This window comes from Emys orbicularis, chromosome 25 (assembly GCF_028017835.1).
Source record: "Emys orbicularis isolate rEmyOrb1 chromosome 25, rEmyOrb1.hap1, whole genome shotgun sequence".
NCBI classification, from domain to species: Eukaryota; Metazoa; Chordata; order Testudines; family Emydidae; genus Emys; species Emys orbicularis.
The window spans coordinates 4,085,998-4,146,945 of record NC_088707.1 but is presented as its reverse complement, the minus strand read 5'-3'; the positions used below and the strand labels follow the sequence as shown (position 1 = coordinate 4,146,945).

At 58.3% G+C, this 60,948-nt stretch overlaps 2 protein-coding genes across 2 annotated transcripts; both read right to left on the bottom strand.

The window, feature by feature from the left end:
- Nucleotides 1-249: 249 nt before the first annotated feature.
- On the bottom strand, nt 250-10,116 carry ARL5C (ADP ribosylation factor like GTPase 5C). Its single transcript, XM_065422682.1, has 6 exons — nt 10,071-10,116; nt 6,798-6,858; nt 5,711-5,858; nt 3,428-3,511; nt 2,568-2,719; nt 250-298 (listed from the first exon to the last, which is right to left on the bottom strand). The coding sequence occupies exons 1-6, from the start codon at nt 10,114-10,116 to the stop codon at nt 250-252; spliced, it is 540 nt and encodes a 179-aa protein (XP_065278754.1).
- A 17,949-nt stretch (nt 10,117-28,065) lies between these two features.
- Nucleotides 28,066-54,593, bottom strand: CACNB1 (calcium voltage-gated channel auxiliary subunit beta 1). The gene is made up of 13 exons (XM_065422780.1): nt 54,507-54,593; nt 49,438-49,524; nt 40,010-40,129; nt 37,904-38,026; nt 37,537-37,673; nt 36,663-36,739; nt 35,637-35,794; nt 33,534-33,614; nt 32,962-33,020; nt 32,308-32,417; nt 29,854-30,005; nt 28,755-28,850; nt 28,066-28,359 (listed from the first exon to the last, which is right to left on the bottom strand). The coding sequence occupies exons 1-13, from the start codon at nt 54,591-54,593 to the stop codon at nt 28,066-28,068; spliced, it is 1,581 nt and encodes a 526-aa protein (XP_065278852.1).
- Nucleotides 54,594-60,948: the final 6,355 nt, after the last annotated feature.

Sequence of the window (60,948 nt, the reverse complement as noted above, 5' to 3'; positions counted from 1 at the left end):
GATTCCCCTCAGAGACACGATCCAGAACGGACCCACCACCCAGCAGATACGATCCAGATTCCTTCCGGACATGCAATCCAGGAGGGACCAGCTCCCACGCTGACCCGGGCTCGGAAACACACTGTCCGTACAAAATCCCAGCTTCAGCTGCTTTAGAAGGAAAGTACAGGCTGAAACTCACATGTATAAAAAAATAAATAAGATGCTGGAGAGCTTTGCACTGTTCCGTCATATGTCTGGCCAGATGTGTCAGTTGGCTGCTACTCGAGACTTCATCCACTCCAAGCCAGCTGGCAGGCTGCACGAATGGGGAGAGAACGCGCATTAATAACCACGCTCTGCACTGATACCACCTGCCAGAGGGTTACACAATGGGGAAACTGAGGCAAGGATGGGATTGGCCTGCATTGCTCAGCAAGTCAGGGGCAGAGCTGGGAAGAGAACCCAGGAAACCTGGCTGCCAGCCCCCCTGCTCTAACCACTGGATCCCACTCCCCTCGCAAAGTCAGACACAGAACCCCACTCCCAGCTCTAACTGTTACATTGCACTGCCTCCCCCAAAGCTGAAAGCAGAACCCATAGATCCTAACTCAGCCCCCTCTTGCTCTAACCACTAGATTGCACTGCCTGTTTCAATACAATGTAAGTAGCTCCAGTCCCTGGCTCTCCACACAACAGCCCCCTAAGGACTGTCCAGGGTGTCCTTATCATTGGCAAAGCTCAGCAGCCTGTGCTTAGGAGCAGGCTCCTCTTTGGGGGAGACACCGATTCCCAGAGGCTGAGAAGTCCCTGATTATCCCACAATCACAGCTGAGTCAGCCTCCTGCTATCGAAAGGCCTTGAGGAGAACAGAGAAAGGCAGGGCCCCTTTACAGGCTGGGAGGTGAGACAAGGGGCTAGAGACAAGGTGGATTAAGTTTCATCTGGGCAGTGAGTCATTGGTTAACCCAGCCCCAGCTACTCAGCCTGACGGGACCCAGACAGGCGCACCTGCCCCCAGAGCGTGCGTCCGCAAACTGAGCAAACACCCGTCATGCCTCCTGGCATCTATTCCCAGGCTGCTCACATGAAGCCAGCGCAGCTGGTGCTGGAAGGATTCTGGCTGCGTGAGTCACGGCACTACCTGAGCGCCCTGGGGCAGAGACGAGGCTTTTGCCTTTTGTTTGAGGTGTTCAGAGAGTTTGGAAAAAATGAAGTGATGAACTCCTAGGAGCGGCTCCCACTTTACTGATGGAGAAACTGAGTCAGGGGTAAAGTGCCTTGCACACAGTCACACTAACTCAGGGACAGAGCTGAGGGAGCACCCAGTATGGAAATGGAACCCAGGAGTCCTGTCTCCCAGTCCTCTACATTAACCACCAGACCCCACTCCCCTCACAACAGATGATCGCTGGAATCCCAGTTCAGTCCCCTGCTCTAACCACTACACCCAGCGCCTCACAGGTAAAGGGTGCCAGTTGCACCCAACAGACACTTAGAGGTGGCTGGAACATTTAAATGTCAGTCAGGGCTGGGCTGTGCATCTGCCCGGGCTGTATGTGTGGGGACCCTGCTTACGTCTGTGCTGCCAGAACCTCCCCTCCAGCACCAGCTGTGCCGGGCCCTGGCAGTTCTAGTCAGTTACAGGAATCACCTGACCTATTGGATTCTTTCCCAGACTCTGTGCTACTGATCCCTGGAGAGGACAGCGCGACCCCCAATAGAGCCAGCGTAGATCGTTGCATGAGTATCCACAAGCCAAGCACTTCCCCAGCTAAGGTGCCCCCAAACGCCCGTGCCAAGCAAGGGAAGAAGGGAGCCCACAGGAACTGCCATGCTGTCCGGCTAGCTCAGTCTCCCGTCTCGTAACAGTGGTCAGAACTGGAAGCTACAAGGAACCGCACAGCAAACAATTATGGAAGAAAGTGGCTCATGGCTTGGCACAGCAGGGTTCTAGCCCTTAGATAGTCCTACCCAGCCTAACAAGACAGCAGATGTGCTGATTATCTGTATGTCTCCACCTAGAGCTGGTTCTGGGGTTTCTCCCCACGGAAAGTACATTTTCAGCAGCAATTCAAATAGCAAAATACTTCAATTTGGAAATGCCGCCCAGGTGCCTCATGGGAGTTGTAGTTCAGAAGCCTCATGCTCTCATTCACTTCTATAGACAAGGTTCCAGCTCAGACTACATCTCCCATGATGCACCACAGGCTCCCCTCTTGCATCATAAGATTCCATGGCCATGGTGCATCATGGAAGATGTAGTCCGCCTGGGAACCTGACCCATAGAGGAGACTGGGGACAGGAAGCAACTGAATGACAGCATTTCCAACCGGGACAGCATTTCCAAGTTCAAGTATTTTGGCTTTCAGGCATAAAGCAAACACTTTTCACAACAAGTATCCTTTAAGCAAAAATCCAGTTCTCCACCAAAAAACAGTTTAGACAGAAAATTTTCAGCCAGCCGTACCCCTAACCTTTTGCTGAATGCCATTAAGCTCTGCCTCACTTCTGTCTTGTGGGAGAGAGTTCCACAGGACACTTAGGCACCAAAAGGGACCACTTAGTTTACTCTGTGGTGCACTCACCCCTCTCCCGTGAGGGCGCAGCAGCCCTGGATGTGCCATGGGTGGTCCTTGATGGAGCTGAGGGTTAGGAACTTGGAGATCTCAGAGGTAGTCATGGAGTTCTTTACATCCTGCTTGTTGGCAAATATCAAGACAGCCGCGTTCTGCAGGTCCTGGGGAGAGAGATCCCACCATTAACCTTCTCCCCCCTCCATTCAGCTCCCCCCTCATGCGAACATCCCCCAGCCTGATGGTGCTGTTCCCGCCTCTGCCACTGAGCAGCTACGTGACACTGTGCGAGTCACTTCCTCGGTTTCCCCTTCCACCCTGTGGCTATTTAGATTGTGACCTCGTCAGCACAGGGGCTGTAAGCGCCTGGCACGATGGGGCCCTGATCTCAGCTGGGGCCTCTCGGTGCTACTGTAATAAGCCAGAACACTCCTTAAACCCCATTCTGAATGGGACACCAGTCAGAACTGGACTGAGACTCGACAAACTTGTTTCGCGTGACGCTCAGCAGCTGAAGGAAGGCGAGGAGCTGCTTTATGATCCATCAGCTGTTTCGTGGCGGCAAGCGCTGGGAGCCAGGGGGAAAAAGCGGGCACACGGCGTGCTTGGGGAGGAGGCGGAGCGCTGCTGGTGGGTGTTCCAGCCCCGGAGTACCCACGGAGTCGGCGCCTACGCTACAGATGGCTGGGGCCTTGTGCCTGAAACAGCTGGGTACCTTGCCGCTAATGCATCAGGCCCTCTTCAAGGGGATGGAGCGTCGCAAAGTTCCCAGCAACATCGCTCAGGGATCTGCCCCCAACTCACTAGACTAAAGCGGCTTTACTCTGGACACGAGGCCGTGGCCACGAAGGGCGACCCCGGTGCTAACATACCTCGTGGGCCAGCATCTTGTACAGCTCCTCTCTCGTCACCGTCAGCCGCTCGCGGTCGGTGCTGTCGATCACCAGGATGACAAACTGGGGGGGATGGAAAGAGCAGATGTCGATCAAACACCCCGGTCCTGGGCTAACATCTGAGGCCTGGCTCAAGAGCTGCAGGTGGAGCAGGAGCCAGCTCGGGTGGGCATAGAACATTATTTATCAGGTGTATTACCAGAGCTCTTAGGAGCCCTAGTCATGGATCCAGACCCTGCTGCGCTAGGTGCTGCACAAACACGTTCTCCTGCTGCTATTTGACATCTGAAATTCAGCTTGCGTCTAGCCTGGGAAGCTCTGCGGAGGACTGGAGAACTGGCACAACACCAGCGACCCCAAGGAAGGGAAACAATCATTTGACAGAAAGGGTGGCCTTGGGCTGGGACTCGGGAGACCTGGGGTCAATTCCTGCCTCTGCCGCAGATGCCCTGGGTGACCCTGGCCAAGTCGCAGCCATTCCGTGCCTCAGTTTCCGCATCTGTGGAGAATAATTCTTTCTCCCAAGATTGGCCTGTCTGTACATTACAGCTCATTGGGGCAAGGACTGTCCCACTATGTACATGTATAGCACCTAGCACAATGATGCCCCAATCTTAATTGGCCCCTCTAGCCCCTACTGGAATACAAATAATTAAGAGCTCCCCTCGGACTAACTTTCCATGGTAACCAGGAGAGACACTGACTCCCCCCCGGAGCTATTCATTAAAGGCCAAGCCAACGTTTGTTCTGTGGCTGTACAGCGCCTAGCGCATGGGGTCCTAGGTGCTACCCCAGTACAAATAATTCATTGTAATGTCACAGCCAAACTCGACTGGCTCGGGGCTTTGGAGCGGGTGGAAAGTTAACAGCAATCTTGCGCTCTTGCTGCTCGGACAAGACCTGTTCTGAATCGCGAAACAAAATACGGACGGCAGCAGGAGAGAAATTCCAGCTCGAGTTATGTCAGGAATGCTGGCCAGGCAGGAAGGACAAAGGACGTGTTTGAACTCGGATCCCTGCCTCTCTCTGCGCTGCCAAAACAGCTGGGGATCTTTGCCAGGGCGCTCTTCCCTCCGGGACAGTATTTTAATCCCATTCAGAACAAGCTGGGACAAAAGGGGAAAACCCACCCTGTTTAGAGAAGCGGCACCTCCTATGGATCCTTCCCCCCAAATTCCCACCTGCTTCCTGCCCTGCCCTAGTAAAAATCTGTTCACTCTCCGAAGCCACCCGCTCCATTCTCCTTAAAGGAGCGGCGCGATATTCAACGTCAAGTTACAAAGGAAGGGTCTGACCCTGCCACCTTTACTCCCAAGGAGCCCCATTAACGTCAATGGAAGTGATCGCTCGAGTAAGCATTGCTATGCAGGATCAGGCGCTCAAGCTGGGGTTGCCAGAGGAGCCGTGGGGAATTAGGAACTCAAACCCAAGGGGATTCGGGCGCCTATGAAAATCCCATCTGACGCTGCTATACAAGTGTAAGAGTCTGAAATAGCAACAGAACCTGATCACATCAGCTTTCCCAGTGGGAATCTAACAGCCCCGGTCTGCGTGAGGCCACCCATCCCTGCTCCAGCAGCTAGCTCCGGGGCACCTCTTGGAGCAGACACAGCTGCTGCCGGGTGCCCACACCCCAAAGCAGGGGAATCCCGGACACTGGGCTGTGACATGGCAGAGAAAGCGAGGGAGGCTGTCAGCTAGCCTCTTGCTCCGAGGGTAGCACATGGAACCGCTTGGTTATGGCAGAGCGACACGGAGCCCAAGGGTTGGAATAACAGGAGAGGGGGCACTAGTACGCAGGTGCATCAGCAGAATCATGTTTGGATCAAGGACTAGAGTCGCCGGGGGGCTGCCTGTCAGGACCGAGGCACACTGGCAGGGCTGGGGGGTCCCAAAGAATACAACGGGAAGGGGTGGGGTGGGTCGGGATTGCTCTGCATAGGTTGAGGTGCGGGAGGCTATCCTAACACTGACATAGCAGGGAGCTACGGGTCAGGATGAAGGGGCATCGGCAGAGCTGCATGCCGGGGACCCAGCGCTGGAGTAGCAGGGCGGGCTGTGGGTCGGGGCTGAGGAGCATCTGCGCACACAACTGGCAGCCATCGTGGCCAATCAGCTTCTCCCTTCCACTGTAACTACAAGAAAATCCGCCAGCTTCTCCAATCTGCCAAGCAAATCAAGCCTAGGTGAGCATCACAGGGCGAGCGCAGCTAGCCCGGGAGGGGAACGAGATGGTGCTGCTCCTCCCACCCGGCCCCTTACCTCCGTGTTGGAGTAGTAGGTGTTCCACGTGGACCGCAGCGTCTCCTGCCCCCCAATGTCCCACATCAGGAAGTGGGTCTTCCTCAAGATGATCTCCTCCACGTTGCTGCCGATGGTGGGTGACGTGTGCACCACCTCGTTCATGAGGCTGTGGGAGGCACAGGCCAGGCATCAGAGCCATCCCGGCATAACCCAGCACCAGACCCTCCCTTGCCCCCTAGAATGGGGCACACCAGGTGCTTACCAAGAAGCAAATGAGCATGGAGCCAGGGTGGCCTTGTGGTTAAGGCACTGGATGAGGATCCTAGAGACCTGGGTTTAATTCCTTGCCCCTGACACAGACTCTTGGGCAACTGACTTAGCATCTCTCTGACTCAGTTTCCCACCTGTAATATTCCCCCTCCTCCCACCCTTTGTCTTGTCTACAGTAGAACCTCCGAGGAAGTTCGGAACGCTGAACAGAACGTTCGGTTCTTTCAAAAGTTTACAACTGAACATTGACTGAATACAGCTTTGAAACTTTGCACTGCAGAAGAACAATGCTGCTTTTAGCCACCTTCATTTAAATGAAACAGTTTCCTTACCGCATCAAATCATTTTTTCTTAACTTTCCTTTTAAGGTAGTTTACATTTAACTCAGCACTGTACTGTATTTGGGGGTTTTTTCGTCTATGCTGCTGCCTGATTGCACACTTCCGGTTCCAAACGAGGTGTGTGGTTCACCGGTCAGTTCATAACTCTGAGGTTCTACTGTACTTGGATCAATCTCCTACCATGGGTTTGTACAGCGCCCGGCACAATGGGCTCCTGATCTCAGCTGGGGCCTCTAGGCTTAATAGAAACAACTTCAGACTAGGTCTCTGGCCCCCGTGGAACCCTGCCCCCCCTTGCTGATTTCAGTCTAACCCCCGTTGCCTTCTGGAATGTGAAGATAGGATGCAGGCATCTTTGTTTGCTAGGACCACTTGCTGCCTGCTGGGGGAGGCTCTGCAGCAGGGGGGTTGGGCAGGGATACATCATCTCCCCCCTCAGCCATCTGGCTGGCGGTTTGACTCTGAATGGGAGATGAAGGGATGGGAATACTCACAACTGGTAGAGGATGGTGGTCTTCCCTGCATTGTCCAGGCCAACAATGATCACCTTGTGTTCTGCAGAACCAAAGAGGCAGGGTCAGGAGGAAGCTAGCAGAGTCAGGCAGAGGCACCCAGCAAATCCAGTGAACCCGGGGTGTAACCCAGCTTCCTGGCCCCCCCGTCCAACACTTGAAAAATCAGAGGGCTTTCAATGAGCAGGCTGGTTCTGATCGGGGACAAGCGGAGAGGGGGAGCTAAGCAGCATTTTAAACACGAGGGGCATAAAAATCCATGAGCCGAGTGATGCAAGATTCCAAGGCCCCCCGTCTACGCTGGACTGGGATCACCCCAGGGAGCAGACCTGGAATAGCATTGTGGCTAGAGAGGGATTGACAGTTTCCAAGTATCTAGTAGATAGTGGCAGTGCTGGTTCCCAGTCCAGTGCTCTGATCTGCTGCATAGCCTTGGGCCAGTCATGTCTCAGCTCCGTGCCTCAGTTTCCCTCCCCTGTTGTCTTGTCTGTTTATACCGTAAGCTCTTTGGTGCAAGGACTCTCCCTTATGCTGTGTCTGCGCCGCACCTAGGACAGTGGGGCATCTAAATGTCCCGTGGTTAGAGGCTAGCCTAGGACTTGGAGACCTGGATTCAATTCCCTGCTCTGCCAACACACCCCTCCCCCATGCAAAAAGCCATTTAGCTTCTATGCCCCAGTTCCCTGTAGAATGGGGACCACAGCGCTGCCTTCCCTCCAGGGGAGTTGGGGGATGAAGACATTAATGATTGCTACTGTGGTGATGGGGGCCAGAGAAGGATCATAGACTGCCACATGTGAGACAGACGGACATTTACAAATACACTAGGAATTTTGATCTTAAAAGTAGGCAGAAGAGAAACCCAACCAAGAGGCCCATAAGCCCGGCTCGATGGAAACAGAGGGGACCGTTTGCAACTCAGCGAAGGGAATTCTGCGCTTTGGTGCAAATGGAACATCTCCTCCATTCCAGAGTTCACTTTACCCACGGACCTTGGTGCTCTCAAGAGTCCGCCCCCAGCCAATGCAAACCCCCTTTGAAGCAGAGTTCACCGATAAACTCCAGCGGAGGACCCGGCGAGTGTGTCACCAAGCCTGTGAATTGAGAGTGGCAGTTGTGGAGCTGGCGGTGGAGAGGGGGGAGAGAGAAAGGCAGGACACCTCTCCTTGGACCCGAATTGCTCAGTGTGTGAAATGTGAGGGTCACCATGCAAAGTCTGGGAACAGCTGTGATTTAAGGGGCACCCATCCCCTGCATGCAAGAGAGGTGAAGGATTTAGAGCAGGGGTTCTCAGCCTTTTTCTTTCCGAGCTCCCCGTCAAAACATGCTAGAAAAACTCCACGGCCCACCTGTGCCACAACTGTTTTTCTGCATATAAAAGTCAGCGTTAGGGGGTAGCAAGCAGCGCAAGTGCCTGGGCCCCATGCCACAGCAGCCCATAAAGCTAAGTTGCTCAGGCTTCAGCTTCAGTCCCAGGTGGTGGGGCTTTGGCTTTCTGCCCTGGGCAGCCCCCCCCCCCCCCCGAAACCTGCTCACAGCCCCTCCCAGGGGGGCCCAGGTTGAGAACCACTGATCTAGAGGAGCCACAGCTTCTGCAAAGATCAGTGGCTCTGAACTGAAACTGCTTCAGTCAGGAAAAATCCTGGCAAGCACATCAATGCCTGAGTAAAAATATTTCTGTGGGGGGAGGGCGTGCATGCAGCGCAGGACTCCTGGGGAAGGGAAGGAAACTGACGGAGCAGCCGTCTCCCCCTCTGGGCTCCGCTCACAATCAAAAGAAGCTGTTTTCTCTCCAGACCAGACGCCCACACAATGGGCTGCACGGCTGCATTGTCTGGGAGCCCAGGCCAGAAGTATGGCTGGCCAGAGTTTGGAGCGCTCGGGGAAGGGAGGCTGTTCTCAGTCCCACCCTGGCTGCTGGACGGGGCAGCCCGAAGGGCAAGAAAGTGAGAGCAGCCGGAGCAACATAAAGCCAGGGTGGGGAAAGAGGGTCAAATGCCAGCTCCTCCAGCAGGGAGGGAAGTGGGGGGAGAGACCTTCACAGGTACTGTTCTGTTCCTGGCAAAGCCCCAAATCCACGGCCTGGGGCCCAGGCCCAGCCCTGCCCCCCAGAGAAGTGTTCTCCCCTGCAGATTTCAGGGGCTGGGGGGTGATTTCAGATACAACCCCCAGGGTGAAGAGACTCATGTCTAAAATCCCCTCAGAAGGCAGCTTTCGGCCCCAGCTCCTCCTTTCTGCCCCAGTGTCAAAATCAGGCCCCAGAGGGCCAGGGGACACCCAGAGGGAGGGGAGCCTTTCCCATGAAGACCAACTGCTGAGCCCCCCAGTAGACTGGCTTCCCCCTCCCCCCCAGCTCCTTTGTTTTCCCTGGTCTCCTTATTGCAAGAAACTTTCTTCTTCCATCTGTTGTTCAGCTCAGCCCCCTGCCTCACCCACAAGCCCCCTCCCAACCCTCTGCCCACCCCCTGCAGCTTCCTACCCCCCCGGCCCTTCTCCCAGCAGCCCCCCAATCTACACCCCCCCAACCACTCCAGCAGCCCCCCCACCTTCCCCAGGCCACTTTCACGAGCAGCCCCCCACTATGCCCCCCAACCTACATCCCCCCCACCTACGCCCCCTCCACAGCCCTCTGCCCTCCCCCAGCAATACCCATCTACACCCCCCAGCCACCCCAACCTCAGTCCCCCAGCAGCCCCCCACCTACCCCCCCCAGCCTCCGTCCCCAGGCAGCCCCCCACCTACCCCCCCAACCTCCGTCCCCCGGCAGCCCCCCACCTAACCCCCCAGCCTCCGTCCCCCGGCAGCCCCCCACCTACCCCCCCCAGCCTCCGTGCCCAGGCAGCCCCCCACCTACCCCCCCAACCTCCGTCCCCCGGCAGCCCCCCACCTAACCCCCCAGCCTACGTCCCCCGGCAGCCCCCCACCTACCCCCCCCAGCCTCCGTCCCCCGGCAGCCCCCCACCAAACCCCCCAGCCTCCGTCCCCCGGCAGCCCCCCACCTACCCCCCCCCAGCCTCCGTCCCCCGGCAGCCCCCCACCTACCCCCCCCCAGCCTCCGTCCCCCGGCAGCCCCCCACCTACCCCCCCCAGCCTCCGTCCCCCGGCAGCCCCCCAGCCTCCGTCCCCCGGCAGCCCCCCCGCCTGCCCAGCCCCCCAGGTGCCCAGGGGGTGGAGGGTCCCAGGCAGGCTGCCTGCGCTCCCCCCTTTGCCGTGCGAGTCGGGACCGGGGGGTCCCCCCGGGAGGCCCCCCCTTACCTTGGCTGCCGAAGATGCTCATCAGCTTAGCGAACAGCTGCCCCATGGCGGCGCCGCGCCGCGAACCCGCCGCCTGCAGCTACTGGCCGGGCCGCGCGCCTGCCCCCGCTTTATAGCCTCCGCCCGTGACGTCAGCGAGCGGGCCTGGCCCCGCCCCCTGGAGGGGTTTCCCACCGGGCCGCTGCGCACCGAGTGCCGGGGGGGGGGCTGATTGATGTCGGTGGCAAAGAGGAAATTCCAGCTAGCCCCATTCCCTCCCCAGCCGGGGGGTCCCTTCCCACCCCCAGCCCGGGGGTCCCAGGCCCACGCCAGCCCCACTCCCTCCCTTACCACCCCCGGCCTGGGGTCCCAGGCCCCAGGCACGACCAGCCCCTGTGGCAAAGGGGAGACCTTTCGATTGGACCCAGCCCCAAAATTCAAGATCCCACCCACGGATTTTGACTACCCCTGAGCCAGGAGGGGCGTCTCGCTCCAGTTGGAGTTTGCGGCCAATCTCTGGTTACACTGGAAAAGAGAGACTCCCAACTGACTCGCATTGTCCCCCTGTATTCCCCCTGTTGGTATCCGCCTCTTGTCGCTTGTATACCTCGATCTTTGGAGTCGGGACGGGCTTTCTTTCGGTTCTGTGATTGATTGTACAGCGCCTAGCGCTGTGGGGACCGGGTCGATGACGGGGGCTCATGGGCGCTGCCACAAAACAAATAATACAGCAAAAAACTACACCCACACACAGCAGCCTAGTTCAAACCACAATGGGGGGATCAAAGGTTCTGCCCCAAGAAAGACCCCCTCCCCCTCCCATTTCTGATGCTCAGCCACATCCGATCCAGACTATCCAAACTTCTGATGTCCAGAGATCTGGGCTGCAGATCTCTCCGGATTAGCCTCTCCCTGGAGGATACTGCTATATGCTGCTTCTGGGTGGGTTGGCAAAGTTTTGCTCACAGTGTTTCAGGATTTTCTCCCCTTGACCTGAAACCTCAGCAGCAGCGTGGAAATAGAATGAAATCCCTTTCGGTGCCTGTCGGGAAGGAGGGATGTTTGATTTGGGGGTGAAGGTCCAGGCTGGTTCTTACTTTACTGGAACTGATCCACTTAAAACAAGCTCCTGAAACAGAAACCTTGGCGGCAAACAAAGCTCGGAGGGGGATTTACCCAGAGCTGCTCCCCCTTGGCAAATATTTAACAGCACTGAAAAGATCTGAAAGCTGAGCCAAGCCTCCCTGAAATGCTCTTTCTCAGACTCCACCAACTGTGCTGACGGACAGAACTGTAAAACTTTCATCCATCCCCTTCTCACACTGGCAGAGCAGTAGGCCTGGGTGAGAGGACTTTAAATGTACAGCACCTGGGCTAGCAGGGAACTATGTCCTCCTTCTGAATGGGGAGAACCAACACCAGCCAACCTTAGAATATCAGGATTGGAAAGGACCTCAGGAGGTCATCTAGTCCAACCCCCCTGCTCAAAGCAGGACCAATCCCCAGACAGATTTTTGCCCCAGATCCCTAAGTGGTCCCCTCAGGATTGAATTTACAACCCTGGGTTTAGCAGGCCCATGCTCAAACCACTGAGCTATCCCTCCCCCCTTGCAAGGGGAAAACCTTGCAAAGAGCTGGCACTTCCTCCATAGCCTTGTTCTTCTTCACCATTCATGGGCATAGGCCATGTGGTGATTAGACAAAGAGGGGCTGTTTGTTACCTGTCCGAACTGAGATCAACACCCCATTGCGCAGGGCGCTACACAGACAGAAGAGAGACAGTCCCTGCCCCAAACTGCTTCCAGACTAAGGAGGCAGAAATAAAGAATGATCGTCAGCCCCATTTTACAAACCGGGATCTGAACCACAGAGAGATTAAGCATCTGGTGCAAGGTAGAGTGTTTCCTACTTATCTACGGATGGTGTTTTACCATCACCATCCTAAATGTAGGTTTAGGAAGAACAAGGTTTTAAAAAATCATTTCTTTGCTGAACAGAAATATTTCTATTATTGTTGTTAAACTCCAATGCAAACAGCTTTTGGTTTGGATTTAAATATTCCCCTGATGTTTTTATAACCCAAAGGCTACTGCAAAAGAATAGCCAACCTGAAAATGAATCTGACTACAACCGGAAGTAAAACTGACCATGAGTTAAGTACCATCGGCTTACGCACAACAAGTGGAAGAAGCAGCTTTAGGTATGGAAAGTAAATTAGATTTTAACCAGCTTTGTTTTTTAAGACCCCAGAGTGTTCATAATTACGCAGATAAGAATTTGTTTTACTAATATGATTAAACAGTATTCAGGACTCTATAATGCTTTTAATCTGTAGCGCTCAAAGCATTGTAAAATAGGTTTATAAATGGCATTATCTCCATTGTATGGATGGGGAAACGGGGACACAGAGTGGGGAGGTGACTTGTTTAAGGTGACACAGTGAGTCAGAAAAAGAGGAATAGCATTTAAATCTCCGAAATCGTAATCTGGGCTCTTCTTCTCCAGACCACATTACCGCTCTCCGATTATTACTGTCTGTGTCCCTTTAACCAAATTTATTTATTACTCAGAAAGAGATTTGCTTCAGTTTGGAGAGAGAAGTTTAGCTGAAGAGCTGGGGGGAAATGTTTTCCCACAAAAAGTTCTTAATTGAAATAGGGCCTTTAAAAAAGAAAAAAAGAAACCTTTTGCAAACAAAAAATTGGCCTTTATCCAAAGTTTCCATTTATCGTGGTATTTGAATTGACAGTTCTAGCAACACTATTGTCACAACAACTTTTGTGATCATTACTGACATTTCCTTGTTTAGCAAAAACAGTCTGTGGCAAACAAACAAAAACAAGTCAATATTGATTAAAATATTGCAACATAAATAACTTTGGCACTTTTTGTTATTCCATTTTTTGACCGGCCTTGTACAACAGAGGGAGGTGGAGATCAGGACTGTGATGCTAGTGGAACCAGGTCTCTCACTCCTAATGAAGAACTTCCTAATGTTTCTTTAAAAAATTACTTTGAGGGCTGGGTTCCCATTGTCTCCCCCCCTTTCCCTCCCCGACTTCAGAAATCCCGCCAAAGACCCTTAATATCCCACAAAGAACATGCTGAATCAAAGCGTTGTGTCCTGTGAAAAATTAACACACCATCAAACTGCTCATAGTCTGCTTGTATAAGGGTTTTGTATTTGCGTCCATTACTGCAGCATCAGGGTGCCTGATCGGATTGGCAACTCCAGTGACACAGTCCTGGGTTAGAGAGAAACAACTGACTAAAGATTAGTCAGTTTCCAATCATCATCTTGTTCCCTACACACACACTCAGTTGCTTGAGAAAAATAAAGTGATGCAACAATTCTAATCAGTTTGTAAAAGGAAAACGATCAGTTTCTGCTTATGTGTGGGAGACAGAGAGAGAGAGAGAGAGAGAGGGAGAAGCTGCCAATCCACTGTGTTTTTGGAATTGCAGGGAACTAATTACATTCTCCTCCCTGAAAATCCCCGTTTCACTTTATTTAAAACATCATGAAAACACCTGTCTTTGTATTAAAAAAGAAAAAGTGAACACAGCAATGTAGCCAGTCAACAGTGTCCTTGAAACCAGGCTTTCCTTTCTGTATTTCACTTTAACCTGACCGGGTGATGTCCTACCCACATGGAAGTCACTGGGAGTTTTGCCATTTACTATCATATAAACAGGGCCAGAATTTCACCCTCCATCTCTTTCCCTGCTGTGAAGGATAAACAATGAGGACCAAGTTCTCCCAATCACTTTTTCTATGTCTGATTAAATATGTTAAAAGTTCCTTATGGAAAAGTTCTGTCAAATGTACCAGTGAGGAACCTCTTAGGCTGCTACAGAAATGTAGTTAGGTTCTCAAGAAACTGCTCTCCAGACTTACAGAATTTAATAGAAAATGGTCTTTGGAACCATCTGATCGCATTTCACAGCAGGGAGAGAGTTATTAAATTCTCTAGGACAGTTTAAAAAAGATCTCTAGACAGGCCTTAGTATTCTATGACATTCTCTAGGCTTTTCCCTATCAGGATTAAAGCAGGGCACCTTAACTTGTAATCTAGGTATTTGTAACATTACAATCAGTGTATTTTCTACGAGCCTGATCCACAAAGGTATTTAGGATCCTAACGTCCATTGAGTTGGACCTGGGTTATTAAATATCTCTAATGTGCCATGCCCAGCTATGGTACTATATAACAAGCAAAGGACCCCGATAAAACTACAGCTCCCATGATTCACCTCACCTGTCCATCTTGTACTGAGAAAAATCCCTCCATGTGACATCTGAGAACAGGCTGATGACAGTGTAGAAAACGCTGGCTGGGCAGAAACATGATTTGCTCCACTCCCCGGGGAGGAAGGGGTTTGCGCGGTCGAAGCGGTGTTGCAATACAGGAACCTGATGAATTGTTCACCTACTTGGTGTTGTAATGGCTGCGGATTTCCTCTGCGCTATTGCGGGCAGTGCAGTAATGGTCCGGAAACACCCCTTTGTGCACCAAGGCTAAAGGGACGAGATCCTCAGAGCTATTTAGGTGTCTCGTTCCCAATGATTCCAAGGAGAGTTAGGTGCCTAAATACCTCTGAGGAGCTAGGGCAGGGTCACTTCTTAGCAAGATGAGGCTTTTGACATAAGTGGCTGCATTGGGGCCTGCTCTTTAATCTCTGCCTAATCATCTAACGGAGATTGCTTGGTCATGATCCAGAAGCACCTCCACAGGGAGAAGATTTCTTATGATAGAGGCCCTTTAATCTAGCAGGCGAAGGTGTAAAATCCATTGGCTGGCTGCTGAAGGAAGGGACAATCATAGTATTAAAGACAAATTCAAGCTGGAAACGAGGTGGAAATGTTTAGCATTGAGGAGAACTGGCCATGGGGTCATGGTAGATGGTCCATAACACGGAATCTTTAAATCAAGAGTGGATGGCTCGCTCCAGCGGTACCATAAACTGTTGGGCCGGATGTAGTCTCACAGGGTGAAATGCTCCGGCCTCTCAAGCAGGAAGTCAGATTAGATTATTTCTTACGTCTCTTAATCTAATCTGTCTAAAGTACTTCCTCAACAGCCAGTATTGTGATATCCAGGATCTATCTACACTGGAAAGATGGGCCTCTCCCATCTAGGAGACCCCGTGGGTCGCCCCTCCCTCCCCCCCAATAAGCACCCAGAACTTTGGCTCCTCCTCCAACCCCTCTTGGCTCTTGCAAAAGTAATTTGGATGTCTTGAGAGAAAAATCTTTCGCTCGAGATTTCTGTGGAGGAATTACTAATCCACACGGGCTAGTTTAAAGGTGCCATGCTGTCAGTGGATGCTGCAAGGGGTCCTCAGTAGCCAGTCGGGGCTGGAGAGGGAGATGGTATTTAGTCAGTAAGCTCTTTGGAGACAGGACTCTTATAATAGTAAATCTGGGGCACGGGCAGTGGTGGTGAAACGAGGCTCCCTATCAATCGTAGCGGGACAACATGGCAATAGCACCTCGGTCCTGTATAGCACTTTTATCAGTAGGTCTCCAACTGCTTTCCAACACTGGTCAGGATCATTAGGCTTACTTTACAGATGGGGAAACTGAGGCATGGAGAAGTGAAGTGACTTGCCCAAGGTCACTCAGCAGGCCAATGGCAGAGCTGAGGATAGAACCCGGGTCTTCTGAGTCCAGTCCAGCGCGCTGTCCAATTTTCAAAGTGCAGCAAAGTTTAACTAATGCCTCAGGAGCCCAAGTAGGCTGAAAAACAGCCCCGACCATCTCTCTGAAGCACCGCGCCGCCTTTCAGATGAGACGTATACCCGAGATTGTGATCGCAGGCAATGATTTAAAGATCCCCTGGCGTTCTTTCCAACGTCCTTGAGCACAGACAGCACAGCACGCCCCAGAGACAGCTGCATTTCAGCAGCGAAGGATGTAGACACCGTTTGCAACCAGAAGTGCCCAGGACCGCATAATCTGCAGGTAGCCTGGTTTGAAGTATTGTGGCCCATGACAGCCGGCAGGTGGCAGTGACACACCACTAACCTAAATTAATCCTCACCTCCCCAGAGAGAATTCACATTGGCCAATGCTCCCAGGGTCTCAAACACGAACTTAACCATGCGCCCACACACACACTGTAGTGCTCTGGCTGGGCAATACCATTTCCTTAACAAAGGGGTGAAAGGGAAGGATGGTATTTGCCATTAAATAGAGGAACAAAAAAGGGAAGGTCAATTTTTTCACCCACTGTGTCATGGTCCCTTAAGTTCTTCTTCGAGTGCTTGCTCATATCCATTCCAGTCAGGTGTGCGCGCGCCGCGTGCACGATCGTCGGAAAATTTTTACCCTAGCAACACCCGGTGGGTCGGCTGTGGAGCCCCCTGGAGTGGCGCCCTCATGGCGCCGGATATATACCGCAGCCGACCCAGCGCCCCCTCAGTTCCTTCTTACCGCCCCTGACGGTCGTTGGAACTACGGAGCACAGCTTAGCTGGTCTCCACACTCCCTAGCGTCTAGCTTATTTCTGTAGATAGTTTAGATAGTTGTATAGTAGTTAGAGTCTTTAGATAGTTGTTATTTAGCTGGTAGCTGTTATAAATTGTGAGCGGGGGTTAAGGGGGTTGTTCTCCCCCCTTTTTTTCCCCCCGGAGCATACCGGGCTCATGCCCAAGGCTCCTGGCTTTAAGCCGTGCGCGTCCTGCGCGAAGCCGATGCCAACAAGTGACCCGCACGCCTCCTGCTTGAAGTGCCTCGGGGAAGCCCATCACGCAGATAAGTGCCCAATCTGCAAGGCCTTCAAGCCTCGAACGAGGAAGGAGCGGGACTTTCGGCTTCGGCAGCTCCTCATGGAGGCGGCGCTCAGCCCGGATCCTCCCTCGGCGCGCCCGACCCCGGCACCGAGCGCGTCGGTGCGCAGCGCCCCAGCGGCTCCGACCGGCGCCGCGGACAAGTCCTCCCGGCACCGGCAGACTTCGGCACCGCGCCCACCTCAGGGGACTCGGCGCCGATCCCTCTCTCCAGGCCATAAGAAGGCCCGCAAGGCTCAGGACACTGCTGCCCTGAAGACGCCGGCTCCCCCTGTGCCGGGGGTAGAGCCGCGTCCGCCTTTGGACCGCCAAAAGCAGGCGGCCACACCGTCGACTCCGGCACCGAGGCCGTTGAGTCCGGTACGGACTGCTTCCCCACCTAGGCTGGTGGTGGAACCTTGTCTCCCCTCGACTCCGGAGACGTTTAATACCGCGAGGGACCTGATCGCACTCACGGAGCCGGCACCGTCGCAGCTCCCGGCACCGGTGGCTCCGCGCATTGTGCAGTCGAGAGGCAAGCCTGCACTGGTGCGCCCACCGTCTCCAACCGTGGACTCTCGGCACCGCTCCAGGTCTCGGAGCAGGTCCCGACGCCGCTCGGAGTCCCGGCGCCGACTATCACCTCGGCGCCGGTCGTACTCGCGGTCGAGATCCTCTTCGCGACGCCGCTCTACATCTCGGCACCGTCGCGACCGCCGGCGCCGATCGGACTCGAGGCGCACCTCCCGGTACCGGTATGAGCGCCGATCGAGGGACCGCTCCCGGCACCGGGTGTCGTCGCGATCGTCGTCCCGCTCCAGATCCGGATCGCGGCACCGGCGGGGCTACCGGCACCGATCCCGATCCAGGCACCATTCTCCGGCACGCTGGGACAGATCGTCCTACGACCGGCACCGACCGGCACCGCACCAGCCGGGGACGGATGCTTCGCGTTCGGCACCGCCATGGCCGTCAAGATCCGCGTCCCACTCCTCTGAAGGGGCCTCTAGATCGGCCTACCCTCCACAGGGACAGGCGGCTTCGGCGGACTTCGGGCACTCGCAGGACATGGCAGAGGACCCTACGCAGGGACCTGCTCACTGGTCCTTTTGGACCCCATGGGCCTATCACCAAGCCCAAGGGGCCCCACCGTCTGCCTCCCGCTCGGCACGCTCTGAGCCCAGAGCCCCGGAGGCCACCATCTCCCGCCCCCCGCCAGGGGGCATGGAGGCTCCAGTGCCCACGCCGGCGCAGGCCATACACACTGGGACGAGCGAGGCCCAGCTCCAGGAGCACCTGGAGCAAGACTTGCCTTTGGACCCCTTGCCACCGGGCGTATCCTCCTCCTCCTCGCCTGATGAGGCGGTAGCGGGGACATCCGCCATGGGTCCGCCCCCCATAGACCTCCGGGCCCACCAGGACCTGTTGCGCCGGGTGGCGCGCAATATGGACCTTCAGATGGAGGAGATCGTGGAGGTTCACGACCCGATCGTGAACATCCTTTCAGCGGACACCCCATCCAGGGTCGCGTTACCGCTGATTCGCTCCATTCAGACCAATGCCACCTCCATCTGGCAAACCCCGGCCTCTATTCCCCCCACGGCCAAGGGCGTGGAGAGGAAGTACTTTGTACCCTCCAAGGACCATGAGTACTTGTACACTCACCCTCAACCGTGCTCGCTGGTGGTCTCATCAGTAAATGCACGGGAGCGCCATGGTCAGCAGGCGGCAGCGCCGAAATCGAAGGACGCTAAGCGCTTCGATTTGTTCGGGCGCAAGGTCTATTCCGCGGGGGGGCTTCAGCTTAGGGCGGCCAACCAGCAGGCGCTCCTAAGCCGATATAGTTTTAACACCTGGTCCTCCATGGAGAAGTTCAAGGAACTGGTTCCCCAGGAATCTAGGGAAGAGTTCGGAACTTTGGTAGAGGAGGGTAAGCGGGTGGCACGCACCTCCCTACAGACCTCACTGGATATAGCCGACTCGGCCGCTAGGACCCTAGCGTCGGGTATAGCTATGAGGCGAACCTCCTGGCTCCAGGTGTCGGGCCTGCCACCTGAACTGCAGCAGACCCTCCAGGACTTGCCCTTTGAGGGTCAGGGCCTGTTTTCGGAAAAGACAGACTCGAGGCTCCAAAACCTTAAGGACTCTCGAACAATGATGCGCTCTCTGGGGATGCACGTCCCGGGTCCACAACGCAGACCCTTCAGGCCCCAGCCTCAGAGGTTCTACCCTCCCCCGCCTCGCCCGAGACAGGACTTTGCCAGGAGGCGGGGTCGAGGCGGTAGGCGACGGTCGACCGGCCCTCAACCCGGTCAGAACCAGGGCCAGCCGAGACCACCTTCAGGGCCTAGACAAGCCTTTTGAAGGTGCGGTCGAGGACGGCACCAGAACCAGCACCCAGGATTCATCTCCCCCCTTCCGGGATCGCCTTTCCCGTTTCCACCGTGCTTGGTCCCTTATAACATCAGACCGTTGGGTCCTTCGCACGGTGGAGAAGGGATACGCCCTCCAATTTTCCTCGCCCCCCCCCTCCCACTCCCCCTCCCCGTCCCTCTTCAGGGACCCTTCTCACGAGCAACTCCTTTCACAGGAGGTTTTTGGGCTCCTCTCTATGGGAGCCATAGAGGAGGTTCCGCAGGAGTTAAGGGGCAGGGGGTTTTATTCCCGCTACTTCCTGATCCCCAAATCGAAAGGGGGTCTACGTCCCATCTTAGACCTGCGCGGACTCAACAAATTCATAGTAAAGTTGAAGTTCCGCATGGTATCATTGGGGACCATTATTCCCTCGCTGGATCCTGGAGACTGGTTCGCCGCCCTCGACATGAAGGACGCTTACTTCCATATAGCTATTTATCCGCCTCACAGGCGCTTCCTGCGATTTGTAGTGAACAAGGTGCACTACCAATTCGCAGTCCTTCCCTTCGGCTTGTCCTCGGCTCCCAGAGTGTTCACGAAATGTCTGGCAGTCGTCGCGGCATACCTTCGCCGACGAGGGGTACAGCTGTTCCCGTATTTGGACGACTGGCTGGTGCGCGGCCGCACCAGGGACCAAGTTCAAGCTCACGTCCACATGGTGACACAGACTTTCCACGAACTGGGCATTCTACTCAACAGGGAGAAGTCCACTCTGGTGCCAACACAGAGAATAGAGTTCATTGGAGCGATCCTGGACTCCAGAAGCGCACGAGCCATTCTGCCAGAAGGTCGCTTTCAGTCCATCGCACGCGTCATTCATGGACTGCGGGCATCTCCGTTCACCATCATAAGAACATGCCTTACCCTGTTGGGTCACATGGCCTCGTGCACCTACGTAACCAGCCACGCCAGACTGCGGCTTCGCCCACTGCAGGCTTGGGTGTCATCGCTGTACCGTCCTCACCGGGACGACCTGAACATGCTGGTCACGGTCCCGCCCTCGGTCCTGACCTCCCTCACCTGGTGGTTGGATCGCGCAGTGGTCTGTGCAGGAGTGCCTTTTCACGCCCCACAACCTTCCCTCCACCTAGTCACGGACGCTTCATCTCTAGGATGGGGCGCTCACCTCGGGGAGCGTCATACCCAGGGTCTGTGGTCCGCTTCCGAATTAGCCCTACACATCAACGTCCGGGAACTGATGGCGGTGCGCCTAGCCTGCCAGGCATTCCTCAACTTCCTACAGGGCCGTTGCGTGCTGGTCCTCACCGACAACACCACGGCCATGTTTTACATCAACAAGCAAGGCGGAGCCCACTCATCGCTCCTATGCCAAGAGGCCATTCGCTTGTGGGACTTCTGCATCGCCCACTCGATCTATCTCACCGCATCATTCCTGCCTGGAGTCCAGAATACGCTGGCGGACCGTCTCAGCAGGTCCTTCCAGACGCACGAGTGGTCGATTCGCCCGGATGTCATCTATTCCGTCTTCCGGAGGTGGGGATTTCCCCAGATCGACCTATTCGCATCCCGGGCCAACAGGAAGTGCCACGCATTCTGCTCCCTTTACGGACGAGCTCCAGGCTCTCTGTCGGACGCATTCCTTCTAACGTGGAAGGGTCACCTGTTCTACGCCTTTCCCCCATTTCCGCTTGTCCACAGGGTGCTGCTCAAGATCCGCACCGACCAGGCACGAGTAATTCTAGTGGCTCCCGCTTGGCCGAGGCAGCACTGGTACACCACACTGCTAGAGCTGTCGGTTCAAGCGCCGATCACGCTCCCCTTGAGTCCGGATCTCATCTCTCAGGACCACGGCCGTCTGTGTCACCCCGACCTACAATCGCTCCACCTCACAGCGTGGATGCTCCATGGCTGAGTCAGACGGAGCAACAATGTTCGCAGTCCGTCCAGCAGATCCTGCTGGGAAGTAGGAAGCCCTCTACACGGTCCACTTACTTAGCCAAGTGGAAGCGGTTCTCCTGTTGGTGTCAGCAACGGGCTACGTCCCCCTTGCAGGCACCTATCCCTCTCATACTGGACTATCTCCTGTCACTAAGACAGCAAGGCTTGGCGGTGTCTTCAATCAGGGTTCACCTCGCCGCCATTTCGGCATTCCACCCAGGAGAACTCTCGTCATCGGTCTTCTCTAACCCGATGGTCGTTAGATTCCTCAAGGGCTTGGACCGGCTGTACCCACAAATACGCCAGCCGGTTCCAACGTGGGACCTCAACCTTGTTCTCTCCAGGCTCACAGGGCCCCCGTTTGAACCATTAGCGACCTGTTCGCTCCTGTACTTATCCTGGAAGACGGCCTTCCTCGTAGCCATTACCTCAGCACGGCGTGTTTCTGAACTCAGAGCGCTGACGTCCGAGCCCCCATACACGGTGTTCCACAAGGACAAGGTGCAGCTTCGCCCCCACCCTGCCTTTCTTCCGAAGGTGGTTTCACCTTTCCACGTAAACCAGGACATCTTTCTCCCGGTCTTCCATCCAAAGCCACACGCTACTCGTCAAGACCAGCGTCTGCATTCTCTGGACGTACGCAGGGCCCTGGCTTTCTACATTGACCGTACAAAGCCGTTTAGAAAGACGACGCAACTCTTCGTTGCGGTGGCCGACCGGATGAAGGGCTCACCGGTCTCCTCACAGTGCCTGTCCTCTTGGATCACGTCCTGCATTCGTGCTTGTTACGACCTGGCCGGTGTCCCGACGCCACGCCTCACCGCTCACTCCACGAGGGCCCAGGCCTCCTCGACTGCCTTCCTGGCTCAAGTCCCGATCCAGGACATTTGTAGAGCTGCAGTGTGGTCTTCGGTGCACACGTTCGCAGCGCACTATGCGCTGGTGCAACAATCCAGAGACGATGCTGCTTTCGGGTCAGCGGTTCTGCACACAGCAATGTCTCACTCCGACCCCGCCACCTAGGTGGGGCTTGGGAGTCACCTGACTGGAATGGATATGAGCAAGCACTCGAAGAAGAAAAGACGGTTACTCACCGTTGTAACTGTTGTTCTTCGAGATGTGTTGCTCATATCCATTCCAAACCCGCCCCCCTTCCCCACTGTCGGAGTAGCCGGCAAGAAGGAACTGAGGGGGCGCTGGGTCGGCTGCGGTATATATCCGGCGCCATGAGGGCGCCACTCCAGGGGGCTCCACAGCCGACCCACCGGGTGTTGCTAGGGTAAAAATTTTCCGACGATCGTGCACGCGGCGCGCGCACACCTGACTGGAATGGATATGAGCAACACATCTCGAAGAACAACAGTTACAACGGTGAGTAACCGTCTTTTTCTCAACCTTGGGGCAATAGGTAGGCCAGAGCAGGTGCAGTATTGTTTCCATTTGCTGATTGGATAGAGGAAAGGGGCAAACGGATGTTTGAAAATTCACTGCCACTGCAGACAAGCGGCAGTGAAACACACCCACACACGGGCACTGGAAGTATCATCTCATGCTTCCTGACATAGGTCGCAAAGGCCCAGAGCCTCAAAACCTTCACTTCATGGCTGTTTGAGAACCTTTGAGGCTCTGGTCCAAAGTCAAACGCAGCAGGGTTGGGTATAGAACCCAGGAGTCCTGAGTCCCACTCCCCTATGCGCATCATTAGCTCATAGGGCCCTCCCAGTGGGAGAAGTAGAACCCAGGAGTCCTGATTCCCTATGCCTGAAAAATGACACCAGTGGGGCTGAAGAAAAGCTATTAAAACATTTGATCACTTATCCCCAAAAGCTCAGGACTGGCCAGATTTGCAGATTCCCAGTCACTTACCTGCAAAACCACCAAGGGCCAGTGTGAGCTGCACGTAACAAGAGTGCAAGCTGATTTTACATCTGTAATGGGGCTGGGGTCATTGGAGCTTTCACAGCAGCAGTATCAAATTATACGACAGGGGATGGAGGAGACAATCGGTGCGTGTCTGATCTGCCACTTTAAAAGAAAAAAACAATCTAAAATGGACTAAACTGCAGAGATAGCCAACTGATAAGGGTGGAAGGGGAGTCATCTGGCATTAAACTCATAAACACATGGCTCTAATGTTCTTCCCACACACCCCATCACAGCAGAGTCATTTGAGGTCTCAATTAAATATTTATTACAAAGAATCAAGCAAATGGGATAACGTTACCCCCTCCCCGAATGAACAATAATAAATAAATAAAATACGCTTTTAAAATAGTTTGTTAAATGACATAAATACAGGACGGTTCATTGCTTTCAAGTGGCTTTGCTCACATTCAGGCTGTGCGCATTTCATAGACACCTTCTCCCCGCCACCCTCTACTGGGTTCAATAGTGTATCATAGGCCCCATACTGCCAAAGGAGATTCTCCTGTAGTTCAAATGGTAGAGGCCTGTGTGCTGAGTCCTAGGCCTGCTACCACCATGAAGCTATGAGCAGTAGCACAGAGAGCCATGAAGTGCAGTATCTACAATACATTGATGTGGCTAGAGCTTGCGGATTTCATAGCGCTTAGTGGAGGTTCATGTGTTATCCCCCCGTTTACAGAAAGAGGAAACTGAGGCACAGAAAAGGAGTGTGGCCTGACAAAATGGCAGAGCTAGGTGTGGACCTGAGGCACCCCAGGTCCCTGTTCTAACCGCTAGGCGGCACTGCGGGAATCACAGACAGCTGCCAATCAACCTCAAGAGGCCACCGAAACCCGGACGGTGCTGCACAATCAGGGTTTATAGTGAATGCCAGATGTGGGACTGGTCAGCCCATGGGTCTGGTCTAAGGCAGGGCTCCCCTGGTGAAGCTTTCAGTGATACCCCAATGGGGGGGGGGTTGCCTCCACCCCCTACGGACTCTAAGAGCAAAGCTTAACATTCCCTTCAGGCGGAGCAGGGGTGGGCTGGATCCACAGCCGCCGGGCAGGGCAGGGAGGCTGGCACAGACCCCTCCAGGCGCACACGTGATGTGGGGGGTGTCCGATGGGCAGAGCGCCAGGGAACTCACATCCAAGAGGCGCTATGCAGAGCCAGGTCCTGCCCATGTCCCAGCTGGTGCGTGGCAGTGGGGGGGGGACTGACACGTGCTTACATACACACACATGGACGCACCATGGCCGGACAAGACAGGACTGGACACACATCAGACAGCCACAGGGACGCAAGACATGGCACGGGACAGGGGAGGGGCACTGGGCAGCCATGACATTTCATGTCAGCCCAGGTTTTGGCACCAGGTGGGGGGGGTGGGGGAGCAGCGCTGCCCAGAAAGTCAGAGATCTGGGCTGGATCCATCCAGATCCCTTTCACCCCACCCTCCTCCCAGCTTCCACCATCCCAGGCAGCGTGTGGGGAACAGAGCCCCAGTGGGGAGGGCAGGGAAGGGCCTGGGCCTTTGGGTAGGAGCCTGCTGGGGAGCTGCAGGCTCCGTCCGGGATAAAAATACCCCAGAAGTGAAGGGTCCCAACAGGCAGGACCATGAGCCCTGGTTCCCACCCCAGACGTGGGCGCAAGAGAACAGGGCAGGCCAGAGCTGAGTCTCAAGAAGCTGTTAACACCTCCCCTCTCAAGCCAGCTGGGAGATACCGCCCCTGCCAGCCCTTCCCCGCCTTGGGGAGTGGGGGGCATTACAGCCCAGGGGCGCTTTGCCCTCAGAAATTAGGGTGTCAACCTGCCCCTCCTGGCCCACTTCAGGCTTAGGGCGCTCCGCCCAGGCTACCACACAGCACTCACATGCGGGGAACGCCGCACGGCTCAGCAGGCAGGGTGGACGCGTTCAACACAGCCACCCCGCGTCGGGTCCCTTACGGGGCACACTCATGGCAGGCCCCAGTGCACACCCCACATGCATGCATCGCCCCCTCCGCTCTGTCTTGGCAGGCGAAATGGAGCTGGGGGAGCTGCCGGCTGGGCCTGGACGGGGCCGTGTGGCCAAGGGGCTGGGTTGTTGTAGGCACTGGACCGCAGAGGAGATTCCTTGGCGCTGGGCGGGGACCCCGGGAGCTGGGTTCTCTCCACCGATCGGAGGCGCCGGCCGTCCCACTCCCCTGGCGGCTGGGTCATTGAGAGCACCATGGAAATACAACGGGATGGGGAGGGTGAGCGGGGATCAGAACAGGGCCGGGAGCGAAGAGGAGGTGGCTGCTTCGAGGCAGCCCCAGGACTGATCGGTTACATACCAGGGTTGAGCATGCTTTCCTCCCCGGGGGCGGGGGGGGGGGAAGGTGCCCTGCCTCAGGGCATGGTGCCCCATGCCACACATCTGCATGTGAGGGGGGCAGGCAGGAGGGAGCAAGCTGGGTCCCAGTTTGGTCAGCTTTGGGGGCGGGGAAAGCCCAAGAAACACTGGGCTGCCCCTCCCCCCCAGTCCCCTGCGGGGTTTAAGGTGGGAGTGAATCTTCACTATCTTATGGGAGATGAGAAGGGCCCCTCTGGGGGCTGAGTGGGGAGCACCACTGGCAGAGGGGCCCCCCGGCACTGCTGGCAAGAGATCCCCATGGAGGGGGGGGGAGCATCATACAATCTCAGGCCAACCCTGCTAGGGGGCATGAAACAAACCAGCCTCACAGGGGGGCGCTATGCTCAGAGGAGAGAGATCCCCCATCGGATACACTGAACCCCCCCCCAGTAGATAACGCCCCATCCCAGGGGCCCCTAGCTGACCAAAGCCCCACCCCCTGGGACCCCTAGCAGCCAGGTGCCCCAACCCCTAGCGGATGTAAACGTCCCGCCCCCAGCCCTCCAGGTCATTCTTGTTCCGGCTCATGGCCTCCTCCTCATTGGGGCAGTAGCGGTCGCGCCCTTTGCTCCGGCCCCGCAGCTGCCGGTTGTGGTTCTGGTGGTCGGGCTCGGCCTCGTCCCAGGAGCCCTGGCGCTGGTGGAGGTGGTGGCGGCCCAGGCCCCGAGGGTAGGCGCCGGGGGTGCCGCCGCGGGGCTCGGGCTCCTCGTAGGGGTCCGTCTCCATGTCCATGCAGGAGTCGCCCGGCTCGGTGTAGGCAGAGTCACGGCTGCCCTGGGTCTCCGAGTCGAAGGTGTCCTGGCGGGACAGGCCGCGGTTGGCCAGGCGAGCGTGCTGCTGGCCTGGCCGCCCCTGGCCGCGGTTGACCAGCTCCCCCGGGTAGTCGTGCAGGCTGGCGCGCTCCCCCTCACGCGTCTGCTCCCCATGCACTAGGTAGGGTCCCTGGTTAGGAGAAGCAGCGACAAACCATGCGAACAGGAGAAGACAAGGCAGAGTTAGTCTGGCCATCAGGGGGCGACAATGGCAGATCAGTACCGGTTAATACACACGTCTATCCTCAAGACAGCGAGAGCAGCCTCTGGCCTGCTGATCCCAGGTCCCCAATCCCAGTCTGGGCCACAAGGGAGATGAAACTATGGGGTCTCAGCCCAGCCCCTGGGGAGGTTATACCTGTAATGCTGAGTGTGTGGGATGGTTTGCAAAGGTGGGGTTCAGGGCTGGGATGCAAGGGCTGAGGGTCAGGACTGAGAGGCAACTGCAGAGCTGTGGGTGAGGGAGGCCCTGGACTGGAATAGTGGGGGTGGGGGGTTGTGGGTGGGATTGAGGGGTGCTGGTGGGGCAGGAATATGGGGCACTGGCAGGGTGGAGTGTGGGGAGCCCTGGACTGGCATAGTGGGGGGCTGTGGGATTGAGGGGCGCTGGCGGAGTGTGAATGAAAGAAGCATGCCCGGCTCCCGCCTGCCCGAATGAGGAGGAGGCCATGAGCCGCAGCTCTTCAGCTTTCCAACGAGCATTACAAACGACAGACACCACGACACAACCATGCCCTGACCTCCCCCCCCCTGACAGGGCGGGGCACAACTGGGGGCAGTTCCCAGGCAGCTGGAGAATCTCCACTTGCACTTATGGGGTGGTGCCCACGGGGAACCAGCCACTCACTAAGGCAGCAGGCGGGAGCAGACAGAGGAGCCTGACAGGCCGGATCCCGAGGGGCGGGCACAGACATGGTGTGTCGGGGTGCCCTTAACAGAGGCCTGTGAGCTCAGTGCTCTCGGAGACCAGGGGCAGCAGCCTGCAGGCAGGAGTTGGGATGCCTTGGGGGTGGGGGACTTCAGGGGACAGCACGAGGAGAGGAGATAGGAGAAGGAGCCCAGCTTCCTAGCCAGGGTGAGGAAATTGTCAGACGCTTCCTCGCTAATGGCTCCCAGCTACACTAGCGGGGAGGGCGTTGCAACAAGCCGTTGGCCGAGGGGACGCCTGGCACCGCACGACAGCCGTGCCGGGGTTTCCGGCTCAGCTCTGGCTGCGCTGGTGCTGCCCTCTGATGTGGACAGAGAGTCACCCCCCTGCCCCAGCACTCCCCCGTCCTGCACTGCAGAGCCTCGTGTTCGGAAATCACCCAGCAGCCTTTGCTCCCCCTCCGGGAACGGTGCTTTGGGAATCCCAGAATGCACTGCGCCGAGGGCAGAGCCCAGCAGGGCCACGGGTCCCGCGTTAGAGGGGTGACTGGAAGGAGCCCCGTGCAAACAGGATCCTGCGCTAGAGCCGGCTGACGGGGTCGACCTAGCTCTCCAGAGCAGGCAGCTTTTATGCAGAAGCCTGGGGGGCAGACGGGGTGGGGGAGGCCGATGGCAGCATGGCACTTCCTGGGCAAAGCCCGGCTCCCTGTGATGCAGCTACAGTGCTAGGGCACTGCATGGGGTGCAGATCCCTCCATGTTCCCCCCATGGACGTGATGCCCCCAGTTCCTGAGCCTTAGAACGATGCTGGGCGGGCAGAGGGAACCCCTCCACGTGCAGGGCACACGGGGCAGCGGGACGGGGGGGCAGCAGCAGAGGCGGGGGTCGGGGGGGATCAGCCGGGGTTTCCCATGAAGATTTCTTCCTCCACGTTCATTGAAGGCGCCACCTCCTCCTCCTCTTAAAGCTACAGCGCGTGCTCCTCCACCCTGGGCTGGGCGCTCAGCCCCTGCTCCAGGCTGCCCTTCCCGCCCCAGAAGCCCAGGTTGCGCTTGAGGGAGGTGAGCACCTGTACCTGGAGGTTGGAGACGGGGGCGGGGCTGGCGGCCAGGGCGGCGGTCGCCATGGTGCGGTTCAGGAGGGGATTGGGCGGGTTGCTGCTGGGCGGGTGCGTGGCCTTCCAATAGGCTTCCAGGTACTCAGCCAGGTGCTCGCAGGCATCTTCCAGTTGGTTCTCGTCCAGGATGATGTCAAACATTTCCTGCAATGAGAGAGGGACGTGAGGTGGCCCAGCTGGGGGTGTGGGGAGGGGCAGAGGGCGGGGCCTTGGCCAAGCTGGGAGAGTGGGGAGGGGCAGGGCAAAGAAGGGTACTTGGTCAAGCTAGCAGTGAGAGGCAGAGGGGGCAGGTAGTGGGGGTATAAGCTGATCAGGGCCGGCTGTGGGACAGATATTCATTGGTGGGGGGGGCAGGGACTTGGCCCAGGCTGCGAGTATGGGGCAAGTGGGGCATGGCAGGTATTCTGCCAAGCTAGAGGTGTGGGGCAGCGGTGTGGCAAGCAAAGGATGTGGGGTGGGTACTCCCTGGCTGAGCTGGGGGCGTGGGGCAGTTGTGTGGCAGGGAGAACGGAGGGGTAGGGGGTGGGACAGGTACTCACCGGAGGGCACTGTGCCAGCTTATCCGACGCCACCATCTGCACATTCAGGTGCTTGGCCTGGGACTTCCCCCGGGACTTGACCAGCCTCTGGAGCACCTGCAGGGGGAAGGGGCAGGAGATGTGCGCAGGTGAAGGGATCAGGAGTTCCTGGGGCATCCCCCGCTCTCTGTTCCTCTCCAGTCCCGAGGGGAGGGGCTGGGCATGGGGGGGCTGACTCAGGGCGAATGAGGTATCATTGCTGCTCGGGCCAGGGTCTGAGCCCAGAGCTCAGACAGGAAAGCAACTCTGTCCCTTTAAGATGCTGGGTTCCCCAACCCCCAGCTCTGCTGATGCCCCTCAATCCCGACCCGCAGCCCGCTGCCAGCCCAGCCTTGGGCCTCTCTTAAGCAAACACTACTGTGTTGAACGTGGAGAAATGTCCCTTAGAGGACAAGGCTGAGACCCTACAACTCATTGCACTTGTGATCTAACCCTCCCCCTGCCTTGCTCTCACCAGGGGACAAACCAAAACCCAGATCCCACGTGCCCGGACCCTGGGGACGTTTGAATCCGGGATGAGCGGCTTGAGCTTGTCTACAATCCTGAGGTCTCGTATCAGGCCGGGGGTGGGATGGACCCCCGGGCGGCGGGAAAGCTGCCCAGGCTGACTACGGCCCCACACATGGAGCAGGGTCCCCACACACATCGGCCCCACACACGGAGCAGCTGATTGTAGCACCAGCCGCTCTGAGCACGGGGGCATCGGTGGGGCAGCGATCTTGTTCTGCTCCCCCCAACCCATGGCGCCTGCTGGCGTGACCCTGCGACCATGGGGCGGTAGAAAGGGATTACACGTCGGCCCCTGCCATGCTGCGGGGTCAGGCAGCGTGGCAGGGAGCTGTCTGGACTGGTCCCCAAGAGGTTTACGGTTACATACCCAGCCCACACCCATGGCCCCTGCAGAGCGCATACCCCAACCCTGCGCTCCGGGGGAAAGGTCCGTGGGGCATCCCCTCTCTCTGGTACCCACTGGGTTCCCGGCATGGGAGGATCTGGGCAGCGAGTCCCCAGGCTGCAACACAAGAGCTGGCCCACCCCCTGCAGGGTCCAACGCACCCACCTTGGGGGAGGTGATCTTGATGTAGACGATGATGGGGGCCAGCGAGGTCTTGGCCAGCTGGGCCGGGTGGTTGATGGTGTCGGCGTCCAGGGCCACAAGCTGAAGTGTCCGGGCCAGCTCGAAAATCCGCTCGATCTCGCTCTGCACCTCAGCTGTCGGAGCAGAGAGACAGTGAGAGACTGTGAGGAGGGGATGGAGTGGGGGGGGGGGGGGCAGGGGCAGAGAGACCGTGAGAGACTGTGGGGAAGGGGTAGAGTGGGGGGCAGGGGTAGAGAGACCGTGAGAGACTGTGGGGAGGGGATGGGGGGGGGCAGAGAGACCGTGAGAGACTGTGAGGAGGGGATGGAGTGGGGGGGGGGGGAAGCAGGGGCAGAGAGACCGTGAGAGACTGTGGGGAGGGGATGGAGGGGGGGGGGGCAGAGAGACCGTGAGAGACTGTGGGGAGGGGATGGAGTGTGGGGGGAGCAGGGGCAGAGAGACCGTGAGAGACTGTGGGGAAGGGGTGGAGTGGGGGGGGGGCAGAGAGACCGTGAGAGACTGTGGGGAGGGGATGGAGGGGGGGGGTAGAGAGACCGTGAGAGACTGTGAGGAGGGGATGGAGTGTGGGGGGAGCAGGGGCAGAGAGACCATGAGAGACTGTGGGGAAGGGGTGGAGTGGGGGGGGGGGCAGAGAGACCGTGAGAGACTGTGGGGAGGGGATGGAGTGGGGGGGGAGCAGGGGCAGAGAGACCGTGAGAGACTGTGGGGAGGGGATGGAGTGGGGGGGGGGGCAGAGAGACCGTGAGAGATGTGGGACAAGGATCAGGTGGGGGGCCAGGAGTAGAGAGACCGGGGGGGCAGAGCCTGGGTAGGGGTTGGGGGGAAGGGGCCAGGTGGGGAGGATCCTGGCACAGAATGTTGTAGGGGGTGGGAGCTGTCAGAGGGGATAGCAACAGGGGAAGCGAGGTGAGAAAGGGGGAGATATGGAGGGTCTATGTGGAGGGGAACGGCATTGCGGAAAGCCACAGGGAGGGGCCATACACTGGGGTCTCTGCGTCCCAAAGGCAGTGCCCCCCCACCCCCCAGACACACACATGAGCGGGAGGGATGTGTCTCCTGGGTCCCCAACGCCGGGTACCTTCATGGCGTGCTACACACTGGGCAGTGGGATCGCTCCGTGGAGCTCATGCCTGGCACGTGCCTAATGTGTAGCGCTGCCCGGGCTGGGTGCACAGCCAGTATGGACTAGAGATCATCCAGCATCAAGCCACGAGGCGGGGCAGGGTCTGGAGCTGGGGGCACGGTAGGGTGGGGGAAGGGGGACACACACACCCCTTTACGCCAAGCAGGGGACAAAGCAAAACCTAGATCCCCACGTGCCTGGACTCTGGGGACCCTGGGATCTGGGATGAGTGTCCTGAGCTCGTCTTCAATCCCGAGGCCTCATTTCAGGCTGGGTGTGGGACAGACCCCTGAGGAGGGGACTCCTGCCCTGGCTGACTCCGGCCCCACACACGGACCAACCCATTGTAGCTCCAAGCCAGGGGGCATCGGCGGGGCAGCAATCTTGCTCTGCCGCCCCCCTCGTGGCCCCTGCTGGAGTGACCCTGCGTCCACATGGCGGTAGGAGCAGGGGGTTACACGTCGGCCCCCGGCACACCGAGGCCGGCTGTGGATCCCACAGGGTTAGGCAGCACGGTAGGGAGCGGTCTGGACAGGTCTCCGAGAGGTTAAAGGTTACATACCCAGGACATCTGTACCAGGAGCAGGGGAGGAAGGAAGCAGCGCGGAGGGAAGGGGGGGGGGGGAAAGAAAAAAGGGGAGGGGAAAAAAGGAGTGAATTGAACTGATCATCCCAGGAGTCAATGCGTCAGGCCCTGCCCCAGCCCAGCCCAGTGGGGTCAGCAGCCGCAGCTCACGCAAGCCCTGTTAGTCACCCCGCTACGCGACAGCACCAGTGCCCAGGAGACCCGAAACACACCCCGGCCCTGCTGAATGGGAGTCATCGAGGCACGTCACAACCCAGCATGCACTGGGGGGGCCCTGCTTGGTGTGGCCAAGCATCCCAGCATACCTCGGGGCATGAGCGGCACCACCGGGCCTCTCTTTCCATCTAGCACAAGCAGGCGAGAGCAAAGCCAATTGGCCCTGCCCAGGAGCAGGCGAGGCAGGGAGCATGGGCCAGGAGAGCCCTTCCGGACAGGGCGAGGGGAAGAGATGCCCTGGGGCACGGTGGGCATTCCAGGGCCACCCGGGGATGAGGGAGGGGAGGACGCAGGAAGCCGGGGCAGCTCCCAGTGGATACAGATCCAAGCCAGGCAGGCTTGAAAGGGTTCAACCTCCAAACCAGGCAGTCGGTCTAAGTGAGAGTCAGCCAAAAAACAAAACAGGCCTGGGGTAACCAAGCGGGACTGGGGTGTGGGAGAGGGTTAAATCCACAGCTCCTCCCCCCCTTACCCCCCACCATGGCCTCACCCAGGCTGGAGCGGGTGCTGGAGCGCTCGATGATGGTGTGCTTGCTGGGATTGTTCAGCACGGAGCGCTTGGCCAGGGAGATATCCGCCGTCACCCGCGTGATGGAGATTCTGAGAGGGACAGAGCGAGGAAGAGAGCATGAAGGGGGGAGGGGGGCCTCTGGCATTCGCCGTGACCCCCAGCAGGGTGCCCGCCCCACCAGGGCCAGACAACAGGACCCCAAAGGAGCCCTGGGGGCAGAAGTCAGGGTGTGAACCCCGGCACCTTGGGGGCAGAATCCCCACAGGGGGAACAACGCCATCTGGGCTGCTCACTGCTGCCTGCCCGGCAAGGGGGCACAAGGCGAGAGGGCCGGACTCCTGGGTTCTCGTGCGGACAGAGTGCTTGGAGAGCCTCCGATGAAGATGGCTGGGGATGGGACGGGGGATAGTCTAGCTCAGACAGAGTGTCCTGCGTGCGGCCGACACGCTGGGATCTCTCTCTGTCGGACCCTACGGAGTCTGTCGCCGTGGTGACCAGGCGCTTGCATGGGGTGACGCCCGGAAACTGGGATTTTGAGTAAAACGCCATTTCCCTAGTGCCCAAAAAGGGCCGCGGCGGGGGGGCGGGGCGGGGGGGTGGAGTTGGCAGCATCTGTCCAAGGAGCCCCCGCACCTGCCGTCAAAACGATGCTTCAGGAAATCGAAGAGGGCTTTCTGCATCATGTCCGTCACCTGGGGAGAGAGGGGGACGATGGAGTCAGGCACCTGGGGGGCGGGAGGGAGGGGGAGTCGGGATTCACCGCATCAAAGTGTGTGTGCATGGGAGTGGAGGGGGGTTAGAAAAGGAGAGAGCAATGGACATCGGAGGTGTGGGCAGTGATTTCAGAGGTCAGATGCCACTGGCTCCCCCGGCACAGACCCTCACACCTGGTCACTGTCACTGGAGAAAGCCCTCTCTGATACGATCAGTGTGGAGAGGGAGACAGCAGATGGGTCCCGGAAATGGAGAGAGGAGGGCATGGGCAGATGCAGAGGTGGAGTGGGGCAAGACGGGGGTGGGGGTGGGGGGGAGTCGGTGAGACGGGAGGGGAGGGGGAAGAGGGAATGGCCGCGTGGATGGATGGACAGACAGATGGGGATGGGTGAAACAGGGTGAATGAGATCAAGGGTCACCTGCTCCCCAGGAAGCTGCTGAACATTGCACCTTCCCAGCCTGCCCCCCCCATGCACCCGCCCCAGGCTCACCTCGTACCCCTTCAAGGACGGCCCCACAAGAATGATCGGCCGCATGGAGGGCACCACGTCATACGGCGGCACATGCTCCGCCTGCCGGAGAGGGCAAAAGGCAAGGTGTGACGTGTGCCCGGGGGGAGTCATCGGACCAGGGGACCCAACCCCCATGGGGGCACTACAAAACCCAAGTGCCCTGCAGGGTAGGGGGAAAGCTGGCATCTTCTTGCGCTCAGGCTACCCAGCTCATGCTGATGCCCCCTTGGCTAGGGGCCGGATGGCCATGCTGGGAGGTTCTGCCTTTGTGCCATCATGGCCCAGTGCAGGTGGTGGCATTGGGTGCCGGGAGAGGGGAGCTGGTGGCATGGGAACACCCATGCTGTTGGCTCTGGTACACCGCTGGTGGAGGAGAAGCCAGGTGGGGAAGGATCATTATGGGGTCCCGGGCCCACCCCTACCCTTTACAGGCAGGTCAAGTAAAGCCCTTTTACTCACCGATTTCTGCTTCTGCTTGGCTATGTCCAGTGATCACCATTAATGGGGCGGGGAGGGGGCAGGCGAGAGAAGATAAACAAGGCATGCGTGTTATTGACAGGTCACACCAGCAGACACGCAGCGGCAGCAGGGAGGTTTCTGTAGCCGGCGGTGTGGGAAATGGGGACAGGCAGGGGAGGGGGCTCTGGAACCTGGCTCAGACTTCAAGAAGGAATGGGGAGGGGGGGAGGATCTAAGGGAGGGAGTGTGACCACATGGGGGGGGGGGATGGCTTGGCTCCCACAGGTGTCCCGCAGGTGCTACGCAGCTCCCCCCTGCGCTGGCCCTGCTCTCCACTTCACACCCGCCCTCTTCAATCCACACACCCTGGCACTGCGAACACCCTCCCCCCTTGGCAGCAGCAATGCCCTCCTCCCTTGCCCCCTTGGCTCACAGGCCCTTGCCCCCAGGCTGCCCCCCTTGCCCTGAACTGAATCCCCCCCCCAAACTGCTCCCCAGCTCTGTGGATCACTGGGGACCCCTGGGTAAGGAATGTCCTGGAACACCCTGCTGCAGCCCCTGCCCGTGTACTCTAGTGTGCCCCCCGGGCTGCTCAACAAGCAGCATCCCAGCTGGGACAATCGATGCCACTCCCATGTTTCCTGGGGGGGGGGGGCAGGGAGGGGGAGTGTGCACTGGAACGTACCACTCCCATGCTTTACATGGGGGCGCAGCATTGGCACACTCCATTCCCATGCTTGGAGAACCGCTAGAACATTCCACTCCCAACTTTCGGGGGGGGCGGGGGCAGCAGTGGCACTGGAACATTCCATTCCCATGCTTGGAGAACCACTAGAACGTTCCACTCCAGAGTTTCATGGGAGGGGGGAGGGAAACACTGGAACATTCCATTCCCATGCTTGGAGAACCGCTAGAACATTCCACTCCCAAATTTCATGGGGGAGGCCACCACATGCTTTACATGGAGGGGGGGGGGGCAGTGCTTCAGACTTCACATGGTGTGAGGAGCTGCCAGAATGTTCCACTCCATGTTTCATGGGGGAGGAGCAGTGCTGGAACATTCCACTCCCATGCTTTATGCTGGGGGCATCGGAACCAGTGGAATGTTCCATTCCCGCGTTTCACAGGGGCAAGGCAGCGCTGGACTGCTCCGTTCCCATGCTTCATGTGGGGAGGGTGTCAACAGAATTGCTCTTAACTCATAGGCCATATGTGTGATCACTGGAACATACCATTCCCATGCCTCATGTGCACATGTGTATGGGGGGGCCAGATGGGGGACACCCCCGATGGCTGCCTCCTTCCAGGCCATGCTGGAGATGGGGTTTCCTGGTGTGATGGGGAACACACCCAAAATAGCCTGCAAAGGGGACATCCAGCCCCGGCTATAGGTCCCCTGGTGCCTGTGAGATGCTGCTCTTACCCCATCGTGTGCCCCACAGTAGCTGAACGACAATGGGACCACGTCCAAACCATGGCCCTTTCTGCCCCCCCCCCCCCGAAACCCGAAGCTCCCCAACCAGGTCAGCGAGCCCCACACACAGGGTGAATCACGGGTATTAGCAGCAGGCGTGAGCGAGGGTGCGGCAGGCGGGTGCAGAACCCCGCTCTGGGCTCCTTTACCTTCTTAAAGAAGGGGATGTGCTTGACGTTGGAGGGGGACGTGGTGACACTGCTGACGCTAGCCTTAGGGGATCGGGGGTTCTCCAGGCCCTCAGCCTCCTCCAGCTCTAAGGCAAGGGCGTCTAGGTCATAAGCTAAATGAGTCATGTCCAGAGTACCTGGGGGGCAGTATGGGGGGAGGGAGAAAACAAAAAGAAAGAAAGAAGGGAGGGAGGGAGGGAAGGGAGAAAAAGTAAAACAGAAAAAAAAAAAAGAAACAGCTGAAAAGAACAAAATAATGAAAAAATGTACTAAAGGGAGGAGGAAAAAATGATTCAGCGAACGAAAGAGAAAAATGAAAGGAGGGGGGGAAAACCTGACGCTTCCCTGCAGACAACATAGAGAGGGGGTCAGAGTGGGGGCAGAACCATCAGGTACCCCACCTGCGAGGGCGACAGGGCGGCTGGTAGCAGGTTTCCTCTGCATGCCATGGAGGTGGGCATAAGTGGGCATGTCCAGGGGATGTCTGTGCCCCGGTGGGCAGACCTGGAGCCTTCCTGTGTATACGTCCTTCTGCCTGTGCCCAGTTGCTCATCCACACATGTGCATGACTCTCCATGTGCGTGCCAGCATGTATGGCGGGCCCCACACGCTCAGCCCAGTGCGAGAGCTCGTCAACCCGGCTGCCCATGTGTGGGACCCCCTGGGCACAGCCATGTGCTCCCCGCCAGTCCTTGGGTGCTGTGTATGTGCATGTGTCTCAGCCCTGGCCTGCGTTTGTAGGGGGCATGGAGATTCCAGGAGCTGCAGTAGGATTGCTGAGAAGAAAGCTGGGCACTTCCAGGCCGGCATCCTTGTCTCTCTGCCACTGGGGCACTAGCTGGTCTCGGGCTAAAGGGGGAAGAGACCTGGCATTTCAGCCCTTTGTTATCGCCAAGGCCACAGCCAGAATCAGCTCCTCTCCATCAGTCTCTCTTAGCGGTGCAGTGAACTTTGCCAGCTGGGGGCTGTCCGCTGTCAAACAGCAAAGGGAGGGGGTGGTCTTACCACTGGCAGGCGGGGTGGGTCTGCGGGTCCCCGTCACCACATCTCCCAGGCTGGAGCTGGAGTTGTCCCCCGATTTGCTGCGTGGGGCAGAAAGGCAAGGAGCTGTAAGTGCCTGGAGATAGGGAATTTCCTGCGGGGGAGAAGCTGTGTGTGTGTGGGGGGGGGGGGGAGGGCAGTCTGGGAAGCAACAGAGGGCCCTACCACGGCAAATTCCATGCAAGGGGGAATTGCCCTCCATGCCCAGATTCTGAAAGAGACTTACATCTGGAACCGCAGCACCAGGACAATGCCATGTGCCCATCTAGTCTGATACCTCCTATTCCCCTCCCCCAGCTGGGATCAGACCACTGGGGCCAGAGTCCAGCACTCTCCCACTCACCCAGTGATGTACCAGATCAGATCAAGGGCCCATCTAGACAGCTATTCTCCCTACTGTGCCAGTTCAGACCAACGAGTCCACCTATTCCTGCACGTTCTTCCTGACCCCTTCCCAGCCAGCACTCAGGTTCTGCCCTGAAGCATGGGGATGGAAGGCCCTTTGTATCCTCAGCTGGTGTCACTGCTGATCCTGGAGCTGGTTCTCCCCTGCCTGGCTCCTTGTGCAGGATTTTACCACTGAGCAAAGGCAATGATGACCCAAGGTGCCCAATAATGAGCCCACTGGAAGGGCATGTTGATCCTCCTCCCACTCCCAGTCTCTCACTGGAGTGGATTTGCTCAGATGGCTACAGCTGGGTCTGCCTCAGTTACCCATAACCCACTGCTCTCAATCCCCAGGGGGGCCTTCCCCTCCGGTGCCCAGGGCTCCAGGCTGCATGTGGATGCGGCCAACAGCCGCGATTCCCCCTCTCTCCACTCCGCCCGGCTGCTCCACCTTGAGCTCAGGCGGTTTTGCCTCATCTTCTGCTCCTGCAGCATCCTCATGTTCTCCAGCTTGACGGGGCTGGGGATGAACCCCACCTCGCAGCCCTCCTTCACCAGGCGCCCGATCCACCAGTCGTTGTTGTATTTCTGCAGCACGGAGAGAAGAGGGGCCTGAGACATGGTGCCGAGGCCATCCTTCCCCCCCGGCCCCGCGCCGAGCCCATCCCCCTCTGCACCGAGCCTAGCCCATCAATGCCATGCTGGGCCCGTGTCCTCTCCATGCCAAACCCACGCCCATCAACACAGTGCCGAGCCGGTTCCCCTGCCGCTGCGGTCCCCAGAGCCCCAGCCTGGCCTGGGCCCGCACCAACCCCTACCTCTTTGATATGCAGGAAGTCCTTGGGTTCGAAGGAGATGGCCATGCCCTGGACCGGCACGTCATCATTGGGGGACGGGTTGTAGCCCACGTTTGTCCTCACGGCAAATGCTACCAGCTTGGTCTGTTTAGCAGACGGGTTAGCGGGGGGAGAGGGAGGGAGGAGAGAGACGCTGGAAGGGCCCGGATCCCCCAGACAGAAGGTTGCGTTACTCTGGCATTTCAGAGAACGCCGTTACCTAGCAGCTGCAGAGACCAGCTAGGAAGGGAGTTAGCAATCCGGGGCCAAATTCTCACCCCTGAGCCAGGAACATGGAACAGCCCCTGCCAACTCTCTCTCCTCCCCTCTCCACCATAGGAACCAAGGAGAAGGGGTCCCTCCCCAAAGGAACGGAGTGGACCCCCACCCCAAGAGCTGAGTGGTTCTTGGTCACAACGGCTGCCCCAAAAGAGGACCTGGGCAACCGAGCTGACCCACCTATAAGGGGCCTGCCAGCGCCAGGGGAGATGGGGAAACCCTGCCTGGCTGGGCGATAAACAGAGGCCTTTGCTCTGCAGGCGATGCCGATCTGGTACCTAGAGCCTTACAGGGCCTTGGCCTTGTCCCTGGTCCCATGGTGCCCTGGTTCTGCTCCCGCACAGAGCTGCGCTAATGGACTGGCCCTGCCTGGGAGAGGGGCTGGCACGTCTCCTAATGGACATTACACCTCAGCTGCCAGCAGCAGAGCGAGGGGGTGCTGCGGCTGCTTGGCGTGCAAACCCACTGCATCAGGGGGGCGGGGAGAGACAGGGGCCTCATTAGCTAATGGCAGCAGGACTGTGCAGCCAGCGAGCGCTGCTTGGACAGCAGGGGCTGGGGCAGGGCCGACAGCTCCCCTCTTCCCAGGGAGCCTGGCTGGGGGCAGGGGAGAGGTGTGCACTCAGGCCGGGGAAGAGCATGGGGGCAGAGGTGAGCACCAAGGGGCCTCCCAGGCTCAGCCTGGGATGGAGGGTCACAGCAGGCCCCTGGGAAGCCTGATGTTCATTGTACAAAGGGGAAACTGAGGCACGGGGAGGTGAGACGTCAGGCAGGGAATAGAACCCTGGAGTCCTGATGCCCAAACACCAGTTGCTGTAACCACTAATCCACACTCCCCTCCCAGAGCGGTCAACTTCACACCCTGATTGTGCCCAGCCCTGGGAAAGCCTCAGGAAGCGATTTTGGTGCCTGGTGTCTTCCTGCTAGCTCAGACAGTGGGGTGACCCACGGGATAGCGGGGGCAGGCTGGGAAAGGGTCTGCCTCCCCCAGGGCCTCTGGCCAGAAGAAGAGAGTGTACCCCGCCCCCCCCCCCGTGTGGATATGGCTACAGGGTGCGTCCCCCTGTCCCCAACCTGTAGCAGGACGGCAGCAGCCCCTGGATGAGGTGGGGGGCCCTTCCCCCACTTGGCAGCCAGTGCTAGCTGGCAGCCAGCCCCAGGAGGAAGGGGGGGTAATGGAAGGGCTGGGATACCGCCAGGCGGGTCAGCGCCAGCCCGCAGTCTCCTGGCACCAGCACTCTCCCAAGCCCAGCCCGGGTCAATGAGACGTTTCATCAAGATTAGCCAAATGAATTAGCTGATGGTGGTCCCTGGACAGCGGGATTTATGGCCAGCTGCAGCAAGAACAGCTAGTACACTGGGTAAGGGGAGGGAGGGAACAGCCAGGGATCCCTGGCACTCGGCCCCCTGCAGAGCGGGTCTTTCTGGAACTGGGTTGCGAGTCAGGGCGTCGGCACAGCAATGCAACCTGTTCCGTCGCAGACGGGAAAGGGGCCTGGCCAGAAAGCTGGGGGCTCATCTCCTAGCACCGGGCAGCTTGGCGATGGGGGCGGGGATGAGGCACAGCTGGGGAAGGAGGAGTTGAACCAACCCCCCCATGCTGGCTTAGCAGGTAGGAAGGCGAAGTGCCAGCCACCAGCTCCCGGACAGCCCGTGTTTCCCTGCGTGGGCCCCCAGCCCGATCAGCTTCCACCCCGTGGGCCGGATACCGAAAAGGACCCCTGGTCCCCGCAGCCTGCACAAGGGGATTCAGAGACAGAACCGGAGTGAAGGAACCTCCCCCCTCCCCGCACACGCCCCGGCACCTACTTTGGCCTTCTCCAGCTGCGCCAGGGCCTGGCGCTCGGCCTCCTTGCGCAGCGCCTCACGATCCTCCTCCAGAGACACATCTGAGTCCGAGGGGCGGCTGGTGTAGGAATCCGCGGAGCCCTGGGGGAGCAAGCACCCGCATCAAAAGGGGGGGGGGGCGCCATGGCCACACAGCCGAGTGAGCCCATTTAGAGCGGCAGGAGATACCCAGGGGGATGCACTGATCACCCTGTGAAACTGCGGGGACAGGGCCCAGCTGCCTGCGCTAGAGGCGGTTGGATTTCATTCATTATGCACCCATCACCGTGGCCTCTGGGCACTTTAGAAACAAACCATTGACCAGCACAGCCCATCCCGGGCTGTAGCAATCCCCACCTCTGGCACACGGGGTAAAACCTCCATGGTGTGTGAGCTACAGAGACAAGCCCCTAAGGGACCTTACGCCCCTGCGGGGCAGGAGGGTTTGTAGGACTCTGGGGCTCTGCCAGCTCTGGAAGGGGAGTGGGGTCCAACATAGTGACTATAGTGCAGGAGTCAGGACTCCTGGGTTCCATTCCCGGCCCTGCCGCTGACTCTCTGTGCCTCAGTTCCCCCTAGCGTGGCGAGGGTTAAGCTGAGTGGCAGGGAACGAGGTGCAGCTGTTCTCACCGCTCTGGGATGGAACGTGATAGTGGGGATGGGACAGGGCAGCGCCAGGCTGGGGGGTGGCATCAGACCCCATGAAAGCACCAGCACTGGCAAGAGAAACAGGGCCACAGGCTGGGAGTGGGGGGGGCACCTAGAAACAGACAGTCTCCCTGGGGTAAGGGGCCTGGAAACCCACATCCTTAATGGAGCAGGGGCAGGAGGACCAACAAGGAATGGGGTGGTGAGTGAGACCCAGGGGCCACCTCTGGGACCGTTCTCTTGTTCCTAGATCTAAAGGGCTGAGTACTGCTGAGCTTCCCCCCACTGAGCGGGGCCCTCCACATGGGGCAGGAGGGGAGGGGGCAAGGAATGAGGAGGGAGCTGGGCTGGGGCAAGGGATCCTAGCAAATCCCCTGCCACGTCCATGCTATTTCTGAGGCTCCCAGGAAGCCCTGATTGCAGCTTCCAAAGGGTTAATGCCCTGTGCTGGCCAGTGGGTGTCTGATCCAATGGGGATAGGGTCCCTGGCCTGTCCCACATCCCCAGCATGAGCCGCCTACCCACAGGCTGAGGCCTGCTAACGAAGCTGTCAAAGTGCTCTGCTCCCACACGGCGCCTCAGCGTGGGGGGTCCCGATGCTGGTGGGGAAACTGAGGCCCCGAGCTTGGCAGTGAACTCAGGGGAGGGAGGAGGCGAAGAGTCCACATGGGGATGGGAGGCGTCTGTCCTTTGTGGGGGCAGGCCCCTGCGTTCTGGTGGACCCTGACACACGTTCCCCTGGGGATCAGTGCAGGGGAGACAGGACTGTGCAAGCTCTCGGCCCTGACTGTGACGAATGGCGCTTCCTAGTCACCGGAGAGCCCTGGCAGGGCCGTGAACGCGGGAGCAGGCGCCCAGAGAGAAGGCATCCCAGCTGCTGCCATGGGGCACTGGGTCTGGCGCTGCTCCAGCCTTGCCCAGTCATACCAATTCAGTGGGGGCACTGAGCTCAGGGGCCGGGTTTGTTCAGGAAATCGGGGCATCCAAGGAAGGGGGGTTAACCGTGAAGGGCAGTTTAGAGAGGCCCCCCGCACTGTTCTCCTAACACCCCTCAATCCCAACCCTCAGCTGCCCCACTATGCCAATTCCTGCCCCCCAACTCTGCCAAGGCCCTGAATCCCGACCCAGTGCCCTGCGGAGCAGAGGCTGCTAATGACCCTGCATCACCAAACAGGTGACCCCCGGGGAAGGGGAGGACTAGCAAACTCATTTCCCTGACTGGCCCGGGGACTCTTGTGTTCTCTTGGGGCACCTCCCGTTTCAGTCCTGCTGCGGGGTTCCCAGACAGCTTCCAAGTCTCCGGGCCCCGGGGGCAGAGATGGCAGCCCTCAGCCACGCAGCTGCCTCTGCCGGAGCCCCCGAAACATCCACGCTAATTAGTCAGCTCTCAACCCACCCAGCGAGTTCATCTACCTCCCCGGCTGTGTCAGGAATGGGGGGAGCAGCATCCCCGGCTGGCAGCTCAGCGGGGATCGAGGAACCGACGGGGCTCCCCTTTAATCACAGGCACTCAGTGCTCGGGATCTAAATTAAACTTGCTGCTTTCTCCGGAACCCCAATAACTGAACGACCCCAAGGGGCCAGGAGCTGAGGGCAGGGGGCTATTCTCAGGCCAACCAGAGGGGGCGCTGCAGAGCCCCACAGAGCATTTCCCTCCTCCTCCCCCCCAAACCGTGCCAGCCTCCTCTCAGGGCAGTTCTGTTAGTCTTAAAGGTGCCACAGGACCCTCTGTTGCTTTCCTCCTCTCAGGGCAGTTCCAGGTGCCCTTCGCTCCCAGGTGGGTTTAAACACACCAGCAGGTTTCACTCAATCAAACATAGATGCATCCTCTAAGGAGCCCCCCCAGAGAGAGTCAATGGGGGGGGGGGACCTGCTGAGGGGGCCAGCCTGTGCTGTGCGAGGATGGATGGATCTTTGCAAGCCTGGGCTAACATCAGTCAGGAGTGGAGATGATTTAGCTGGATCCGGCTGGAGGGGGACCACCTCCACGCAGAGACATGCAAACCCTCCCCCCTCCGATTTCCCCTTTTTGGCCCCCCAACTCTGGCCAGGCAGCCCAGGAGCGGGGCTAACCCACACAGACGGAGTTCGAAGCCAAGGTAGCAGTGTACTCACCTCCTCTGAGTCGTCCAGCCAATACAGATACATCCTGGCCGTGAGCGGGGGCACACAGAAGGGGGGGCAGCCCAGCTGGGAGGGGGGCCCCAGTCAGAGGTGCGGAGGGCTTTGGGAGACGAGGCTAGCAGGCAAGGAGGGGAAGCCACGACCCAGTTTTGCTGAGTATCAAGGGCTTCGGGAGTGGGAATCGGCGCCCCAGGGTGGGGTGGGTGGGAGGCCCTGGGGCTGATCTCTCAGAGGTACCATTTGCCCTGCCCCAGGGCTGGGGGAGGCAAGCTCATGAGGAAGTGCTGCCCGGCTTCCCTGCCTCCGACCGGACCGGAGACACAGGCAGGCAGGAGTTGGAAAGAGCCAGGAGCTGATGACGTGGGGCCGGGACGCGATTGGCTCAGCGACCGAGCGAGTGTCATAGATGAGTGGAGCCGGCATGTGGCCCAGCTAGGGACGTGTGCGGGGGATCGCAGGCCCTTTAAGAACGAGGACGCTGTTCTGAAGCCCTGCAAAGTGAAACGGGGGTGCTGGGGGGGCCTGGGAGGGAGCCCTGCCCTGGGGGGAGGGGAACAACCCGCCCAACTGAGAGGGATTTCTGGGCACACGGGGGTTTAGCGAGCAGCTACCGTGCTGGGATGTGCCACGGAGCAAAGGCACTGGATCGGGGGCCAGGGATGGCACCTAGCCCTGGCCGTGCCAACGGGAGCTGTGCTTGGGGTTGCGCAGTCGTGGAGCACACGGAGCCAAGACGAATGGGAATAGGGGATGGGGGGCGAGAGGGAACTGTCTGGATCCAGACTTCCCCAGCAGCCCTTATTTGCTTCTCCAGCCCCTCGACCCAGAGTATTCGAACCCCTGCCGCATGCTAATGAACTCCAAGAGGTGGGTCAGGATCCAGTGGGGGAAACTGAGGCACAGCGCGGCACCACAGGGCCAGATTTCCAAGTGCGTAGCCCTATGGAAAATCCCACCCCATCGTGGGGGCTGCGCCCTGAAAATTCAGGCCCAAGGTCCCACAGAGATTCAGCGGCGGAGCCGGAATTCGAACGCAGGTCTCCTGAGGCCTAGACCACAACCCCGACCCATACCCTTCCTTTCCCGGCTCTCAGCCCTCCAAGAATTTTCCCCTCTCCCCACTAATTCCTTTGTAAACGTGTAGCCGGCAAACAGTCTGTTGCTGGTCTGCGACCAGAGGAACCTGCCCCCCCATGGCTGGGTACCTCAGAGATCACCAGAATTTCATGGGGGCCGGGAGGGGTCACTGATACATTGACACAGCACCAGATTCCCAATGTGCTTCCCAAGCTCTCTGTAAGCCGTGCCGTCCCCCGCCATGCAGCCACCTCGGAGTGGAACGCTCAGCAGCAAACAGGCAACGGGGGAGTCTGAACCCCCGTGCATGGTCAGGACCTAGGTTTTACATCTCCAGACACAGTCCCTCCTAGTGTCGAGCTGGAATACTGGGGTCAGCACCAATTCCAAGGGCAGGATGGCCCGTACTGAGCACCCTCATCCCTCTCCCGGAGCATGGCGCCCCCCTAGTGCCACCCTGGAGCATTGGGGTCAGCACTGACCCAGAAGGGAGAGAGAGCGTCCCCTCGCCTCTCACTCCCTGATGCCCAAGTTAACTATTGCGCAACCCATTGGGAGGAGGGACAATTCCAGCCTGCTCCCTACGACCAGGAATCCCCGCCAGCGCCTCCCCATGCCATGGCGCGTCCTGCTCCTCCCCCACCTGGAGCCTCAGCCCCCAACCTCCCAGAAGTATTGGGGGGGGGGGGGGGCGAAAAAACACACCCACCCAGATCCTTGGCTCCCTGTGCGGGGTGTGGGGGGGAGAGGTTCTCTGTACTGAGATCATGGATGGACAGGAATGTGGAAGGGAGGGCAAAGGGGCATCTGGGGGGAGAGTGGGGCAGAGGGGTTATGGGGAATTCTGGCTGGGAAAGAAGCAGGGGCTGGGGGGGCATGGGCTGCAGTAGAAGCGAGGTTCTTGGGGGGGCTGGGAATGGAGCGAGGAGGAAGCAGGAGGTGGAAGAAGGCTGGGGGGACGGCAGAAGCAGGGGGGGTGTAGGGGGTGCAGGGGGGGAGTGGTTGTGGGGGGGGGTGCAGAGTCTGGCACAACGTTCCACCAGCTGGGGGAACCCCTGCCAGCCCAGCTGGTCTTGGAACCACTGTGGTTGGGGCTAGCTGGGTGTCCCCATACCCTAGTATTTGTGTGGGGGCACAAGGGAAGGGATGAAGGGCAGCGAGCCTGCCAGAGAGTGTCAGGGTGGGGGAGCAGCCAGGGGGACCCCAGCCCCCCGGAGAGAGAGAGCTGCCAAGGGGTGGGGTGGGGGGACGCTCACCAAGACGGGCCGGTGCTCTTTGCTGGGCGTCTCCATGCTGGCTGGGCCTGGGCGCGAGTGGGCAGCGGGGGTGGCTCTGCTGGGCTGCCGGGGCTCAGGTTTCACCAACAGTGCAACATTCGCAACCTGCCAGGGTATATTTAGCAAGGGGCGGGCGAGCGAGGGGGGCTGGCCTGAGCCAAGGGTCAGCCTCGGGGGTGGGCTTGGCGTGGGGTTTAGCCACCCTGGGCACACATTCTCTGCTCACGGGAGATCTCAGGGGATCAGGAGGGGACTGAAAACAGCCAGGCACCCCCACCCATCTGCTGGTGCCCCCAGCCCCCTGCTATTCCAGGCCCTCGCAGTTTTGCCGCTGCCCCTCAATCCTGACCCACAGCCCTCCCCCTGCTACCCCAAAGCTAGCCTGCTGGAGGGTCAGGGGCCCGCTGCATAGTCCCGCGGGCGCAGACGCTCACTGCAGGAGGGGCGGGAGTACACGCAGGGCACGTCTCTTGTGGGGGGGGGGAGGGGAGGGCTGCCAAAGGGCCAAGGCCCCTCCCGATCCCTGCAGACCCCCATCTGAGGCCGAAGCACTGAGCAGAGCTCTGGGGCTGCTTTCTGACCTGGGCCAAATTCTGGGATGGGTTAAGGCTAAATGGGGTCTGTAGCCCCCATATTTTGGGCCACCCTCCCCACCCCCAAAAAATTCAGCAGCCCCTTCCTCCCAGCTCAGCCCCTACCCCATCTCCCGCTCCCTGATCCTTGATCCCCTCAGCTGCGGGACCTGGGTGTCCTGGCTCCCCGACAATGGCCTGAACAGACCTCAGCCCTGAGGAAAAGCCGGGAGAGGGGGGGTGGGTTTGCAGAGCACAGCTCTGTAACCCCTATTCACAGCCCATGCCAGCAGAGGGCAGCACAGCTCCAGGTGCAACGCCCGGCAAACACACACACACACACACACTTTGGGGGGAGAGGGGCTGGGAACCCCCTGATTAACACTCCTGTGGGGAGATCAGATACGAATGACCCAGCCACTAACACCCACATACCGCTAGACCCTGCAGTCCCTGCACCCAATTCCCAGCCTCCCCACGAAGTGCGAGCTTGCGGGGGACCCTGGTTCCACATTCTTTGGCGGCCCCATAAGGTACCATCCTCTCCTGCCCCCATCCAAACCTCAGCTGAGCCTTCCACCCCCTTGGAGCAAGGTGCTGACCCCATTCCAGCCTCCGTCCCATCACCCCCCATGCTTACTAGCCTCCAGAAGCTACCCTGTTGCTTCCTGCCAGGTCCAAGTCCCACCCCGTGACCCCGCAGCCAGTAGGGGGTTCTCCCTCCTCATTGGGTTGGGCTTGTTCCTAGATGCACATAAGGGTGCAGTGCTCCATGGGGCAGGCAGCTGAGAGCCCGCCCTACTACCACACTGCCCTCTGCTGGGCAAGGCTAGGAAGGCCTCTCCCAAGGGACCTGCACCCCCAGGACTCCAAGATGCAGGAATCAGGCTGAGATTCATCCGATCAGATATCCCTTAGGCATGCAGCCCCTGGATTCACCCTCATGGCCTCGCTGGCTGGGGCTATAACGTACCACCGGAGGCTGTTTCTCTGAGCTGGAGATCCTCCCGCCCCTTCCCACCTCTCTTCCAGATCTGAACCGCCCCATGCAGCCACTCACCCCACCCTCCACTAGCCTGGGGTGAAGCCCTCCCAGCTTCACTGCGTGGGCTCATGAGTGGTAGCACCACAGAGAACAGGCCCTCTCAGTCCTAGGGCGTTTGAGAAGTGCCTCCACTGGGTTTCGGCTGGTTCTGACCCGGGATCCATTTGAGCCCCTGAATTCAGGGGCGATGGGTACTGGGTCAGTGTCTTTGGGTGGAAGGTTCCACTTTCGGCCCATCTCCAGGCGGAGAGCCCTCCCTCAGGCGGATGGAGGGTTGAGGGCCTTTCGGGAGCCTGTGAATGAGCCCAGGGCAAGGGGAAAATCCTGCTAGCCCAGGTGCGTGTCCCCCAGGCCTGTGACCCCAGCAGCCTCATCATCGCCCCAGGGGTCAGCAGGGAAATGGCCAGGCCTGGAGCTTTCCCTAGGGCACCTCTCCAGCCTTCTCCCACTCGCTCTGGAGGGTGGCAATACAAGGCAAGCTGGCCCTTTAAATCCTCTCTCTACATGGGGGCCTCGCTCCAGGAACCTTCTCCACGGTAACTGCCACCTCCAGCATCTTCCCATGTCATCGCTATGGGAACCATTCACTCACCCTCCCCTCTACTGGGGGGGGCAGGTCATAGGACCCCTCTCTCCAGCTGTTTATCCCCTTCACAGGGGGGGGGGGGGGCGCTGGAGGGGATTAAGCCATACCCACCCCAGCTCAGACTTCCAGGCCCCCCACCTCCAGCGTAGGGCTCAGTCCAGGGCAAGATCTAACATCCCCAAGCACTGGGGCCTTGTCCCGTCCCCTGGGGGTGATGACCTCACCCCCACCTGAGATCGAGCCACATCCAGCCCAGCTAGTGCCTTATCTCAGAGTCTCCCCCACTGGCTGGCTCCCTACAGGGCAGAACCGGGGAAGGGGGGCTTCCCAGGCGATCACCCCGTTAGCTCCAGGGACTGGAGCTTTGGATGCTGGGTCCTTGGGGGCCTGCCCAGACGCAGCCGTTGGGTTCTAGACAGACAGGCGCCGGCTGGGCCAACCCACTCCACTTGCCCCCCAGTGGCCTGGCCCCGGGATGTTGCCCCCCAAACCATCCATCTCGCAGGGACTCAGCTGTTTTATTATTTAATGTCTATTCCAGCCCCCCCGCAGCCCCCACGGGGGGTTGCTATGGAGACCACATTGCTTCCAGCTCCGAGGAGATGTTTCTGGGCAGTTTGATGGGAGGGGGGGAAGGAACACAGAGCGATGGTGGCTGGAATGAAGGGGGGGGTGACAGGAAAGGGAGTGGGGGAGCCAACGCTGCAGGATCTACCCAGCCCCACCCACGTTGCTGGATCAATAGCCAGCTCCCCTCCCTGCCCTGAAGGGGGAGAAGTGCTGGCTTTGTGCATCTTGGGGATGGGGAGAAAAGCAGAGCTGGTCCAGTCCCGGCCTCTGCGTGCGGGGGGGCGCTGTGAGGAGCAGGGCCGGAGTGCTGGCTGTTGGGGGGAGCACCCGGCGACTCCAGCCCTGGTCTTCCCAGCAGGGGGCACTGCAGGGATCAGGGCAGGAGCAGAAAGAACGGGATGAGAGAAGCATCAGAGGTGCCATAGCAGAGCTGTGCTGTATAGCAGAAAGGGGGCGCATTAACCCCTTCCCCCCCCCGACCCTGCCAGCTACAGCCAGCCCCTCCCCCCCCCCCCAGTCAAGCACGCCCTGCCACGCTGCTTCGAAGGAGCACCCGATGTGTGCGGGCAGCACCCCTGGAAGTGAAGGGGTTACGGCCATGCTGTGTTGCCATGGGCACAGATACAGTTCACATCAGCCCCAGGATGAAAAGAGACCCCAGGGCTCTGATCCGTGACCTTTCCCCTACTCCCGGGGGGCGGGGGAAAGCTTTGACCTGGGGCTCCCCCCAGATGCCCAGGCTCCTCTCTCCTACAGGCCTAGAGTCAGAGTACCAAGGGGAAGGGAACCGTGCAATTCTTGTGTCCCCAGCGGCATCACCCTCCAATGCTCACCCCTACCACTAATCAGCCACTGATTTCCCCCAGGCAGTCACCTCCCCCTGCCATGGCCCAATCACAATGCAAGTGGGAGCTCGCCCCACGCTGGGCCCCAGTCCTGAGCTCACCCCACCCCCTCTAGGGAGACTCAGTGCAAACCGGTCTTACCAAGATGCCATTTCTGCCCTTAAAGAGACGCAGCAGATTGAACCGAACTGTAGATTCGGGGGGAGGGTGGATTCTCTGCCGGCCTGCAGCGATAAGGGTGACGCATACACCTCGTTCTCTCCCATGGGCACTTGACGTTAATTCTTTCTTGTTCCTTTCCTCTCTCTGCAGCTGCTTTAGACTGAAAGGGGCCGGCCATGGCACTTGGCAGATGGAAATAGAACAGCACGAGAGCTGGGAACACGGTGCTGTGGCTCTGGGCAGGGATCGAACCCAGAACCCTCAAGAGCCTGCTGCTTAAGCTAAAGGAGTAACTGAGAGCAAGGAGGAGACTGTTACAGCAACTGGGGCTAGCCACTAGGGGGCGACGGGACCACCTGCCCTACGCTGCTGTATTACATCTAGTTCCAACACTCCCAGCTGCCGAATCAACGGTGCAAAGCAAGTTAAATCCCACAACTCACGGCGAGGGAACCTTGGGGCTCCGCCCCCCCTCCTGAACATGGGATGCCGAGGCATCCTTACCTGTCTGACGAAGCTGTTGGAAGTCGTGTCCGAGGAGGTGCTGCCATCAGAGCGTTTAAACCTGCTCTTCCGCTTGCTGTATTTCCCCTGGGGGAGGGAAGGAGGGAGGGACAGCCTGGTTAATGAGCATGCAGGAGCTTACAGAGGGGCGGGAGCAGACAACTGCAGGGCATCCCAGAAACCTGTGGAACTCCCTGCTGCAGGACGCTGCGAAAGTTAATGGAGGCGTTACCCTGATATTTGCTTTGCCACGCCTTCAATCAGAGGATCTCAAAGTACTTTACAAGCACAAATGAATTAAACTTCATTCCTCACCTGCCCCGGAGAAGTGAGCGAGTATCATTGCCCCATTGTACCTCTGGGGGGAAACCGAGGCACAAAAAGGGAAAATGCTTTACTCATGGCCATGCAGCAAGTCAATGGGAAAGCGGAGAGCAGAACCCAGGAGCCCCAGTCTTATTGAGCCTATAAATGGTTCTATGACCACACTAGACATCCGTATGGCTGAGAATAGCACGAGCCGCTAGAATACAGATGACAAGCCTAATGCTTCAGGGCGTTGGATCATCAGCTCCTGAGGCCAGGAAGGAACCTCTTCCCCTCACGGTAGCATATCACACCATAAGGAGGCTGCCTTCCCCTGTGGCCGACGGCTGGAGACAGTGGGAACAGATGGATCCCAGGCTAAACATCCCGCTGGTCTGAGATGGTCTATTCCACTGTGAAAATCCCCTGGATCGCAGACGCTTAGGACATGTCCCCCTCTACACACCCACCTGGGCCTGGCTTGGCTGTGGGATCCCCTTCCCTATGGGGCTGCTGAGGCCCCCCCAACAAAGCCAGTGACACCCACAGGTCCCTGGCACTCACACGGAGCACTGGGAGTGCAGGAGGCAGGGCCGGAGGGAGGGAGAAACAGCACGGTCACCTGATGCGGGTGCCAATCAATAGGCAGCTCCGGGGCTTTAATAGCCTCGCTGAGTTCCCAACCAATCTGGCTCTGCACAGCGTCACAGCCAGGCTCTAATCACCGGGGGGAGCTAATTGCAACGCCGGCCACGTCAGCTCACCCCGATGGAAACAGGGAGGCGCGTGCCAGTCGAGGGCAAATGGCACTGGATCAGGGTGGGCCTTTATTCCAGCCGCTGCCAGGGCCCCCCATATTGCTCTGGAGAGGAATCAAGAGTTGCGAGGGGGGACCCCAGCCCCCCTGCCCCACAGACAGCAGCATGTTTATAGGGTAACCATAGATCACATGGCATATTCTAGGGGAGGAGTCGGCAGCTAAATCCTCAGCTAGCAGAAGGGGAAATCAAGGTACAGAAGAGGGAAGTGGCTTGTCCGTCAGAGGCCCCTGTGGGGAGGACACCCTGGGAGCCGCTTTACTGACCCCGTGAGGCGTCTGCCCACCTGTCCCCAGGGGCGCTGCAGGGCTGGGGCCGAGCTCCGGACAGATGTACAGGGGGTGGGGGGCTGAGTTGTGTTCTTCAGTGAGATCCAGAGAGCTGCCCCCCCTCCCAATCTACCCCTCCTGTGCCCAGGTAATGGTGGGGCTCAGTCTGTGTGCGGAAGGGGGGTGTTTCACCCATCACCCCCACTGGGCCTAGCAAAGGTGACGGATTCAGCGTGGAGCAGCTCTTGGGCCATCCTCAGGGGCCTGGGATTGAATTAGCCCGGTTGGTCGTCATGGAGAGGGAGAGAGGGAGAGAGAGGATGTGGGGCTGATTGGATTTGCAGCCAGTCTGTGCCCCCTCAACTCCCTCCCGGCCCCACAACCAGGGAGGGAGCAGTGTGGGCTCCAGAGATCACCCTGCTGCTCCCCAGAGCCGGCCCATCTGTGCCGGGACGGGGTGGGATCCACGGGGCAGAGGCTGAGCCCAGGGAGGGGGTTCCAGTCCTAGGCTCATGGACCCTCCAGGGGAGGCCCCCAGCTGCCAAAGAGATGAAGGGGGTGGGGCTGCGATCCACACACACACACCCCTACCCCGTTCAATGAGCTGTATACACCCACCCTCCACACACACACCCCTACCTCCATGCAACAAGCTGTACACACACACACCACCTCTGTGCAATGAGAGCAGAGTATACCTCCCCCACACACGCACACCCCTACCTCCATGCAACAACAGCTGTGTACATATACACCCCTACCTCCATATGAGAGCTGTGTACATACACATCCCTACCACTGTGCAACAAGCTGTACACACACACACACCACCTCTGTGAAATGAGAGCAGAGTATACCTACCCCACACACGCACACCCCTACCTCCATGCAACAACAGCTGTGTACATATACACCCCTACCTCCATATGAGAGCTGTGTACATACACATCCCTACCACTGTGCAACAAGCTGTACACACACACACACCACCTCTGTGAAATGAGAGCAGAGTATACCCCCCCACCCACATGCACACCCCTACCTCTGTGCAGCAAGAGCTGTGTACATACACACCCCCTACCTCCGTGCAACAAGCTGTACACACACACACACACACACACACAGCCTCTGTGCAATGAGACCGGTGTATACTCCCCCCACACACACCCCTACCTCCATGCAACAGGAGCTGTGTACACCCACCCACACCCCATCTCTGTGCAACAAGAGCTGTGAACATATACACCCCACCTCCATATGAGAGCTGTGTATATACACACCCCTACCTCTGTGCAACAGCTGTGTATATACACACATACAACCCTACCTCTGTGCAATGAGAGCTGTGTACACCCCACTCACACATACACCCCTACTTCCGTGCAACGAACTGTGTACACACACACACACACACAGATGTACACACACAACCTACTATACACACGCCCAGCCCCACGAATTGGAGCTTACTACAGACCCGATTTACTACACACACTCTAAACACCTCCCTAGTGGCACATGCACTCACCTCCACTCCTCCCCCTAGTGCGCAGGCTCTGATGCTCTCCTTCTTCACACCCACGCAGGCCCCAGCAGCCATGCAAATGCACACGCGCACGGAGCAAGCGAACACACCTGCTGCTACTGAGTCATCCCATGACCTAGCGGCTCCTCTTCCAACAGAGCCTGGCAAATGCTCCAAATACCCGGCTGGTGGCAAAGACTTAGACAGAAGGTACTAGCAGCTGGGAGCTCCCCCACAGCCAGCACTCCTGCACCATCCTCTACAGCACCTCCTGCTGGCAGAGGCTGGGATTGGAGTAGCTAAGATTTCCACCCCACCCGCAGCCAGCGCTCCCTACAGAAGGTCAATTGCTGCTGGACCCTTCTGCTGCTGTCCTTGAGGGCCCAGGCCTGCTCCCCTCCACCCCGATGGGGGCAGGGTCATCACAGCCCTGGGGCGTCAGTCCTTTTCCAGCTGGTTCCTCCCGAAGCTCCCAGTGAGCGCAAGGCCTTTCTGCCCACGGCGAGCGGTCGGGACATGTTGGGGCAGGTCTCGGAATGAGCCAGGCGCATCTCAGAGGGACAGCTGGGCCCAGTTGCTGCCCAGCCCACAGACACATGGTCTCTGAGCAGGGCAGGAGTTGGTATTTTTAGGATTCTTCTCCACCCCCATCTTTCCAATCAGGGCCCATCCCTCCGTCACATTCACTGCACCCTCCGTGGGTGGCTGGGATCCCCCATCCAGGGGGCTGGTGCAGGGCTTAATTTGTAATGAAAGAGGTGCCGGGGCACAAGCAATTTTGTTACATTCATTTACTGGCGCTGCAAGCCCAGAGGGGCCGGGGCTACAAACTGCCAAGCACTGGGTTGGTGGCTCTCCAGGTGGGGAAGGGTTAATCATGGCCATTTACAGAGCCAGATCCTAAGCTGGTGGAGGCTGGTTCGGTGTTTTCCAGCCCTGTGTTGAGGGCCTGGCACTGCCAGGGTGTCTGGGTGCAACCAGGCGCCCCTCCCCACTTGCCGCTCCAAATCGCCTGGTGCCGGGGGGACAGGCTGCAACAGCAAAGGGGCTGTGTGTGGATGACACCCAGCAAAGCGAATGGGAGGATGCGCTGAGCTGGGTCAGACCAGTGGGTCCATCCTGCCACTGCTATCCTTCCCTCCTCCCCGCCCCGCCCCGCTCACTAGCCTTAGCCAACAGGTCCAACCTGCCACTGGGATCCCCACCTGAGTACATCAGAGCAATGGCCCATCTGTGCTGGCATCCCTGCCTCCTGCTATATTGGCTCACGGCCTGTTTCCTGCAGAGGCAAAGTTCCCTGGTACCAACTGGCAAGAGGATGGGGAGGTAAAGGGGTGTGGTGACTCCCGAGAGGGTTTCCCAAATTATCCCGTATGTTCCAAAGTTTCCCGGAGTGACACCTGCCCCTCACTAGCTACCGTTCATGGCAGCAGCCCATAGCACCCTACGCAGCGGGACCAATCCAGCCCCACAAACCCCTCAGGATGATTCCCCACATTTTCCAGATGGGGAGACTAAGGTGACACAGCAAGCGAGCGGCAGAGTGGGGACTAAAACCCAGGTGCCTTATGCCCCGTCCCCTGCCTGCGCTAACTAGGAGACCGCACTCTTCCAGCTCCGGGGGAGGCACCCCTAGACCCACCCCCCGCTCTCCTCTCGGCTGGCTTTGGCACCCATTACAAAGTTTGGGGTTCGCCTTCCTTGTGATCTCTGGGCACCCATCCCCAGTCCTGCAGGATGTAGGGGGGACCCCGCTTTGCCTGGCTGGGGGAGGACCAGCCCGGTGGGTGCCAATAGGGCTTTTGTGCGAAGGCTGAAACCCGAGGGCAGCTGGGAAGGGCTGATCCCAAGGGAGGGCAGGGCTGAGCTGGGCAGAAAGCAGCAGCCAGGCTGAGATTCCTCCCCCGGGGGCGAACCTTCCTCCAATCCCCCCCCCCCCCAGCAACACTCAACCCTGGGGGCTCCCCCCCCCGCCCCCGGGAAAAGCAGAGGCCAGTGAGTCATTGGCCGGCTCCACCCGTGCGCCGGTTCCGATCGGATCCATTCCCACCCAGACCCGCTATTTCTGGCTACAAAGCTCCCCTCCCGCTGCGGGAGACGCCCCCCCGGCGGCGGGGAGCAGATCCCCGGGGGGAGGGGGTGTTATCCCACCTGGAGGCCGGGGTTGTCGAACACGTCCATCTGGATCTCCTGGGTCGAGCTGCGGGGTGTCCGGGCCATGCCGCCCTCCCGAACCATCGAGCTCCCGGCGTCTCGGCCTGGCTCGCACCGGACTCGTGTCCCAAGCCAGCCCCGGCGGAGGAGGAGCCCGGGGCGGGGGCGCGTGTGGGGGCGGCAGCCGGCCGGCCGGCCCCTCCCGGCGGCCACACAATGCGCAGGCGGGGCGGGCGGAAAAGGGGGGGCGCGGCGAGGTTCAGGGGCTCGCCGGCCCCGGGGGGGAGGGGTGTGGTCCGAGCGCCCCCCGCCCCCCACAGAGGGGCTGAGCGATGGCGGGGGAGGTGGGCTGGAGAAAGGAGGCGGCGGCGCCCTCAGCGGGTGTCCAGGCGTCTGGAAGGAGAGACACCCCCCCCCCCATCCAACCAGTCCCTATACAGCCAGAAGTCCCCCCCCTTCCCATCTCCCCCCCCCCCGTCTGAGGGGCCTGTCTGCCCAGCAGCGCCGGGGGGGCAGATGCCAGGGGAGGTTGCCCCTGGAGTGGGGTCTGCCAGGGGGTGAAGCACTGGATGGGGGTGGCCTCATGCCTCCCTGCCCCACACAGAGCCCCCCGAGTCCACAGGGATGACTGGGCGGGGGCTCCAGCGATCAGTCCCCTCCCCACCGCCCAGGGGGCTCTAGCGTGCTCCGGGGGTGGAGGACACCGCTGCCCTGCGCTCCCCCAGGCCCTGCACAGAGATGGCCATGGGTATTTCACTGCCGCTGGGCGGCTGTTGCAGACCTACGAAGGGCTGGGATTCCTCGTCCCTGGCAGGCTGTGTGCCTGGGGGGGGCTCTCAGATACTCAGCCCCCAGACCTGTTTTATTTGTGGCGTTCCCGATTTGGGAGGAATGGCTCTGGGTTGGCTCCACGGCCATGGGCTGGGCCCTCCAAGGGCTAGGGCCACTGCCTCGCAGCCCTAACCTGCTGCACCCTGGCAAATGTGAGCATCACACACAGCTCCACCCTCACACACACACACACCCCTGCAGCACACCTCCTGTCCCAGCCTGGGTCTCCAGTGCTCTTCTCCTGGCCCGTTCCTCAGTGCAAGATTCCCAATGGCTCTTAACCCTCTCACCTCGCTCCCTCTTCACTCTGCAGCCTCCTTTCACCCCATCCCCTTTGCCTGCAACCCCTCTCCCCCACCAGATCCTTCCTGAGAACCCACCTGCCCCAGGGCTCATTGGGGGCTCCCAACAGGCCCTGATGATCCTCAGAGCCCCCCACATGCAGTACACTCTCTACGTCCCAGCACAGAAGGAGCACTATGGCAGGTGCAACGCAGCAAATGGGGCTGCATCGATGTCCCTGTGACGATAGGGGAGAAAATCCACACGGCTGGTGGGAATGAAGCATGGGGACCTGGGTCTGTGCTTCCCCACCTCCTCCCTTGTCTCACCCCGAATTGGGCAGCTGCTTTGCTTTGGCAGGTGTCCTGAGCATTGGCATGCGCCAGCACCAGTTTGGAGAGCGACAGCAGCCTCAGGACCCCCAAGGGACGTAGGTGTGGGGTGGGCTGGCTGCCCAGATAACACGCACAGCCATGCGCTCTGAAAACCAAAGTGCAGCAAATAAACCCTTGTGTCCAGCTCAATGAAAGGTGCCCACTGGGCAGCCCCAGAACCCGAATCTTCCCCTTGGCCACATGGTCCGTCTGTGGCTCTCAACCCTCCCTATAAGGTGTGGTGGTGGCTGTGTGGTGAGCGAGTCTCCCTTGATCTCACACTGAAAAGCTGCCTCCAGTTCACCTAGCTTCAAAACAGGTACCTGATCCATCAAGTCAGGGCCGGCAAAGGCAGTGAGATGGGCCGTTCCCTTGGGTACCATTGGCCGTGAAACTGACGTGGCTTAGTCACATCAGCTCAGTGAGCCACTCGCTCCAGGGAACTTTGACTTGACTCCGTATGAAGGACCAACTCAGAGCTTGTCTTCTCTGCTGAGCTTGCCAGCGCCGAGACTGACCGGTGCCCGTGTGTCCAGTGAGAATTGAGCTGAGACCCATGGCCCTCATCTCACCTCACCTCAGCAATGAGTCAGTAATCGGCTTCAACCACAACTGCCCCAGACTGGATTTGAGCAGACTGCTGAGGGTCCCTGTGTCCCGTCTCATTCAGCTTCCTTTTGACTGGAGGCGGCTATGGATTGGGTTAGCTTCTGGTCTCCTTGCTTTTGGAGAGTGAGGGGGTGGCTCTGAAGGGTCAGCTCACCCCACCTCCCCTCTGCCAGGGCGGAGGTTGGGGTCCAGTCCCAAGCCGTGGGGAGGCCCTAGAAGGTTACAAATTAACCTCTCTGGTGCTGCAGGGAGCTGTGGATTCACTCCAGGGAGCTGGCGCCTTCTGGCCTCCAGACCCAGACTGTGCAGCTGGGAGACCACGGGACATCCGATACAAGAGAGATTTTCCATGAATAGAACCTATCTGTCACTGACGGGCTGAGGTATGACTGCGGTGCCCAAGCACCGAATCATATTTAATTTCCACTTTGCAGGCTGGAGAAATGAGGCAGAGAGAGAAATGACTTGCCCAAGGTCACACAGCTAATTGGTGGCAGAACCAGGAATAGAACCCAGCCGTCCTGTCAGGCTCTAGCTGCACTAGACCACGCTGCCTTCCCCCAGTTTTGGAGGGTGGGGATCCAGCTTGGATGACTGTGACAATCTGGGTCCAGAAAAGGGGGGTCCGAACCCCAAAGAATATGCAATTGAATCAGCTGGTTATATACAATGTGATTGTGGATGAATACGTCAAGGAAGGTCTTTCATGAAAGCTTGTGATGTTCTGAACTTGCTGGGCATTAGGAGAGCTGCATGCAGGGTAGGTACGCATCAGCGCATGTGTATATGTGTAGAACGCTGTAACCATGGTGCAACTACAGCATCACCTTGCAACAGGTGGTGAAGGGATCAGGCAGAGAGGGGCACCAAGCCAGTTGTTTACAGGAAACCAACTTCAAGTACCCATCCATTGTCCAACCAGGAAAAGACAATGGTGGACCATTAGAGTTAATGGAAAGACATGGAGACAACTGGGAATTCCCCCCACTCTCAATACCCATGAGTCACCATGCCAGGAAAGAAAAGGAAAAAAAAGCCTTTTAAAACCAAGCTTGTGTCTGAGGTTTTTTTCCAGAAATTGAGGGGAAGCCTTTAAGTGCAAAGCTGTCCCTGAACCGCTGGGTCCTTCTATGACGGCCAGGGTATGCTGGGAAACCATTCTGAGGCAACAGGTACCTTATATTAGAAAAGGGGATTTGTCTAATATAGGCGTGTAAAGCCTGAGGTTGCATCTTTTTGTTCATTTTCTGTGTGACTAGTCTGCGTTTGCTTTTCCTTCCTGTTTCACCTTTGAAGCTGTGATTTTTTTTCTTCTATTAAATAAACTTTTTGGTTATTTTTGCTCCCAGCAGGTCTCTGCTGCACGAACTGCGTGGAGTGTGTCCACCAAAGTGAACTGATACCTGGGGGTGTAGAACCAATGTGAATGAAATTGTTTTTAGTTATTCACTGTACCATTGTAACTTCTGATCACCATTTCATTACACTTGCCATTTTGCCTACATTGTAACTTCTGTGCAATATTGTAATTCAAAACCCATTTTAAAATGCTGACTCCATTTTGTAGAAGGCTTGTGCTGCAGCCTCCATTTTTGCAAGCCATACTGTAATTTTATTAGTCTAGTTGAGATGTGTGAATGAGGGATGTATGGGCGATAGAATCAACCTCCAGCACCAGCCCGTCCTGATAAGATAAAGTTCAAATACCAACGGCTGAAGAACTAGACAACAGCCCTAACTCAAGCAAGAAGCATCCACCCTAAAAAGAAAAAACAACAGAAGGAAAATCAAAGCCAGGTCCCAGGCTGACAGTCACACCTGCAATTGACGGGTGATCAAGCACCAAACCCAGAGGCGCGTGACACAGCGAGACCTAGAGACTTTGGATCCAAACTAAAAGCCTATAAAAAAGGAAGGGTGAGATGAGAGACTTTGGGTAACGTTCTGCTATCAACATCAAGGAGCATCGGTGCGTGCCCGACAGAGACCCAGCTCCTCCTCGGGCTCAGCTTTCCTGGCCAGTTAGCTGCCACGAGCTCCGATCCCAAGCTGCGAACTCAAACTACAATCAGGACCGGTAACTATCCAGCAGCTGCAGAACATTTTGGTGTGTGTGTGTGTGTGAGTGTATGTGTATAAGCATTAAGGTATTTGCTAATAGTTACAGATTAATAATAAATGTGGCATCTTTGTCTTGATCCCTAAAACGATCCTGTGTAAGTTTGTGGGACAACAGGGGCTCTTTGCACACCTTCGGGGGTGACAAACTAGAGGGGAAAAGTCCGAGTGCCTGGTAGATAGGAACTAGGGTAGATGGAATGGGGAAGACTTGGGACTGGAAGGGCCCTGCAAGGAGTTGCTGGAAGCCAGGGTGACACCTTTTGCCTGTGGTCTGGCTAGTGGTGTCAGGGCTCTGAGACACAGCAGTATAGCATTAAGGCAGGCAGTGACAGAACCCCTCACTGGGCCCAGAACGTCCCAGTGACATCAGAACTGCCCCTGCCTCTTCGTCCCAGCCTCAAACCAAGCCCTGAATCGATACTTGGTTGGTTGGTTGGTTTTCTCCCCACCCATCACACCGCACGTCCCGTTCCTGCTTCCAGTTGGCAGCGAAGCATCCAGGCCACGAGGTGGGAGGCTGCTCTCCTGAGATTTTTGTCCCAGCTGGAAGCAGAAAATCCTAGAGTCCCCAGAGGGTGTTACTTCTCCCAAGGTTTCCTATCTGCAGAAGGATCCCAATGTTCCAGCATTTCCCTGACGTTCATGATGTCCTGAGACACCAGTGGGTGGATCCCGAGTTAGGGACAGATGGGAGGCTGGAGATCATGGGCATGCATAGTCCCACCACCATTCAGTATCTCCCCCTGGACATGACCCTCCCAGTGCATGGAGCAGGCTGTGTTCTCATCTCTCCCCTCTCTGCCAGACTAGACCCCAGAGATGGGCTTGGACCTAAACCCCATATCTAAGCAGTCCCACACTGGAACAGCAGAGCCCCTCATCCAGATGTGACTCCCACCCATCCCCCTCTCCTGACATGGGGATGCCAGGCCAGATTTGAAATGACCAGAAACTTCTTGTACATCCTGCTTCCAGCTAGGACAAGGGAGATGGTCTTATCTGAGGCTTCAGGGCCGCAGCCTTTCCAGGAGGGTTAGCCTGGAGGCTCCCCTCTCCCATGTAGGCCTATTTGTGCAGCGACCATCCAGCTAACCGTCCTGAGAGGAGCAATTCACTGAGCATCTTGGACAGCTGCAGCTGTTTCCTGGATATTGTTTTTCCAGCTAGTCTCCCTTTCCCTCCCCCCACAACCCACCAGCAACCGTAATCCCCCTCAGGGACCCTGGCAGTAAATAGACGCTGGGCAGGAAGAGTGGAAGGGAGAGGAGAGCGTGGGGGTGGGAGAAAGATGATGGGTGAGCAGAGGGAGAGGGGGGGGAGGGGCAGAAGGGAGAGAGCTGGGGGAGGGAAGGTGAACACACAGACAGCAGGCAGCTGCATGGGAGTATAATGCAATTACAGATCTCCCTTTACACGGCCAGAGCCTCTCCACCCACCAGACACGCTCAATCACCACCTCCACATTTTCACAGTAAACACTGTGAGCAGACTGTGGAATGCCAGTGGTGCCCCTCCGTGGATTGCTGATGTGGGGCAGCAGGGGATGGCCTCAGGCCCATCCTAAACGCCAGCAATATAAAGTGTTACCTCAACACGATGTCCTCCCCACCATAGCGCTCTTTACAAATAGATGCAGTCACCTCTGGGGCGGAGCAGAGTCCCTTTTGTGAGCAATGATCCACTGGAAAACAAAACCCAGTGCAAGATGCTAAGGAAGACATTTGAAAACACATAGACAGGACCCTCTGGCAGATTTCATTGTTTCCTAGGAGAGATAAGGGCATAAACGATATCACACCACCCCCGCAGCATTCTGTAAATGCTGCAACCCCATTTCTAGGCTTCATTCTGGTGCTTTTGCACCATGGGAGAAAACAGCCAGATTTCCCCACCTGGGAATTCCTCCAGTTTAGGGGAATTCCCCTGGAGAGTATAGGGCATAACATGATTCTTCCACAGGAGCTGGGAAGCAACTATCTCCCCTCCCCTGTACAGACCCAGGGGTCTGACCAAATGTGTTATGGGGATGTATTTTTATTTGCCTTTCTCTTTGACATCAGGCTGTGTGGCAAATGCTAGAGGCAGGATCCTGGAACTGGTGAGCCAGTGGGTCTGAGCCAAGTTTCCAACACACGTTCCTGTAGCAGGTATTTCCAGGTTTGGAGTTTGTTTTATGAAAACAACAACTCGGTTTTTAAACAGCCTAAATCTGTGTTTATCTG

Excerpts from the sequence above, each read along its gene's own strand:
- ARL5C (XM_065422682.1), bottom strand. The coding sequence starts at position 10,116 with ATGGGGCAGCTGTTCGCTAAGCTGATGAGCATCTTCGGCAGCCAAG. Across the intron at positions 5,859-6,797 it reads ACCACCATCCTCTACCAGTT|CCTCATGAACGAGGTGGTGC; the intron begins GTGAGTATTCCC and ends TGCCTCCCACAG. Across the intron at positions 2,720-3,427 it reads ACAAGATGCTGGCCCACGAG|GACCTGCAGAACGCGGCTGT; the intron begins GTATGTTAGCAC and ends CTCTCTCCCCAG.
- CACNB1 (XM_065422780.1), bottom strand. The coding sequence starts at position 54,593 with ATGGTTCGGGAGGGCGGCATGGCCCGGACACCCCGCAGCTCGACCCAG. Across the intron at positions 35,795-36,662 it reads ACCCACCCCGCCTGCCAGTG|GTACTCTGGACATGACTCAT; the intron begins GTAAGACCACCC and ends ACTGCCCCCCAG. Across the intron at positions 28,851-29,853 it reads TCAAGATCACCTCCCCCAAG|GTGCTCCAGAGGCTGGTCAA; the intron begins GTGGGTGCGTTG and ends TTCCCCCTGCAG.